At 41.9% G+C, this 60,948-nt stretch overlaps 3 protein-coding genes and 1 pseudogene across 3 annotated transcripts; 3 read left to right on the top strand and 1 right to left on the bottom strand.

Moving 5' to 3' along the window:
* Positions 1-3,794: 3,794 nt before the first annotated feature.
* Positions 3,795-33,631, top strand: C1H11orf97 (chromosome 1 C11orf97 homolog). The gene is made up of 4 exons (XM_043915383.1): positions 3,795-4,003; positions 9,676-9,780; positions 21,910-22,035; positions 33,333-33,631. Exons 1-4 carry the CDS (start codon positions 3,862-3,864, stop codon positions 33,335-33,337), a joined length of 378 nt encoding a protein of 125 aa, XP_043771318.1. The 5' UTR covers positions 3,795-3,861; the 3' UTR covers positions 33,338-33,631.
* On the bottom strand, positions 28,728-29,030 carry LOC122672938 (annotated as a pseudogene).
* Positions 33,632-41,085: 7,454 nt separating the features above from the next.
* On the top strand, positions 41,086-47,800 carry LOC122682603 (translation initiation factor IF-2-like). The gene is made up of 2 exons (XM_043885570.1): positions 41,086-41,121; positions 47,075-47,800. Exons 1-2 carry the CDS (start codon positions 41,086-41,088, stop codon positions 47,798-47,800), a joined length of 762 nt encoding a protein of 253 aa, XP_043741505.1.
* FUT4 (fucosyltransferase 4) lies at positions 47,738-49,926 on the top strand. The gene has a single exon (XM_043898146.1). It carries the CDS (start codon positions 47,871-47,873, stop codon positions 49,065-49,067), a length of 1,197 nt encoding a protein of 398 aa, XP_043754081.1. The 5' UTR covers positions 47,738-47,870; the 3' UTR covers positions 49,068-49,926.
* The last annotated feature ends 11,022 nt before the right edge of the window (positions 49,927-60,948 follow it).

Below are 60,948 nucleotides of genomic sequence, written 5' to 3'. Positions count from 1 at the left end.
AAGGGCAAGCTGTTACATATATGCACAAAAGAGTTCTGAGAAATTTTTGGGTTGGCCAAAAAAGTTTGTTCAGTTTTTTCAGTATGATGACCTCTAGTAGCACTGAGTTGTCTTTAACTTCATCCAAAACAATTTTGTTAGACTATTGTGACAGCTATCATATTAGCTTGCATTTTTTAAAAATCTTATCAAAAGTGGTGAATTTTTGTATAGCCATTTTAATATTAAGAATGGAAGAAACAAGCAACGTTTTCAGCATATTATACTTTATTATGTCAATAAAGGTGAAAACACAACTGAAACACAAAATAAAGATTTGTGCAGTGTTTTGAGAAAGTGCTTGGCACATCTGATTTATCAAATGTGTCAAAAGTGCTTGGCGAAGATTTGTGCTGGAGATTTCTTGCTGGATGGTGCTTCACATTCCAGTAGACCTGTTGAAATTGATAGCCATCAAATGGAGACATAAATTGAGAACAATCTCCGTTACACCACAAGGGAGATAGCCAACATACTCAAAATATGCAAACCAAGTGCTGAAAATCATTTGCACCAACTTGGTTACATTAATCACTTTGATGTTTGGGTTCCACATAAGTTAAGTGAAAAAACCTTGACCGTGTTTTTTCTTGTGATTCTCTACTGAAATGTAACAAAAATGTTTCATTTATAAAAACAAATTGTGATGGGCAATGAATACTGTGGATACTGTACAATAATGTGGAACAGAAGAGATCATGGGACAAGTAAAATGAATCACGACCAACCATGCCAAACACTGCTCTTCATCCAAAGAAGGTGATGTTGTGTACATGGTAGGATTAGAAGGGAACTCCTTCCAGAAAACCGAGGGATTAATCCCAACAAGTACTGCTCCCAATTAGACCAACTGAAAACACCACTCAATAAAAAGCACCCAGAATTAGTCAACATAAAATGCATGATCTTCTATCAGGATAATGGAAGACCACATGTTTTTTCATGACCAGGCAAAAACTGTTACAGTTTGAGAAGTTCTGAATCATCCTCCATATTCACCAGACATTACACCTTCAAATGTCTGTTTATTTTGATCTTTAAAAAATTCTCTTAATGGGAGAAATTTTAATTCCCTGGAAGACTGTAAAGGGCACCTGGGACAGTTCTTTTCTTAAAAAGATAAAAAGTTTTGGGAAGATGGAATTATAAAGTTGCCTGGAAAATGACAGAAGGTAGTGAAACAAAATGGTGAATACATTGTTCAATAACATTCTTGGTAAAAATGAAAATCATGTCTTTAAGAACTTTTGGGGCAAACCAATAGAAACATGATAGCAGAAGTGAAAAATAAAATGTTTAGAAAATAATGTTGAGGCTATCTCCTAGAAACTAGTGGAAAAATAGATATAAAATAGAAAAAATAGGTCAGAAAATAAGAGGACAAACCAGAAGATCTACTAATAATATACAGATGACAGGAATTTCTTAGGGAACAGAGAAAATAGAGATTACAAATAACTCAAGAACATCTCCAAAATAAAGGTTGTGAATTTATTGATTGAAATGAGTTCCCAGCAAAATGGTTGAAAATTTACTTATATTAAGGTGCATTATCATGAATTTCAGAACAGTGAGTGCAAAGAGAAGATCCTCCACGTTTCAAAGAAAGAACAGGCTTTATCCAAGGGATCAGGAATAGAATGATAGTAGAATTCTCAATTGGCCACAGTAGATGCCAAAAGACAATGGTGCAACGACTTTAATATTCTGAAGAAAAATGATTTCCAATTTAGATTATTTAACCAGCTAGACCCTCACTTTAGTAAAGAATAAAGACACTTCTACCCCTGGACTACCCCTGGACACGGTCAATGTCTATCCCTGGACATTTTATCTCCCATATACCATTTCTGAAAAAAAGCTCTTGGAGGTAGGCTCCACCAAATAAGTAAGTAAACTAGGAAAGTGAGGAAGAGGGGCTCCACAAATCAGGGATTCAATGCAAGAGAGAGGTATGATGGTGAAGGGAAATCCTTACACCAGCAGCTGTGTACCCACAGATCTGGAGAGCAACCAGTGCAGACTGGAGCAGATCACAGGTCTCTCTGGAAGGGACTTTTTAAAAAAGATTAAATTGATACAATTCTTCATGTGTTTAAACATATTAAGAGATTTACACAAGGAGAGTTTGGGAATTAATCAGTGATAAGGACAAGAAAAATCTAACAAATTAGAGAGCAAGTTACCTAGAGATTATCATATTAAGTGAAGCAAGTCAGAAGGAGAAACATAAATATCATATATCACTTATATGTGGAATCTAAAAAAATGATACAAATGAACTTATTTACAAAACAGAAATAGACTCACAGACATAGAAAACAAATTTACCGTTAACAAAGGGGATGGAGGGGAGCTAAATTAAGAGTTTGAGATTACAGAGGCACACTACTGTATATAAAATAGGTAAACAACAAGGACCTACTGTGTAACATAAGGAACTATACTGTAGATCTTGCAATAATCTATAATGGAAAGAATCTGAAAAACAATATATATGTATATATATTATAATATATGTAGTGTATATATACAAATATATACACTACATTACACATATACATTAACCAAGTCACTTTGCTGTACCCTTGAAACTATCAAAACACTGTAAATTAACTATACTTCAATTAAAAAGAAAGAAGTAAAAAGAAGAAAGAGCAAGGCAACTATTAACTCCAAGTAATTAAAAGGTTATGCAAATAAAAAGAGTAACCCTAGGGTATTAGATGGTGGATAAACTTGTCTGCAGTTAGAGTTTACATAACCATAGTAATGAAAAAACTCCAGAAAAAATTTCAGTTAATCTATATTCAGAGTCTGAAGGTGTAGTAAGTACATGTGAGGTGGGAAGCATGGAAGAGAGCTAAATTCTCATCTCTTATACTAGGAAATCAAGATATGATACTGAAAAAGCTGAAAAATTTAAAAAGCGTCAAAGTAAGCATTTGGTTATGTGTTGTAGATACTAAATTATCAGCCCAAAGACATGAAAAGTGGAGTAAAATGGAGGTAAAATGGAGGCAGTTGCACTGGACTACATTCCTTGTAGAACTATTTAATTCTGCACATTTGGCTTTCATAAAAGTAACGCCACAACGTTGTTTCAAATAACTTCAAATACAAAAGCAATCTCATACTCCAAAAACCCTAGAGTTTCCCATTTGCTATTCAAATTAAACTTTGAGTTTGACTTCATCCTTAAAATCAGTTATTATATGGATTGAAATAGATTGTGAATACAAAAGTGCTTGACACTACAAGAGTTGTTTAACAACAAGAATTTACAATCCAAAAGTTAGGAATCCTTAACATTGATTTATTCCATCATGTGTGTGTAGCAAGGAGCCGGGACACGACAAACATCATCACTGCGTGAAACCAGTGACCTTACCTCAACTCACGCGTCCAGTCCCGCTCTTACCTGTTCCAGGTGGCTATCTACTCTTTGGCCTCTGGGACCAAACCTTTCTGAATTCGGATTCCAGCTTGTGCCACTTCTGGTTGCCTAACTTCAGACAATGTTCTTAGATTTTCGAATCTCAGCTTCCCTACCAGGCAATAGTAAAGCCTCTCTTGCAAAACTGCTGTGACAAACATACGGGAAATTAACAGAAATTCCTTTGCTTTGGTGGGTTAGTAATCACGGCTCCCCGACTCCAGCGTCTGTCTTCCTGGGCGCGGGACACAGGAGACGCCAGCTTAGATCTGCTCGGCGCGGGGAGGATCCCGCCACCATGGCAACGGGAGACGCCTCGCGTTCGCGGCCGCCGGCGGCAGAGCGGAGAAGGCCAGCCGGCCGCCGGCCCCGAGGACCCCGGCGGCATGAGGGGGGAGGAGGCGGCGGCAGCCGTGACGGTGCCCGAGGCGGGCCGCGATGGCGAGCAGCCCCGGCCGCCCGCAGGCCTGGGGTGCGCGGCGCGCGGAGAGCCGGACGGCGGCGGAACCCAGGAGTCCCGCAAGCAGTGTGAGTTCCCTTCCAGCCGTGGACACCGTGGGAGGGACGTGGGCGAGGAGAAGCCGTGAAAGGCGAACGGTAAACCGCGGTCGGACTAGCTGAAGCCGCAAAGGTTTTGGAGGGAGGGGTTGGAGTTGCTGTTTTGGCAAAGCTAAGGGCAGAAGCCATCTGGTCCATTTCCCCAAGCTCTCCTTCATAAAAGGTTATCAGAGCCCAGGTAGCCTCCAACTTAATGGGTAGTGGCATTGGCCTGGAAGGTATTGAAAAAAATTGTGCACGTGTGAATACACATACATATAGTATTCAAAATATTAAATTACAAAATAGATTTTAATTATAAAATGTGTAAAATATTTAAATTTGTTTTACATATAAAATATGAAATTAGTTTTTAAATACATAAATTATATACACACGCATGGAAATACGCGTATCATTTTTGTCAATTCCTTCATTTTTCAAACCGGGAAATTGAAGTCTAGACTAGTGGAAGGACGTACCTAACCCACCATCACCCAGTGGCAGGAGAACTCCTTCAAACAATTAAACTCCCATCTCTTGGATTCTCCGTTCCTAAATTATGATTATCTGACCCTTTCAGAATCTTACAATTATGGGCCACATGCTAACACGTTGTTTCCTCCTGCCCTGCCAAACATACAAACAACCTTCCAAGAAGTAAAAAGCAGGTCTGGTTCAGAGTCACAACCAACATAGTTGAAAGTTTGAGTCCGCGCCTGGTCGAAGCGCTCATCCATCTTGTTCCATAAATTTACAGATATTTCCCAGCCCCGTGTAACCCACACGTCTTCAGTAGGTGCTAAGGAATGATGAAGATGAAAATAATAGTGTGAAGAACGTGAGCAATTCCCAGTCCTGCATTGCCTCGCTGATTGCCCCTCTAGAGAGCCGCCTGGCTCCAGACGAGGAGCAGCGACTTCTGCTCCCCCAGGGACCACACACCCCGTCTTGGGAGCCCGGGACCTCCCGAGGAGCCTCCAAACTGCTGTTGCCTGCCTCTTTCCTCAGCATCAGTCACAATATACCTGATTATGATGCCTCATTCTTGTTCTTGTCAACAGCACGCAGAGGCCTTATTTAGAGCAACTAAGTTCAGTGTATATGTAAGTATTCAGTATATTTAAGGAATTCCTTACTCTGACTTGAAATTCTACCTGCAAATTTTCTCATAAGCGATGCTAGAATTTAAAGGTTCTTTATTCTTTTTGGCTGTAGGAGTAAAAGGTGGAATTAGCCATTTTCTTGTCAATTGAACAAGTATTGAGTGCTGATTGTGTGCCTGCCATTGGGCAGTTGCTGGGAAATGAGTAATGAGTTAAGGCTGGTATCCAAACACTCAGGGGCACAGAGTCAGGGTGGGAACATATGAAGAGTGCCTGCCTAAGCTTCCTGAGCTCATCGTTTAGGGCTTCAGCTGAAGTAGAGACAGATTATTCATACCTGCACAAGTACCCATTTAATTTTCAAAAAATTTTTTTTGAAATCTTCAGTCTCTGTTTTTTGGAAAGGTCCTCAGTGTCTGTACAGCTTCTACTCCCTAATCACACATCTGCTCCCAAATATACACAGATAAAATATGGTCCTTTCCCACTGAAACATCTTTGGATTATATAATGGTGGCTATTTGAGCCCCATCAAATCTTTTATTGCCTCAGTGTTACCTTTATTGTTACCTTTATTTTTTATTCATGCCTTTAAAATAATTTCTAGTGCTCTCACCATGATGGCTGAACTATCCCAACATTCTCCGTTTTATTAAATCACTGAATCCAGTATTCTAGGTACCGTTAGATTAGGGTAGTGTGGTCGGACCATAACCTCCCCTAATCTGAACATTATACTTCTATTAAGTGAATCTATATAAATTTACCATAGCTGTTTTGGCAGACACATTAGATTACTAGCACATGACAAGTGCAATCTATGACATCCTTAGTTTCTCTTTTCCCCTCTGTCCAATTGAAAACATTTGACCCAGGCCTTTTCTGTCCCGTACTTATGCAGTCCCTCTGTTTGGTCCTAAATGCAGGTCATTATATTTATCCCCATCAATACCATCCTATGGATGTGAACACTTCATTCCAAGTATGGAAGGCCCTTTGAGTCCTGAGCTTGCCATTCAGCACATAAACCATTCACCAAGTTTGTGTCATTCTCACATTTGGTGAATTTGCTGAAAGTTCCTATATTCAGATTAACTAATTAAATGGTGAACCTCACAGTTCCAAGTAGAGTCTCTGGAAATCCCTGATCTGTCAAGTAGCATCTTTGGCGTGGGCACTCTGCCTCCTATATGAATGCAGTTTATCAAATGTCTTGCTGAAATGCAAATACTATACTATGGCTGCAACATCTCCCTAATCTAATCAGTTTAGTAACTTGGTTTGAGAGGGTCAGCTATGTTGTTCAGTCGCTAAATCGTGTCTGTCTCTTTGTGATCCCATGGACTGCTAGCACCCCAGGCTTCCCTGTCTTTCACTATCTCCCGAAGTTTGCTCAAACTCATGTCCATTGACTCAGTGATACCATCCAACCGTCTCATCCTCTGTTGTCCCATTCTCCTCCTGCCTTCAATCTTTCCCAGAATCAGGGTCTTTTCCAGAGAATTGACTGTTCACATCAGGTGACCAAAGTATTGGAGCTTCAGCTTTAGCATCAGTCCTTTCAATGAATATTCAGGGTTTATTTCCTTTAGGATTGACTGGTTTGATCTCCTTGCTGTCCAAAGGACTCTCAAAAGTTTTCTCCAGCACCACAGTTTGAAAGCATCAAATTCTTTTAATTTTTATGACTAGTTTTAAGACTTTTGAAACTTACCTTCTCATCCATAAGTGAAAGTGAAAGTTGTTCAGTCGTGTTCGACCTTTGCAACTCCATTGACTGTAGTCCATGGAATTCTCTAGTCCAGAATACTGGAGTGGGTAGCCTTACCCTTCTCCAGGGGATCTTCCCAACCCAGGGATTGAACCCAGGTCTCCTGCATTGCAGGTGGATTCTTTACCAGCTGAGCCACAAGGGAAGCCCCTCATCCATAAAGTAGGAATAATTTTACCTTCCCATAGGCTGATTGTCAGGAAGAAAGATAGTATACATAAGATGTCTAGGGCATGGAAGCATTCAATAAATCGTAGCACTTGTTAATAGCCAGCTTGTTTGCTTCCTTCCTTTCTTTGTCTTACTTGGAGCAAGGAACATTTGCCCATACTAGCTCCTTATGAGCTTCCCAGGTGGCACAGTGGTAAAGAATCCACCTGCCAATGCAGGAGGCATGGGTTCAATCCTTGGTCCAGGAAGATGCCCCGGTAGGAAATGGCAACCCACTCCAGTATTCTTGCCTGGAAAATCCCATGGACAGAGGAACCTGGCAGGCTACAGTGCATGGGCTCCCAAAGAGTCGGACATGACTGAGTGTGTGCACGCACTCACACACACACAGCTCTTTACAAGTCATTTTTCATAGTTCCTCAAAACCTTTGATGATTTCTTCTGTGAATTCTTGTGAGAGAAAGGCTGGAATTTGTCAAGAGACTTGAAATTACAGCACGTGATCTCTTCCTTTCTACTGAGCTATTATAGACTTTTCCTCTTAGCCAAATTTCTTAAACCCTTTTCTGCCTGAAGATCATGATTTGACTGAATTTTAAACCAGAGTTAAACTTGAGTAATGCTGAACCACATTCATCTCTCATTCATATGACGGAATCTGGGCGAAAACAAGACCAGACCCAGAGAGTATCTCACTCTACCTTGTTCACATCTGAGGGTGTGTTTGGGTCTTACGACCAGGAATGACCCAGACCCACAGCGAGAAGCAGTGGGTCTCTTGCCCCATTTGGGCCAGTCTGCACACAGGTCAAATTTGTTCCTTGTCAGTTAGTCTGGAAAAGATGACACCTGCCATATCTTTGCGTTGGTCATTGAGAGTCTCCATGGCTCCCTAGATGGAGCTTTGAAGCACTAGGGCTGGAACCTACTGGCTGCCTGCCGTTCGCAGGGCTGTGTGGGTAGACACACACATAGAGGAACCTGCACTCCACCTGATTGGACTGTGCTTTAGTGCCACTTGAACACACACTTGTTGAGCATCTCTTATTTTTTTAAATCTGTGTTTATTTATTTCTGGCTATGCTGGGTCTTCGTAGCTTCACACCGGCACACTCTGGTTGTGGCAAGAGGAGGCTACTCTCTAGTATGCTGGCTTCTCACTGCTGTGGCGTCCCTCATTGAGGAGCACAGGCTCTGGGGAGCACAGGCTTCAGTCGTTGTGGTTCACAGGCTCTAGGCTCAGCAGGTGGGGTGCACAGGCTTAGCTGCCCCGAGGTACGTGGGATCTAGTTTCCTGACCAGGGATCGGACCCCATGTCCTCTGCATTGGCAGGCAGGTTCTTAAACACTGGACCAGCAGGGAAATCCTGTTGAGCATCTATTATTATGTCACACTCTGTTCTAGGACTCTGATGAACTGAACAGACAACACCTCCGCTCTTATGGTATATAGCCTGGCAAGGGAGACATACGGTCCTAATCGTTACACAAATAAAATTGTATATAAAGTAAATGAGGCTGCATACACATTGCAATAAATCAAATGAAAGAAAAGAGGAGAATACTATGAGAAAAAGTAACCAGGGACATTTCAAGATTGTGGAGCCAAGGACAATTTCCTTAAAGAACTGACATTTCAGCCTAGACCTGACATTCAGGTAGAAGTTACCCAGGCAAAAATAATTATGAGAAAGACAGTTCGGGCAGAGAAAATAGAATGTACAAAAGAGACAATGTGTGGTGATGGACAGAAAGGTCACGTGGCTGGAGCTCAGAGAGCAACAGAGAGAAGGGCTGACAGGAGAGTGTGGAGAGACAGATAGACTCAGATCACTCCCTGGGCTGAGCAGAAGAAATGTAACTAAAGAGCTTAGAAAAAATAGTCCATCCTCAACTATAGCAGTGAAGTCTTGTGGGGCCAGGTTTGGAGAACAGGAAAAGGTCATATGTCCATTAGTGACACTCCACTCCAGTTCAGGTTTATTCTTTTAAAAAGGTGATGAAATACTGCTAGACTGTTCTATATTATGTATCTGGATTGTAGGCTCTATGCATGAAAGTGAAAGTTGCTCAGTCGTGTCCACTCTTTGCAACCTCGTGGACTATACAGTCCATGGAATTCTCCAGGCCAGAATACTGGAGTGGATAGCCTTTCCCTTCTCCAGGGGATCTTCCCAACCCAGAGATCAAACCCAGGTCTCCCGCGTTGCAGGCAGATTCTTTATCAACTGAGCCACCATGTATCTTTATTACTCACCGCTGTGTCCTCTGCCCCAAATGCCTGGCACAGAGTATGTCTTTAATAAGAATTTATCGAATAAATGAAAGTTTTCTTCAAGCTAATGAAGAAAACTTCATATATTATTTCATAATACTTAAAATAAGTTGTCTGAAACTTAACCGCAAAATATAAAGTTCATCCCCCCACCCCGGTCCCCCGCAATGCTATAAGTTACACTGGAAGGGATCTTTCCAAAATAGAGTCTGCAGGATGAAACACCTGCTATTTGTATGGAAGGATTTGTCTCTTTAAAAAATAGTTATTTATGTAAATAATGACTAGAAGGTTGGGCAGAATTTATGATAAGCAAACAATTTTGTTAATGTCTTTACAGGGAAGAAGTTTTTATATTGTGAACCACATAAGAGAATTAAAGAAGTACTCGAAGAAGAACTTTATATTAAAAGAGATGAATGCCACATTAAACATCCACCTGCAGGTAATCTCAGTGAGAAATGAAGTATATTTGCAAAATGGATATAAAATTGCCTGTTTGGTGGCAGTGATTATCTTATTTATTGCAAAACCATGAGTATTAAAAGAAAAACAGCCCCCTTGGAGGTTCTTGGCTAATTTTATAATTATTTTGCCTTTGTCCAAATAAACTGTTGCATTTACATTGCTGTCCCACATTTTTGGTGGGTTTATTTCTACTTAATGATAAGTAGAATTTTTTCCAAGTGTCTGGAAAGCACAATAATATCTTCAATCTTTATCAAATAAGTAATACCAATAACAGTGATTCTCAAAGTATTGACTGCATCAGAATTATCTAGGAATTACCTGTTAAAAGCAGATAGCTGAGCCCCATCTATAGAGTAACTGGATTAGAAAGTCTGGGGTGGGGGTCCAAGAATTTGCATTTCTACCAAGTCCCAAGTTGATGATGCTGGTCCAGAGACCCCACTTTGAAATCACTGACCCAGAAGAATCTAAGTCATTTAAATAGGTCAATTCATCCCAGGATTTTATCTCATATACACATAGTATATGGGTTACATGGTCTGGGCTTTGATAGCTCACACTGACGGTTCATTTGAAAAATGATATGCTCTAAAGAGGGCTTCCTGGCAGTTCAGCGATAAAGAATCTGCCTACCCATGCAGGAGATGTGGGTTCGATCCCTGGGTCAGGAAGATTCCCTGGAGGAGGGCATGGCAACCCACTGCAGTATTCTTGACCTGGAGAATCCCATGGACAGAGGAGCCTGGCAGGCTAGGGTCGCACAGAGTTGGATATGACTAAAGCAACTGGGCACACACACGTGCATACTCTAAAGAATCCCTTATAGACATTGTTTTGAGACTGCTGAAGCTCCTTATTTTTATAGCTCCTCCTCGGTGATTAGCAGGTGCATATTTCATGCTTTAATTGAAACCCTCTTGAATACCAGCAGTTGCTTGAAGATACAAAAGCAACGTAAGACTTGACTCCTGAACTTAGAGAACTTGACACTTTCCGAGGAGAACTGTTGAACAACAGGCTGTGCTGTGCTAAGCCACTTCGGTCCTGTCCAGCTCTTGGCAACCCCATGGACTGCCACCCGCCAGGCTCCTCTGTCCATGGAATTCTCCAGGCAAGAATACTGGAGTGGGTAGTCATTTCCTCCTCCAGGGGATCTTCCCAACCCAGGGATCGAGCCTATGTCTCAGATCTCCTGTGCTGGCAGGCGGGTTCTTCACCTCTCATGCCACCGGGGAAGCCCAAGCTGGTGGGGCCCAAACTAGAGCAGAGGCTGCAGGCCCAGAGGGACAGCTTTTCAGACCCCATGACATAGCTTCACACTTTATGGGGTTTTTCCTATTTCTTCACTCCCTGTTCTGTCCCGTTGATCTATTTATTGATCTCAATACCAATGCCACATTGATATACAGCTTTAAATAATGTCTTCTTTTTCCTTTAAGAATTTTTCCCCCCACTTCACGTTTTAAAACCAGCATAGAAACGCCTTTTAAGGTCTTCTTGTATCACCCATTCTTATGGAAAGAGAGGTCAAAGGAATGGCTAATTTTGTTCATACAGTGTCTTGAAGGAAAGTTGAAAGTCTTAGAGTTTGAACTCTACGGATGGATGCAGAATGACCAACTAAATTGTTTCTCTGAAACCCAATCTATATATACTGTTTCCCTTGTGATTAAAAAAGAATTTTTAAGTCTATGCAATTGTATTTGGGTCCCCTTCATTTCAGAGATTACAGAAAAGCTAATTTATACACTATTTGGATGGTGTGTTGATTCTTAATAATAAATTTATTATTATTTATTTATTTAAATAAATTTTATTTATATAAAATAATAAATAAATTATTTATTTATAAATTATAAATAAATGGATAAATTTATTTATGTCAGTCTGAATAATTAGGAAAAATCATTTGGTTTATAAAAATTCATTTTTCTAGGCAATCTTCTCAAATATTGAAAGTGAAAGTGGCTCAGTCGTGTCCAACTCTTTGCAACCGCATGGATTATACAGTCCATGGAATTTTCCAGGCCAGAATACTGGAGTGGGTAGCCTTTTCCTTCTCCAGGGGATCTTCCCAACCCAGGTATTGAACCCAGGTCTCCCGCATTGCGGGCGGATTCTTTACGAGCTGAGCCACAAGGGAAGCTCACAAATGCTGGAATGGGTAGCCTATCCCTTCTGCCAGAGGATCTTCCCGACCCAGGAATCCAACTGGGGTTTCCTGCCTTGCAGGTGGATTCTTTACGGACTGAGCTACCAGGGAAGACCTCTCAGATATTTTTCCTATAAAATGAAGACCGCCTGGGGTGCTGCATTTTTTATAGCATCCACCAGAGGTCGCACAGAAGTGCTATTTTAGCCTAGAAAAAAATCAAAGCTGAGAGCTGCTTCTGTAAGGTAATGTTTTAAAGGGCTCTAATGATGAAAACAAAAAAGATCTTCATGACCCGGATAATCACAATGGTGTGATCACTCACCTAGAGCCAGACATCCTGGAATGTGAAGTCAAGTGGGCCTTGGAAAGCATCACATGAACAAACCTAGTGGAGGTGATGGAATTCCAGTTGAGCTATTTCAAATCCTGAAAGATGATGCTGTGAAAGTGCTACACTCAATATGGCAGCAAATTTGGAAAACTCAGGCGTGGCCACAGGACTAGAAAAGATCAGTTTTCATTCCAATCCCTAAGAAAGGCAATCCCAAAGAATGCTCAGACTATCGCACAATTGCACTCATCTCTCACGCTAGTAAAGTAGTGCTCAAAATTCTCCAAGCCAGGCTTCAGCAATACATGAACCGTGAACTTCCAGATGTTAAAGCTGGTTTTAGAAAAGGCAGAGGAACCAGAGATCAAATTGCCAACATCCGCTGGATCATTGAAAAAGCAAGAGAGTTCCAGAAAAACATCTTTTTCTGCTTTATTGACTACTCCAAAGCCTTTGACTGTGTGGATCACAATAAACTGTGGAAAATTCTGAAAGAGATGGGAATACTAGACCACTTGACCTGCCTCTTGAGAAACCTGTATGCAGGTCAGGAAGCAACACTTAGAACTGGACATGGAACAACAGACTGGTTCCCAGTAGGAAAAGGAGTACATCAAGGCTGTATATTGTCACCCTGCTTATTTAACTAATATGCAGAGTGCATCATGAGAAACGCTGGGCTGGAAGAAGCACAAGCTGGAATCAAGGTTGCCGGGAGAAATATCAATAACCTCAGATATGCAGATGACACCACCCTTATGGCAGAAGGTGAAGACAAACTAAAAAGCCTCTTGATGAAAGTGAAAGAGGAGAGTGAAAAAGTTGGCTTAAAGCTTAACATTCAGAAAACTAAGATCATGGCATCTGGTTCCAACACTTCATGGGAAATAGACGGGGAGACAGTGGAAACAGTGTCAGACTTTGTTTTTTGGGGCTCCAAAATCACTGCAGATGGTGACTGCAGCCATGAAATTAAAAGACGCTTACTCCTTGGAAGGAAAGTTATGACCAACCTAGATAGCATATTAAAAGCAGAGACATTACTTTGCCAACAAAGGTCCGTCTGGTCAAGGCTATGGTTTTTCCAGTGGTCATATATGTATGTTAGAGTTGGACTGTGAAGAAAGCTGAGCACCGAAAAATTGATGCTTTTGAACTGTGGTGTGGTGTTGGAGAAGACTCTTGAGAGTCCCGTGGACTGCAAGGAGATCCAACCAGTCCATCCTAAAGGAGATCAGTCCTGGGTGTTCATTGGAAGGTCTGATGCTGAAGCTGAAACTCCAGTACTTTGGCCACCACATGCGACGAGTTGACTCATTGGAAAAGACCCTGATGCTTGGAGGGATTGGGGGCAGGAGGAGGAGGGGAGGACAGAGGATGAGATGGCTGGATGGCATCACCGACTCGATGGGCATGGATTTGAGTAAACTCTGGGAGTTGGTGATGGACAGGGAGGCCTGGAGTGCTGTGATTCATGGGTTCGCAAAGAGTCAGACACAACTGAGGGACTGAACTGAACTGAATGATGAAAAACGGAAGCCTACTATATTTTTTCTTTTTCGTTTCTTCTCCTTTTCACTGCTGGCATCCCCACATTGACCAGAACAGGAAACTAGCACCTAGGGAGAGTTCCACACTCTTCCAGCCTAGCCCTGAGAACTTAGGCTGGCAGCTTGCATCAGTTACTGTAAACTGGAAGAAGGTTTACAGTGACAAACTCTTTTAAGTATCAGAAGAAAGATATGGCCTCTCTTGCTGGAGAACACACCTTGCCACACACATCCAGAGTTCCGCATAAAACTTTTAGGGGCTTGAATGTCGTCTTTCCAGGTAGTGCAGGAGTGAAGAATCTGCCTGTGAATGCAGCAGATGCAGGAGTCAGGGGTTCAATCCCTGGGTGGAGAAGATCCCCTAGAGGAAGGCATTGCAACCCACTCCAGTGTTCTTGCCTGGGAATCTCATGGAAAGAGGAGCCTGGAGGGCTACAGTCCATGGGGTTGCAAAAGAGTCATACAAAACAGCAACTGAGCAGGCACACACATGATGTATAAGCAGTTCTTCCTAGACGTTGGAAGTAAGTACACTTGACCCATTATTTCTATTTCTTCACTTATCATCTGCTCTGTCACCCGCCCCAACTAGGCCTTTGCTTCCGCACATGCAAGGAAATTGTTCTTTTCCAGATTGCAAATGACCTTTCTCATTAAGGTCAAATGTAGTGATCTTCAAGGTCAAATCCAATCCACAAACTCAACTTCTCCACAGCATATGACATAACCATTTACTCCTTCCCCGGAAAACACATTCTCCACTCAGCCTCCAGGTCGCCACACTCAAGTCTCCTGGTTTCAGTTGTACCTCTCTTCCTCTACCCTCCTTGCTGACTCTGCTTCTTCTATGCTCTAAAATGTGGAAAACTCAGTCACAGACCTTTTTCTGTACCCATGCTCCCTCCCTGCAGATCACGCTTGGCCCTTTTGTGCTGACAACTCCAAATTTTATATCTCCAGCCTCTGATTTTCAAATTCCCAGAAGTCTACTTGGCTTGGATATCTAAAGGCCTCTCAAACTTAGCATGACCAGAATAGAATAAAAATCTTTAAAGATTTTTTAATATGGACCATTTTAAGTCTTTATTGAATCTTTTAAAATATTGTTTTTGTTCTACATTTTGGGTTTTTGGCCACGAGGCATGCGGTATCTTCGTTCCCTGGTGGTAGTGTTTTAGTCGCTAAGTCATGTCCGACCTTGGCGACCCCATGGGCTGTACCCCGCCAGGTTCCTCTGTCCATGGAATTCTCCAGGCAAGAATACTGGAGTGGGTTGCCATTCCCTTCTCCAGGGAATCTTCCCAACCCAGGGATTGAACCTGGTCTCCTGTATTGCAGGCAGATTCTTTACTGATTTAGCTACAAGGGAAGCCCAAGTTCCCTGACCAGGGATCAAACCTGCACCCTCTGCTTTAGAGGGTGAAATCTTAACCACTGGACCACCAGGGATGTCCCTACATCCCAGCTTTTAAAATCCCACTCTTCAGTGGGTCTTCCCCATCTCAAGAAATGGTACCGCCACTCACTCAGTTGACTAGGCCTAGAAGGCAAATCCTCTCTCCATGGTCAGTCTATCAGTGAATCCTGTGAAATCTACATTTGAAAGATATTTGAAATTTCCTGACCTTGCCCAAAACATCTACTTCTGCCTCATTGACTACACTAAAGCCTTCGACTGTGTGGATCACAATGAACTGTGGAAAATTCTTAAAGAGATGGGAATGGCAGACCATCCTACCTGCCTCCAGAAAAACCTGTATACAGGTCAAGAAACAACAGGTAGAATTGGACATGGAACAACGGACTGGTTCCAAATCGGGAAAGGAGTACATTAAGGCTGTATATTGTCACCCTGCTCATTTAACTCACATGAAGAGTACATCATGAGAAATGTTGGGCTGGATGAAGCACAAGCTGGAATCAAGATTGCCAGGAGAAATATCAATAACCTCAGATATGCAGATGACACCACCCTTATGGCAGAAGGTGAAGACAAACTAAAGAACCTCTTGATGAAAGTGAAAGAGGAGAGTGAAAAAGTTGGCTTAAAACTCAACATTCAAAAAATGAAGATCATGGCATCTGGTCCCATCACTTCATGGGAAATAGATGGGGAAACAGTGGAAATAGTGAGAGACTTTATTTTTGGGGGCTCCAAAATCACTGCAGATGGTGACTGCACCCATGAAACTAAAAGACATTTATTCCTTGGGAGAAAAGCTATGACCAAACTAGACAGTGTATTGCTGACAAAGGTCAGTCTAGTCAAAGGTGTGGTTTTTCCAGTAGTCATGTATGGATGTGAGAGTTGGACCATAAAGAAGGCTGAGCACTGAAGAACTAATGCTTTTGAACTGTGGTGCTGGAGAAGACTCTTGAGAGTCCCTTGGACTGCAAGGAAATCAAAGCAGTCAGTCTTAAAGGAAATCAGTCCTGAATAATCATTGGAAGGACTGATGCTGAAACTGAAGCTCCAATACTCTGGCCACCTGATGGGAAGGTCTGACTCATTAGAAAAGACCCTGATCCTGGGAAAGATTGAAGGCAGGAGGAGAAGGAGACAACAGAGGATGAGATGTTTGGATGGCATCACTGACTCAATGGACATGAGTTTGAACAAGCTCCAGGAGATGGTGATGGACAGGGAAGCCTGGTGTACTGCAGTCCATGGGGTCTCAAAGAGTCAGACATGACTGAGCAACTGAACAACAGCAACCACTTTGCCCACAACCACCTTCCCCAAACCCCAGCCATCTCTTGAAGGCTCAGCAATAGCCCCCAGTGACAGGTTCTACTCTTTCCCCCTGCAGTCGATTCTCTTCTCAGAAACCAGAGGCATCTCTGACAAACATAAATCTTTGCCCATCACCTCCATGCTTAAAGCTCTCTAATGCCTTCTTATTTTCCTTAGGCTAAATTTCAACTTTGTCGGGTGGCCTGCTCACCTCTGTGAACTCGTCTCCCGTACTTTCTGACTCCACTTTAGCTGCACAGTTTTTCTTGAAATTCCCTTGAGAGTCTTCTCCAGCAATACAGTCCAAAAGCATCAATTCTTTAGCACTCAAGTCTTATTTATGGTCCAACTCTCACATCTGTACATGACTAATGAAAAACCAAAGCTTTGACTATACAGACCTTTGTCAGCAAAGTGATGTCTGTGTTTTTTAATATGCTGTCTAGGTTTGTTGTAGCTTTTCTTCCATGGAGCAAGTGGTAGAAATAAGAAAAAATGTATTTCTGTGGTATCCATGCCTCCAAAAAATGTAGAAAAAGAAAAACCTGGGAGAGCCAATTATTTCTTACCTCTAGTCTGCTGTACTTTCTTATATTACTTGCCTGGCCCTTTCTCTCTCTTTTTTCTATGTGTATATACATATATGAATATATATTTTTATTTGAATTTAAGCAATTTCTACTGTTCCTTATATACACCCAAGCCTATCTAAATTCTGGGAATCATTAACTTATTGACCTCACTGGGCCTCACTTCTAGCATTGTTTCATTGTTTGGGGGCATGTCTCTTGCTCTTGTTACATGATGTTGTTGCTAAACAAGCCTACTTGGTTTTGTTGTTAAGCAAGTCTGCTTCCTTGAGTTATCATTAACTTACAGGAGTCTCCTGTACCTTTTACTCCCCCAGTGGGATTAGCTATTTAATCACCCACTTTGTCTGTTTACTCATTCCTTATCACTATTCTTCCCATTTTGTAGCTCTAGAAGCTGAGACTAGGGGAGGAACAGTAACTGTTGTCACTCACTGGAATAACTGATACATGAATGTAGGTTCATCTAAAGCTGATATCTTTGTTCTTTGTCATTGGGTTATACTTTATGAGATTATATTTTCTTAGAGGGAAAAAAGATTTGAAACTGCATTGGTAGTGAATAGTATTCTTTTCGGTAAAAACAATGTTGTCAGGATGTTCTCCAGGTTCAGGTCCAAACCTGAGATAGAACAGGTTTCAGAGGCTTTACAGGTTCAGATAAGTCATTGGGCCTGGATCTACAGGATCTCATTATCCTGAAAAAAAAAAAAAACAAATGCAATTTTCTGGTCAGATCTCTGATGTCAGATTCTCTGATGCCTCAGAGGTAAAGAATCTGCCTGCCATGCAGAAGACCGGCTGAAACACAGGTGTGTGTGTGCTAGGGGCTCAGTCGTGTCCGACTCTGTGTGATCCTATGCACTGTAGAGCACCCAGGGTCCTCTGTCCATGGGATTCTCCAGGCAAGAATACTGGAGTGGGTTGTCATTTCCTTCTCCAGGGGATCTTCCCCACCCAGGGATCAAACTCAAATCTCTTACATCTCCTACATGGGCTGGCAGGTTCTTTAACACTAACACCACCTGAGAAGCCCTTATTACAGGAGATGTGGGTCAATCCCTGGGTCAGGAAGATGCCCTGGAGAAGGAAACGGCAGCCACTCCAGCCTACTCCACTGGAGTGTTCCCTAATGGACATTAGTGTTCCCCTAATGGACAGGGGAACCTGGCTGGTTACAATCCATGGAGGTCTCAATAGTTGGACATGACTTAGCAACTAAACCACTGACCACCACCATGTAACTTTCTGGATAAGTAAGAATTTAGCTAGCATGATCATTCATGTATTCTTAGTGGTTCCCTGAAGATTTTCCCCTCCTTGCAATTTTTTTTAAAAGAAGAGGTAGGTTTATGAGGCATGCATTATGGGACTATTGCATTCATTTTGCCATTTATTTTAAAACTACATCTACATTTCAAAAAATTCTGTAAGAGGACCACACAGAAGTAAATTAATGTACTAATTTAATGTTTTTTTTTCATTTATTTTTATTAGTTGGAGGCTAATTACTTTACAATATTGTAGTGGTTTTTGCCATATGTAATTTAATGTTTTTAAATTGCTAGGGTTTTTTGTATTTTTCTGGCTAAAACTAGCAGAGTTTATGGTGGTCGTGAAAAATTTGATTAATGAAGCTTACTAGTTTTCTATTATACAACATTCTATTTCCCAACTAATTTTGGGAATGTGCTACCAGACACATTCATTTGTGTCTATATGTCTGGTTTATTATGTTTAGTATAGATTTAAGAAATTTAAAATGTTACCCAGAAATTGCAGATATTTTTGCTATTCATTAACACATTCAACAAAAATATTTTTGTACCTACAATATATATACAAGGAACTTACTAGACACCAAAAGCATGTTAAAATAATTACAAAAAAAAAAAAAAGATAATTACAGAGCTTAGAAGTCACCAAACATAAGTTTAAATGACTTAAAATTTTCTTCCTCTGACCATGTTTACACAAAGGAAGCATAGACAATATGTTTCTAAGCTGACTTTTCAAGGTCTAATGCTCATTATTCACAGTGTGGAGACAGCTGAAGGAAACAAAAATATTTTTTTTCATTTATTTTTATTACAAAAATATTTTTAAACGGCAGCCTTCTCTGTCAGACCAGGTCAGATCCCATTGGCCAAAATTTTCAGCATAAAGACTTTGTTCTGTAACTTTAAAATTCAGGATAAAAACACACCTAAAAAGATTTCTGAGTAGAAGAGGGTTGGAGGCAAGAAAAGAGGAGAAAGAAAAGAATCTCTATAATATTCCTACCTTCCAGAAAGGACTTAATTCTTTTCTCTTGGCTTCTCTCTTGTGCCTGCTTCTCTTTTCAGGTTAAGCTGCCAGCACTGAGGTCTCCCTGGCCAGCTCCACACACCCCCCCCCCCCACCCTACCCCTTGTCTTCCTTTGTCCACCTGGAAAGCATTTGCCCAGAGCTGAGAGGCTGAAGCTCCCTTTAAAAAGATGCCACTGCTTCAAAGGCTATTCATACTTCTTGCTGATCCTCTTTTCCTCCAGTAGAATATGTATCACTTTCCATAACATTTTCATCCAAAAATATCCTATCCGCTCAAAATCATGCTATTTATCCCAGCAGCCTCTGTCCCCAAGTACAACAAATGCTTGTGCCTAACAATATTTTGCTTTGAGAGTTTTCTTTTTTCACCCAGGCATTTGTGGGCATATGCATTTGTGTTTCAGGTACTTTCTCTGTTAGGGCTTCCCTGTTGGCTCAGCAGTAAAGCATCCTCCTGCCAATGCAGGAGACTAGGGTTTGATCCCTGTGTCGGGAAGATCTCCTGGAGAAGAAAATGGCAACCCACTCCAGTATTCTTGCCTGGGAAATCCCAAGGACAGAGAAGCCTGTCGGTCTACAGTCCACGGGGTTGCAAAAAGTCGGATGTGACTTAGGGAGTAAACAACAACAGCAGCAACAAATTTTTTTCTATCAAGCTGTGCTTGCATCTGAAAGAGCAAACGAAATTAGATTGGTACAATCTTTCTACCTAATTTGAGATGGGTTTTCTACAGAGTTTTGCCCCCGGATCTTTTTTTTTTTTTTTTTCATATTTATTTATTTGGCTGCTCTGGGTCTTAGTTGCTGCTTCTGAACTCTTAGTTGTGGCATGTGGGATCTAGTTCCCTGCCTGGGAATCGAACTCAGTCAACTGCATTGGGAGCACGGAGTCTTAGCCAAGGGACCACTAGGGAAGTCCCTGCCTCTGTATTTTTAACTGTTTTCTATTAATCACACTTCCCCACAATATGAAATAAATCTAAACCTATTTCCTTGGTCTCACATAGGGTGTCACAGGGAGTATTGAGTAAATGTTTGTGGACTCCTTCATCTGAGAGTTTATTACCCTTTTCTATGTCTAGACAGGGCAGAAGAGGAAGCCGGCTTGATCAGTAAGAGAAGATTTGGGTTAAATATTAGAAACAGCTTGAATTTTGAAAGGTCTTGGCAGAAGGAGGTTGTGTAGGCTTCTTTAAAGGTCTTTAGAAGGGCAGTGGGAAACTAATCTTGATAGATAGCTTCAGGCACTCCATTCAGGAGCAGAGAAGGAGTCAGTTCAGTGAGTCAGTTCAATGACTGTGCCTCTGGAAAAAGAGTCTCAGTCCATGCTTGGACAGGAAAATCAATGTCTCTGTTAAAAAAAAAAAAAAAAAAAAAAAGCTACTATTTATTGGATACAAAGCACTTATGTCCATTTCATCCAAATGCAATAACAATCCTTCAAGGTAGATATTATTGTCATCCCCATGAGGGGACTGACACATACTGGATTAAATGACTTGCCCAAAGTCATAAAACTGGTAGGTGGTAGAGAAGGGACTGAAATCCAGATCGCCTCGGATCCCAAAGGCTGTCCCCCTAGTCATTACATGGCGTAGACTCCTTTCAGGAGCAGTCATGTCAGTGTATTTGCCATGGGCAACCTTACATCTATGGAGAATATTGGATATTAACATTTGTAGCTTCAGAAATGGGAAAACCAACTTATGGCACTTACCTGAATTCATTTCTTTATTTAACTTGGGTCACAGTTTTCTACACAGTAAATTCTCACTAAATACTTGTTAACTGACTCCCCAAATCTAAACATGTGATTTTAAGATACAGAGAAAAGCCCAGTGCAAATCATTACTAAGCCAGCACTTATTGACAGTATCAGGATTTAGGACTATAATTTGCCTTCTGCAGTGAGTAGACATTACTTTATAAATATTTTGCAGTGATGTTTTCCAGTTAGTTTACTGTTTCTTTCAAGAGGGAGATTAACCAGCATCTAGTTTAAAAGATTGTAGGCTCTATTGAAGGAGTTAATCTGGTAACTTTGGGTTATGTTATCTTTGGAAATATTTTGTGCTTCTAGAAGTTAAATCAGATTCAGATAAGACTGACAGACGAAGTCCATACACTGCCTATTACGTATTCCTAATTTCTCTGTGTTTTGCTGTTGGTTTCTTTATTGACTTTTCATCTCTTCCTTTAGGGGAAGTTAAATTAGTAGCACTGTAGATATTTAACTGCATAGGAAATAATTGAACAAATGAACTGGAATTACACATTAAACAAATGCTAAAGTCTTTGGGTAGTGTAATTAAGTCAAATAAGTCTCCACCCAAATCTGAGAAAAATAATCGCCAGGTAAATAGCTTAAAAACACTTCGTGCTAAAAAGAGTAGAAACTAATAATCATTATCTTGCTTTTGAAAATATTGACAGTGGCCTTGGAAGGGATTTGGAGCATTAAAAGGAACCTCCCTGTGGGAGGCTTGAAGCCAGGACTGCCGAGCAGGAACAGTTTACTGCCACAAGCCAAGTACTATTCGAGGCACGGAGGCCTGAGAAGTAAGATCCTGATACCCTTGATTTCCCTCTGCTCCCTGGTGGCTCAGATGGTAAAGAATCTGTCTGCAGTGTGGGAGATCTGATTTCGACCCCAGGGTCGGAAAGATCCTCTGGAGAAGGGCATGGCAACCCACTCCAGTATTCTTGCCTGAAGATTTCCATGGACAGAGAAGCCTGGCAGGCTACAGTCCATGGGATCACAAAGAGTTGGACAGGACTGAGCAACTAACACTTTCTTTCTTTCGTACTTGATTTCCAAGCCTAGTGTGGAGGGTGCTATTGCTATGCTATGCTAAGTCACTTCCGTTATGTCCGACTCTTTGCAACCCCATGGACCGTAGTCCACCAGACTCCTCTGTCCAAAGGGTTCTCCAGGCAAGAATACTGGGGTGGGTTGCCATTCCCTCCTCCAGGGGATCTTTCCAACCCAGGGATGAAACCTGCGTCTGATGACTCCTGCATTGGCAGGCAGGTTCTTTACCACTAGTGCTGAGCAGTTTATAAGCCAGTGATGTACTTTATTTATAGTTCTCAGTCAAAATCCAATCTCCTTTCGATTTGCTTCTCCCAGGTTACTTGTAGTTTAGCAGGTCAATACGTTGCCTCATTGTGGAACTTGAACAGTTACAGTTCAGGGAACCAATTTACCCCATGAATACAATAGGAGTTCACACTCCTGAGTTACACCCCTGACTCTTTTTATCCATGGTACACTTTGCAGCCCACAGGCTCAGTGGGTAGGAATCTTGCACTGTCCTTTTCTTGCAGATGGATGATCTGTGTTTACTAGTGGCAAAGAGGAAAAAGAGATGAGGAAATTCAGGAAGAATAAGGTAACTGCTTTGCTCAGTTCCCTGAGTTTTACCTTATTTAGGTAGGAGGCCAACAGGCTGGCCCCAGGACACTGTTCTTCACAGACACTATGTTTGGGGAAAAAAGTATTACTCATTCCTCACTCTCCCCGCCAGCGTCTGCCAGCAATATTTGTGGCAGGATGTGGAGAAGGCAGGGATTCTCAGATGGGGGCATAAGCAGTGTCCAGATAGTGGAGAGACATGCAGTTAGGTCCTGAAAACAGCTCTACATTGAGAGGGAACCCTGGGCCGAGAAGAGAGAAGTGGGTAAGTGCCAAGCTTGGGTACTCTTTACCTAAATGTGAATCATACTGGCAAGTGCCATGGAGTGCTTCGTATTCTAGACCCTTTTCATGTAATTATCTATTAAGTCTTCACAGCAATCACATGAAGCAGGTACAGTTCATTTCACAGATGAGGAAACTGAGGCCTAGAAAGCTTTAAATAATTTACCCAAGTCAGTCAGCTAGCGAGAAGCAGTGTCTAGACACCACCAGCCCTTTGAGCTAGCAGTGCATAGAATCTGGGCTGTCCACCGGGCCTGGCTCAGCCCGACTGCCACAAAAGAAGGGGCTCCCGGGGAGGCAGCCTCTGGAATACGGATCCAGGAGGAGGAAAATACAACCACTAAAGACTGACACACAAGGTGAAAAGATAAACAAAAACTTGTTATCTAAGGGATTCACGTAGCAAAAAGGAACCAGTAATGGAGACCTAGGTTTAATAATAATAACATAGTCGTAACCACCATTTACCGTGTGCCAGGCATGGCAGTGGGTGTTTTATAGTTATGTAATCTGCAGCGTCACACAAGATGAGGGTTTTAGTCTCCATTTTCCAGGTGAGAAAACTGAGGCTTGGAGACGTTTGCATTACCCAACTTCCTATGTCTAGAGGGTAGTGAGGCCAGAACTACAAGCCCATGTCTATCTAACTTTCAACACTATGCTTCAGCCTCTGTGAAACCATGGCAGAGAAATTCACACATTGGACACCAAAGGTGGAATAGTAGCAGTTAAACAGGCTCAAATGCCAGGGCCATAGGAATGCAGGGTTAGGAACCTGGGAGGCAACTGAATGCAAAATCCACAAAGATGTGAGTGTCCTAAAGTAATGGTTATTCAACCGAAGTCTGGGACACTTGCCCAGTGGGGATGGTTTATTTCAACTTTCCACCCAGTTAGTCAGGTCCCAGCTCTAGAGAGTAAATCCAACATTCCAATAAAACTCAGAAAGCAATTTATTTTAAAGGTGATTTTCTAAAGGTCATATTATAAGACTGGTTTGAAGAACAAGTTACCTTCAGCTTAAGACCTAGAAGTGCAACAGATTCCCTGACTTATCAATTAAGGGCATATAATAAAAAACATATGTTTGATTTTGACTATAATGACCATACTTTCACTCATACAGTTTAGGAGAAACTTGTTCACAGCTCCCACTCACTGATACTCATCCACACTACCTTCCTAGCGGCCCTCAGCCCTCTATCTCCAGCCCAGTGTCAAGCTCTTACAGTGATGATGTTACAGTAACTGTTATTGTTGAAAGTTTCAGCTTCAACTCTGTAAGTTACCAGCTGCATTTTGCCATCTAAAATGCTTCTATCTGCTATACAAATCATAGTTGATGAATCCATAAGAATCTGTTGATAACTGATAGCTAAGAATCACTATCTATGGTACAGTGATCACTGTAGCTGGGACTCCTCCAACATTTAACACATGTCATTTAAAATTAGAATCCTTTCCAGTTCTAGAATCAATTGTAGTTCTAAACTCTAAAACACTTAAGTTAGACAAGAATACTGAACCCAGCAAGACTCCTGTTCAGATTTGATGGAGAAACCAAAAGCTTTCCAGACAAGCAAAAGTTAAGAGAATTCAGCACCACCAAACCAGCTTTACAACAAATGCTAAAGGAACTTCTCTAAGCAGGAAACACAAGAGAAGAAAAAGACCTAAAAAAAAAAAAAAACAACCAAAAGCAATGAATAGTAATAGGATCATACATATCGAAAATTACCTTAAGTGTAAGTGAATTAGATGCACCAACCGAAAGTCATAGACTGGCTGAGTGGATGAAAATGTGTGCATGTATGCACGTCCACCTACAACGTCACTCTACTTAACTCCCCAAATTGTACATAATTATGTTAAATTGTTAGATTAATCATGTTTCCATTATGGCTTGCAATTGAAATTATCTTTAATATTTTTGTCTGGCTGCTGATTGTGAAAACTGATAAACATCTTTTACTACTGTGATTATGGAACTATTATTCATTTTAATACCATTGTATCATGATTGGTCAACAGAAAATAATAGAATTCTATATCACTAAAACTACCATTTAATTAAAAAAAAAAACCTGTAATCACTTTTTAAAATCCAAAAGCACATTAGAATTATCTTGGAATTTTTGGAAAAATACACATGCCCAGGTACTGGTTTTTTCTCCGAAACTGCAGATACGATTCTAATGAGCAGCCGTGTTTAAAAACAACTGGACTCTATGATGACCTCTTACTTTTATCTAGTTTGTAGTACTCTTTATATTTCAATTCAGTGCTTTCATTTAGTTTATGTTTTCCAATTTGTCTCTTTTTGTTGTTGTTGTTCTTTCTCAAGCCTTTATCAAATGTAGTAGAAAAGCTTCTGTATACATATGTATATAAATGGAACTTCCTGGGTAGCTCAAATAGTAAGGTTTCTGCCTGTAATGCAGAAGACCTAGGTTTGATCCCTGGATTGGGAAAATCCCCTGGAGAAGGGCATGGCAACCCACTCCGGTATTCTTGCCTGGAGAATTCCATGGACAGAGGAGCCTGGTGGGGTCTCAAAGAGGGGGCCCATGGGGTCTCAAAGAGTTGGACACAACTGAGCAACTTACACACACACTCACACACATATAAATAATATATAATATGTATATTATAATATATATATTTTAAAAGATATAAACTTTTATATGCTTAAAATAGCTCAAGAAGGACCTAAGAAACTGGTTACAGAGTTGTCTCTAGGGAGGGGAAAGACAGTAGAGGAGGGACCTAAAAAGTGAAGCATAATATACATACAGATAAGTTCACATATTGTAGGTGTCCAGCTCAGTTTTCACAAACTGAGCACATCTGAGTAACCAGCACTTAGAACAGGAGTCAGAATCTTATCAGCATCCCAAAAGCAAAAAGGGTAACCCTCTATCATGATTTTTTTTTTGGGGGGGGGGGGTGTGCTGCGTCTTCATTGCCGTGTGGGCCTTCTCTAGCTGCGGAGAGTAGGGGCCACTCTCTTGTTGCAGTGCTCGGGCCTCTCATTGCAGTGGCCTCCCTTGTTGCAAAGCATGGTTTCCAGGGCTCACGGGCTTCAATAGTCATGGCTCTCGGGCTCAGGAGCTGTGGCCCACATGCTTAGTTGCTTCGCGGCAACTAAGGGATCAGGGATCCCTTCCTGGACCAGGGATCAAACCCATGTTTCCTGCATTGGCAGATGGATTCTTCACCACTGAACCACCAGGAAACCCACTTCTCTTGTTTATATTCTGTTTTTTGTTTTTTTTGGCCATGAGGCCTGTGGGATAGTTTGAGGTTTTAATTATGTGTTTTCATGATGGTCTTTTTGCATATGTCTTGTTTGGGACTCAGTGCTTCCTGGACTTGGTTGTCTGGTTCCTTTGCCAGATTAGGGATGCTTTCAGCCATTATCTCTTCAAATAGGTTTTCTGTCCCTTTCTCTTTCTTGTTCTGGGACCTCTTTTATGTGAATGTTCCTCCCCTTGATGTTCTCTCAGTGGTCCCTTTACTATCCTCACTTTTGTCTTCTTTTCTTTCTAATTGAGATTTTACTGGTTGTTTTGAGGATCAGGACACAGACATTTCAATTTGTACACAATTCTTAATATATATACCAAAAAATCATGTAATTGTGATTCTTTCTGAACAGTTTATTCCAGTGACTTTCCAGCTGAAAGTTCAGTTCAGTTCAGTCTCTCAGTCATGTCCAACTCTTTGCGACCCCATGAATCGCAGCACACCAGGCCTCCCTGTCCATCACCAACTCCCAGAGTCTACCCAAACTCATGCCCATCGAGCCAGTGATGCCACCAAGCCATCTCATCCTCTGTCGTCCCCTTCTCGTCCTGCCCCCAATCCCTCCCAGCATCAAGGTCTTTTCCAATGAGTCAACTCTTCGCATGAGGTGGCCAAAGTACTGGAGTTTCAGCCTCAGCATCAGTCCTTTCAATGAACACCCAGGACTGATCTCCTTTAGGATGGACTGGTTGGATCTCCTTGCAGTCCAAGGGACGCTCAAGAGTCTTCTCCAACACCACAGTTCAAAAGCATCAATTTTTCGGCGCTCAGCTTTCTTCACAGTCCAACTCTCACATCCATACATGACCACTGGAAAAACCATAGCCTTGACTAGACGGACCTTTGTTGGCAAAGTAATGTCTCTGTTTTTTAATATGCTATCTAGGTTGGTCATAACTTTCCTTCCAAGAAGTGTCTTTTAATTTCATGGCTGCAGTCACCATCTGCAGTGATTTTGGAGCCCAGAAAAATAAAGTCTGACACTGTTTCCACTGTCTCCCCATCTATTTCCCATGAGGTGATGGGACCAGATGCTATGATCTTAGTTTTCTGAATGTTAAGCTTTAAACCAACTTTTTCACTCTCCTCTTTCACTTTCATCAAGAGGCTTTTTAGTTCCTCTTCACTCTCTGCCATAAGGGTGGTGTCATCTGCATATCTGAGGTTATTGACATTTCTCCCAGCAATCTTGATTCCAGCTTGTGCTTCTTCCAGCCCAGCGTTTCTCATGATCCAGCTGAAAAGGTGGAGGCAAATTTTCCTTAACAGGATACAGGCACCAATATATTCAAATGTTGATGTGCTGTTATATCATAAGTCCCACTAATTCACAGTCTGATATTATATACAATACCTACTCAAGTTTTCGATGAGTTCACAGCACATTAACAAAGTTTCTAGGAAAATTGGACTACCATGACCAAAGAAAGATGGTACACAGTGCACAAAATTCTGACCAGGATAGCCAAGATCAAGGAGTGGTTTGTTTTAGGAAACAATTCTACCCAAAATCAACATGGGAAGAGAAGTAAAGTGTTCAGTGAGACTTCCCTGGTGGTCCAGTAATTAAGACTCTATGCTCCCAATGCAGGGGCATGGGTTTGATCCCTGCTCGGGGAACTAAGATCCTGCATGCCATGCGGCACAGCCAAAAAAAAAAGTGTTCAAGACATTAAATGCACAACAGACTCCAAATTGTCATTTGGTAGTCTTTGAGTTATAGGATATAAAAGCTACCTCATCTATGGAATACTAAGCTGACACCTAACACAATCAAAATTTCCCATATTCAATATTCCACTATTTCTGATTGTACCAAAAAAAAAAAAAAAGAAAACAACCAGCAAATTGTTTACAACAGCAACATGGATGGGCCTAGAGATTGTTATACTGAGTAATGTCAGACAGAGCAAGACAAATACCATATGATATCACTTATATGTGGAATCTTTAAAAATGGTACAAATAAACTTATTTACAAAACAGAAATAGAGTCACAGATGTATAACTGATTCACTTTGCTATACACGTGAAACTAACACAACAGTGTAAATCAACTATACTCCAATTAAAAAAAAAAAAGGCTTACAGTTTAAAAATGAATGAAGTGGGATTCCCTCCTTCTTAAAAATACTACTAGAACCACTAAAAAAAAACTAACTAATAATAAATAATAATAATAATAATGCATCTGGATTGAACGAGAAGGTAGACTAGGACCACCGATAGGACCTGGTGTGTGATGTTAACCACACATAGCTTCTTTCTTTCCTGCTTCCTCAGAGTCTGGGCTCCCCTCCTTTTCAGTTTCTCCATTTTACGCAGGTAAACCTCCAGTCTCTGGGTTGGTCACTTCTGCCTGTTTTGCCTTTGCTCCCCTTTTCTGTTTTGTTTGCACTTTTCTGTCTGAAGATTTATCCTTTCCCGCTGCCTTTTTTGGCTTTGTTTCCACTTTTGGAGGAGCAGGTTTAGATGACAACCTCCCGGATCTCCTCTTGGGGTCCTCTTTTACTGTCCTCTATGCAGAGCTGCCCTTCTTCTCGGACATGCTGGTGGTGGGGCGGGCGCACGCTGGGGGTGCTGAGAGAAATCCAGAAGCTGGGCTGCCTGTCTACTGATGCTCCTCCTGCTGCCAGAGGAGCTGGGACCCCTCACGGCCCTCTTCTTATTTCTTTTGTTTTATTCTCTTTCCTTTTTACTATTCTGATTGAGTGACTTCTACTATCCTTGTCTTCCAAATCACTTGTCTGTTTTTGGGGGTTTTTTTTGTTTTTTTTTTTTTTTTGCATTCTCTGATCTCCTGCTGGTTCCTACTAGTATATTTTTTATTTCAGTTAATGAATTCAAAATTGTGGAATCTTTCTTTTTTTATATCTTCTAGCCCTTTGGTGAAAGAGACTTACAATTCTTTGAGCCTTTTGTTGATTCTCTCCCTGAATTTGTCCAGTTTTCTACTGAGTCTGATAAGCATCTTATAATTGTTACTTTGAAATCTTTATCTGATAAACTTTATCTCCTCTTTGTTTAGTTTTTTTTTTTTTTCTGTTGTTTTAATTTTGCCTAATTCTGTTTCTAACTGGACATGGAAAAACGGACTGGTTCCAAATTGGGTAAGGAGTATGTGAAGGCTGTATATTTTCACCCAGCTTATTTAACTTATATGCAGAGTACGTCATGCAAAATGCTGGGCTGGATGAAGCACAAGCTGGAATTAAGATTGCTGGGAGAAATGTCAATAACCACAGATACGCAGATGACACCACCCTTATGTCAGAAAGTGAAGAAGAACTAAAGAGCCTCTTGATGTTAGTGAAAGAGGAGAGTGAAAAAGTTGGCTTAAAACTCAACATTCAAAAAACTAAGATCATGGCATCTGGTCCCATCACTTCATGGCAAATAGATGGGGAAACAATGGAAACAGTGACAGACTTTTATTTTTGGGCTCCAAAATCACTGCAGATGATGACTGCAGCCATGAAATTAAAAGACACTTGCTCCTTGGAAGGAAAGTTATGACCAACCTAGATAGCATATTAAAAAGCAGAGACATTACTTTGCCAACAAAGGTCCATATAGTCAAAGCTATGGTTTTTCCAGTAGTCATGTATGGATGTGAGAGTTGGACTAAAAGGAAAACTGGGCACTGAAGAATTGATGCTTTTGAACTGTGGTGTTGGAGAAGACTCTTGAGAGTCCCTTGGACTGCAAGGAGATCCAACCAGTCCATCTTAAAGGAAATCAGTCCTGAATATTCATTGGAAGGACTGATGCTGAAGCTGAAACTGTAATACTTTGGCCACCTGATGGGAAGGTCTGACTCATTAGAAAAGACCCTGATGCTGGGCAAGATTGAAAGTGAGAGGAGCAGGGGTCGTCAGAGGATGAGATGTTTGGATGGCATCACCGACTCAGTGGACATGACTTTGAACAGGCTCGGGGAGTTGGTGATGGACAGGGAAGCCTGATGGGCTTCAGTTCATGGGGTCGCAAAGAGTCGGACGACTGAACTGACTGACTCCTGAACTCTGTTTGAGTATATCAGCTTCATCGCCCAGTCTTGAAAGGGTGGTCTTATGTAGGAGGTGTCCTATGGGGCCCAGCAGTACAATCTCCCCTGGTCAACCAGCCAGGTGCCCCCGGGGTATCCCCTGTGTAGGCTGCGTGTGCCCTCCTGTGATGGGTGGACAGCAGTTGCTGTGTGTGCTGCTGGAGACTGATAGAGACGGGGCTCACTAGCACCAGGCCAGCTACATGAGAAGAAAGTGAAAACGAACGATGATCTGCGGGCACTTCCGCCCCCAGAGGAAGTTCCACTGGACCCCTACCCCTCTGGGCCGCGAAATGAGTCAAGGACTCCCCGTCTTGTATGGCCCAGGAGCTTTTCAAGCTGCTGCCTCTGCGCTGGGTTTGGAGTGAGTGAGTTTCTGCGTTGAGCCCTTTAAGAGTGGTGTCTCTGCTGTTTCCCAGGGCAACCCCCCATCCTGGTCCCCGCACCCCCGCTCCCCCAGGTGTAAGCCCTGCTGGTTTTCAGAACCAGCTCTTTTGGGACTCAGCTTCCCCTTGCAGGTCCGGATGCTGGGGAGCATGATGGCCCCCTGGCTCCTCAGGGTGTACCTCTGTGGTTGTGATGTCTCTTGGGGTTGTGGGTTGCCTCACAGGAGAAGAACCAAGGTTTGGTTCTCATGGACCAGGACTCTGCACCTCCTGCCTTTCTCATCGTGGCCTTTTCCTTATAGCCTTCGTTGTAGAAAGTCTGTTGTGCTAGTCTTCAGGTCAGTCCTGAGAGACAGCTGTTCTTTATGATGTTGTAGTTTTGGTGTGTCCCTGGGAGGAGGTGAGCCGGGATTGTCCTGCTCCACCAACTTGACCTGGAATTTGTGCAAGGCGCTACCCTAAGCACTTGACCGAACCGAAGTTCAACCTAAATAGGAGCTAGAAGATGACTCTGAACCCGGCTCTGCTGTTCCGTGAGCAGTTCTCTGCCCCAACACTCAGTTCCCAGATATCCGGACCTGCCCCTAGGAGATCTCAAGAGAGTATCTGAAAGGAGTACCACTCTTAAAAAAAAAAAAAAAAAAGGAGTACCACTCTTAAAGTACTCTGTCAGAAACTCTCTCTCAAATGCCAGACCCAGAAAAGCCAGTTCAAGAGCAATCCTGCTGCCCCTCACTGCCAGCCACCTTCAGATCTGACATAATATTTATAGCTTAGGAAACTTAGGAATTTTTGCCTAGCTAAAAAATTTATGACATTTTGGTTCCACTTCTTTGACTAAGTATGAATAGAATGCTAGATTTCTAATTTATGTTCACTCAAAACTTTGATATAGTTCCATTTATTCTGGCATCTAGTATTACTGCGAAAAAGTCTAGACAGCTTATTATCTTAATAATTTAAAACAATTTTTTGAAGCTTGAAACTTTTAAACCAATTCTGAGAATACAAAGAAATACTAAGCTGTAAAAAAAGAAAAGAAAAGTAAAACAGGAAATTAATATGTGATACAGTATCATTAACTAAAGTACAGATTTGTTCAAATTTCACAAAATTTTATGCTAGTTTCCATTATTTGTTTTCATACCTATTCAACATTCCACATTGTATTTAGTTGCATTGAGCAACTTCAGCTGCATACAACAAATTCTGATAAATTATTTTCATTTTTATTCTCTTACAATTATTTTCTAATTTTTCTTGTTATGGCTTCTTCAATATACCCATCATTTAAAAGTGGACATTTAATTTCCAAATATATGGGATTTTAAAAACATCTTTGATATCAATTTCTTGTTTAAGTGCTTTCTTCTCTGCAATCTGTGTTTTTTCAGTCTTTTAGCTTTATTGAGGCTTTCAATGACTAAGTCAAATGTCTCTCTTGGAAAATGTCACATTGCACTTGAAAATATGTGGGCTATTTTCAAATATCTTTTGATATTGATTTCTAACATAATGCCTCAGTTATAAGAGAACAGACTCTGTATGATTTCAATACCTTTAGACCATGAAATTTTTGCACCTTGTTTTATGTCCCTGGATATGTTCCAGTGTCTTATAGTTTATAGTCCATGGGAACTTGAATAGAATTTGTATCCTGCTGTTGTGTGAAAATTGTATAAATCTTAGTTATGTTGAATTGGTTCATAGTGCTTTTCAGGTTTACTATCGCCTTCTACTTTTCTGTCTATCCATTCTATTAATTTTTGAGGGTTTGATATTGAAACTCCAGCTAAAAATCTTTATTTTTTTAAGTTGAAGTTTTTGGTTGGAGTTTCAGTGGGGCTAGATGTAACTTTGTATTTTCCAAATCTCCTGTGAATGTGTTATCATGCTTTTATAATTTAAAAAATTTTTAAAAACCGCTTTAGTTAGAGACTGTGAAGTATCTCCTGCTTTCATTATACTAATAAGATTGAATTATTTACTTTTATCATTTCCTTTTTATTCTGTGGCATGTAACTGAACAACAAAGCAATAATAATAAAGCTATCTAGCCCAGCTCTTCTCAGGCTTTAATGTGCATGTCAGTTACATGGGTATGTTATTAAAAAGCAGTTTCTGATATAGTCAGTCTTGGGTAGGGTCTGAGGTTTTGCATTTCTAACCAGCACCCAGGTGATGATGCAGGTGCCAGTCCAGACACTATGCTCTGAGTGAGGAGGGTCTAGAAGACTGGGGTTTCTCCAGTTACCTGAATCACTTGGGTGATTTACATGCTTTTACATGCTGCTCTGCCCAGTGAAACACTACTGAGAACATTAAATCAATTTTAGATTAAAATGGGGTTGGGACTAAAGAATGTTTCCCCCAAAGAATAAACTTGCTTATTTGTCCACTTATTTCTTTACTCTAGGATAAGATGAACAACTTTTCCATTGAGAAGAAACTTCTATCTCCTGATGTCACAGAAGAAACCCAAGCTTATTTCACAGCTTAGATGTGTACAAAAAGCATATATTAGCCTGTAATTCCTATTATCGGTATTAGTTCCTATCTGTAAATTAATTCAAAGCAATGAAAGACTATTGGTAAAGTTTGCTAAGCACCTGAAAACAATGAAGGAAAATATTATATTTATTTTTAGTTGTCACAGTTGGAATACATTGGATGTCTAATTCAGCTTATTTTATTAAACATGCCAAATATGATAAGAAACAAAGACATTTTATTGAGTCCTCAAGGTAAACATTATAAATGTTAACCTTTCACTGTAGTATAATTATGGTCATCTATTAAAAAGAATATCCAGGTGTAGGTAAAAGTTAGTAAATGAATGGCAGAGATGAAAAGCCTCTGACTCAGAGACAACCATTTTAATGCTAGCCTTGGTAGAGCTCATCACTTCTCTGGAATTTGTCCACTAAAAAGTAAGGAAATGGGAAATTTATGAAGTGATCTTGAAAACAGGAGTCGGGTGAGAGGTTTTACAAATACTCAATATAATACAACTGGGCTAAAAAGAGGTTAAAAAGGAGAGAAAAAAAAAAAAAACCTAACCTTCCTTTCCCCCACAATTGTCAAAAGTAATACATATACCATATAGAAAAACTGGAAAATAAAGGAAAAAAAAAAAAACCCATCTGTATTTCGTTTCTAGAACTAACCACTGATAACATGCTGATACAGTTTTATTCTTTTTTCCTATGCATGTTTTATTTCACATGTTTATTTCACATTGTATGTTATATATTTTACCCCTTTTTAACATATCATTCCTATTCATTAAAATATAACTGAATAATTACATTAAAAATCTGTATAAGTGGAGTCACTCAGTCGTGTCCGACTGTTTGCGACCCCATGGACTGTAGCCTACCAGGCTCCTCTGTCCATGGGATTTTCCAGGCAAGAGTACTGGAGTGGGTTGCCATTTCCTTCTCCAAAAAATCTGTATATGTTTGTACTAATTTTTTTTTGCATTTATTACTCTACTTTTTGGATATTTGGGTTTTTCAGATAGTGTCTCCTGCATCTCCTGCATTGCAGGTGGATTCTTTATTGCTGACCCACCAGGGAAGCCCAATTTACTTACAGCTTTCCCCTCAAATTATAAAAAAATTTTTTTCCTAGTCTTGTGATTACATAACTTTCATTCACCTTCCTCTCTCAAGCTCATCTTAAAGCTTTCCCCAGTTTATAGTTCTCAAGTTCTCTCAGATTTAATGAAATAAATCAACTCAGGTCAACAAAGATTTGTTGACTGGGTATGTCCCTTCCCTACTTAAAAATATTTATACTATGAAACAGTCAACAATCTCTTGAAGTCAAAATCCAAACTTTTCCAGATTTAATGTAAAAATTTCCACTCATTTCCACACATTCAGAGATCCTACATGTAAGCCAGTTCCAGCCACCACCATGTTTATGGAACTCTCTCATCACTGGATACTTAAAAAACAGCATTGTGAGCCAGTGGCTAAAATTGGAGAGATTATGTCTTCAGTGAGCCAAGAAATATAACACCAAAAACTACCTGGAGTTGGGGTAAAGCATTTACTATTCTAACAAATCTAAAATCTTAACCTTATCAAAATTCTTACCATCAACATGTCTGCAACATTTCAACACACAGAAATATATATATATATATATATATATATATATATATACATACACTACTTTTACTAATGTGCTCCAAGGCATAAAACATAGATTGCTATGATTAGTATTCAGAAAATGAATGATGAATGTGACTTTATTCCTACTTATCATCACTGGCATCATTGTTTTGTCAGTTACCTTTTATTCATTATTTACTAGGCTCCAGGCATTGGGGCAAGTCTTGTTTTCTTGAATAGCAAGATCCTATTTAACAATAAATACATTGCTAATCTCATGTTTGGAGAAGGAAATGGCAACCCATTCCAGTATTCTCGCCTGGGAAATCCATGGACGGAGGAGCCTGGTGGCCTATAGTCCACGGGGTCGCAAAGAGTCGGACACGACTGAGCGATTTCACTTCACTTCAATCTCATGTTACAAATCACATATACATATGACAAGATAGCCAAGAGTGAATATTTAAGTAATTTGCCCCAAATCCCAAAACTTGCCCTAATTCACAAGATGACATAAATGCCAGATGATTAGACTATTCTCTGCAAATATTGGCTGAATAGATTTGAACTTTCTTGACAAAATAGGCAGCATCCTTTTATTTCTGATTAATAAACATGTTGTGTAAGGAAAGATTAGAAAAGAACTTTGAAAAATGTTTTCCTACTGTAAAAGAAAAATGGTTATTAGGTACTCAAGTACAGATACAACACCAGACAATAATACTCAGAGAAGATTTCTGGGCTCATATACCTTTCCATGTGGCCAGGGCCAAAAGGGACCTGGAATGATGTTGTCCCAAAGGGAGCTGGCTGGTAGTTCCATCTAGGCAGCAGCAGTGCTGCTCTTAATGCCAGAAGTTGAAATCTTGTTTCACTATAAGAAAGATAGCTTGGTTTCCACTGGTTCTACCTGTGGAGAAGATACAAACCTTGCTGTTAGCTCACAGACCCCAAGGGGGACTCTGTAGGTGACTGACTTTTATTTGCACATGCAGCTCAGTCATGTCCTTGGAATCCCATGGACTATAGCCGGTCAGACTCCTCTGTGCATGGGATTCTCCAGGCAAGAATACTGGAGTGGGTTGCCATTTCCTCCTCCAGGGGATCCTCCCCACCCAGAGGTCAAACCTGAGTTTCCTAAGTCTCCTGCACTGGCAGGCAGATTCTTTACCACTGAGCCACCTGCTTTTAGAAATGATGTCCTCTTTGCACTTGGGCTTTCAGGGTGACTTGAGAAATATCCTTCCCCATGTCTGCTCTACTTCTGCCCCCAAACAAGCTCCCCCCAGTTCATCCTCGGCTTTGCGGTCTGGGCCGGGGGCTCCCCAGCAGCCTCTCCTTTCTGGACCAACCGCTGGCTCACACGGCAGCCTTCCCCCTCGGGACTGATGTCACCGCACTGTTTCCTTGCTGGGATTCCCGTCCCATTTCTACTTTGGGGCCTTGGTCCTTCTGGGGTCAAATTCTGTTCTTCACGGCCCCACTGCACATCTTCCGAACCTGTTTCATGTACAGGGTTTTTCATGCCAGGATTATTTATAATAATGAATAATGTAGAGGATGATTTTTTAAATTACTATATAATAGGATGCCTCTTGTTATTTTTCTTTTTTAAATTTAAAAAGCACTTTTAAATGAAACCTCCTTGAAAGCCAGGGTTACAAGGACATTCTTTCAAATGATAAAAATCTATAGCAATCTTAAACCAATGGCTCTTTTTATTCTTGATGAAACGCGACAGCAGCATTCTTTTCAAGGAGAGGACAAAAGAAAACTGCTTTTTTCCTAAGATGTTTGGATCTTGCCCACCTTCTTCCTTCATTTTATCCACTCCTGGGTCTGGAATTCCCATGCTGCCTGGATTCAAGCCAGGGACAGTTGCCATAGGGTGCTGGGTCACTTGAGTCATAGGGCTTCATCCCGCTTCCTAATTTGGCCAGAGTCCGTCTCTCTCGGTTCCTCTCATTTCCACCCCTGCCACACTCCCTCTCTTTTTCCTTTCTTCTTTCTCACTTTTCTTTCCTTCCTTTGTTTTTTTCTCTCTGAGTGTCTGTCTGCCTTCCTTCCTTCCTTCCCCATCTACCCTTTATTTGCTTATGCTCTGGTCAATTTCAAAAAGAGATTTATCACTTCAGTTTCTCGTACAATGAGATTCTTAGTCTCCCTGCTGTAAGTGTGCATGGATCATTAAAAGCTATGTCTTTTTCCTCCTGATCCTGATCTTTACTTCACTATATTCTTTCATTTAAATTCTAATTTAAAGTTTATCAAGTTTGATCCTGGTAGCCATTATTGAAAGGGAATCCTGATAAGTTAAATAATATTGTTCATAACATTTAAAAAAAAATCTCCCCGGTTTGAATATTATTAGTTGGATTGTGTCTCCACAAAAATTTTATGTTGAAAGCCTAACTCCTAGTATCTCAATAAAGCTGATTTTTAAAAACACTTAGATTAAAAAAGAAACCAGGGCTCCTTGGAAAAATGTCTGATTCTAGACCTGAGGCAGGAAATCTCCAGGAGTGCAATTAGAACATCTTGTTGTTCCAGAAAACAGGGAAGTTTCCAAAATTAATAGGTCACAATCCAAAGCACTTAGGAGTCACCATAAAGCAGTCCTCTGGGCAAAGATGGGGAAATTTGAGCACAAAATAATTGACACTCACTGAATATATAAAGAGCCATGAGTTCAAATGGATATTTTTTTTAAATGAGAGAGAATGAAGGCAAACAGCAACAACAGAAACAAAAGCCAGCTTCACTAAATACCAATCAAGATCTTGCAAAGGCATTAATTCTTATTTACAAAGGTAGTAACTGAAAAGAAAGAATCATCTGTTCTCTTACCTTTTCTGAGCAATTTGGTAATTTAGGTACCTAAGAGCCCTAGTAGATTAAGGGAAATCTTCTTTACAGAATTTCAGTTAATAAATGTGGAAAGAATGATAGATTAATGAAACCATCATTTTATAATCCACAAAGCATTGACTGACTCTGCTCGTCAGTGGATGAAACCATTAGACAAGTGTTGACGGGAGATTCCTCATTGGGAGGGCAGGCTGGGCACCACCAGAATCTGTAATTAATCTTAACATGATGTAAGTGCAACAATGGGACACTGTTACCAATTTACCAACTTACCAGGGCTAAGTTACCAGGCCTGATTAGATTCATGTAATCACTTTTGAGTAAGTAGACTTTGTAGTGGCAGTCATGAAGGGGTGAAATGATATGATAAATGGGATTTACTTGAAAACATAAAAGAAATAAAGGGAAAGTGGTTAGGTGGAACATATGTGGGTAATCAATAATCAACAATTGCTGAATCTTGATGAAGGGAACTGAGGGGCTCACCACCCTTTTCTTCCTATGTCTGTATGTGTTTATAGTTTTTCATAATAAGTTGTTTTAGAGTAGACATAAGGAAACATTTGTTTATGGAAATAATAGACTGAGAAAGTTCCTTCCTTGGTCATGTCTAAAATCAGAAGAAAAACAAGAGTCAGGCACCTCTTCAGAACTGTTCAGCTCACACAGGTGTTCATTTCTCTGAGAACTACCATCCCCTCTCCCTTCCCCAGCCCACCCACTGACCACCACACCTCTGGATCCTATGCCAGACCATAGCTAATTTCACTGGGTGTACACCACACCCAAGACAGTGCAGTCAGATTCTTGCTGCCAAAGACTTAAAATTGAAAATCAAAGTTGCTTGTCAGACACTGCTGTTGGAACTACAGAAGATTCTGTTCTGCCCAGCAAATGGGAGAAACACAGAAAGAGTTGATGGGGGTGGCGGGGTGGAGGGAAAGAAGCAGATGTAGAATTCTGACAGTGTTCTCTGCCCCGCAGTCCTCCTTTTGGACTTTGAAACCCCTCTCACAAGAGAGTAACTTTTGTTCAAGTGAGCCCTCTGTCACAGACTAGCTTTGGGTGCAGGACACCAAGGCCTTAGATACCCATGATGTCAGGTGAGAGTCTGGGAGCCAGTGGACTTGCAGAGCATCACTGGATACTGTCCTTCAGTGGAGGGGCCTGTGGCCTCACAGATGGCTTTAATCTTTCATCATTTAAGGAAGTTTCTGCTGAGTGATTCTTTAACTTAATTACACTAGCTTTCTTATTGTCTTTAACAAAACTCTTCAACTCTTAAAAAAATAAAACAGAAGGGTCACTATGAGACCTACTTCTTACATTATAGTAAATTTTGTCCCTCACCCTTTTCTTTTTTGTCAAAAGCTGCCTCTAGTAGGTCACTGTAATTGCAACCAAAAGAATCCTTAGTAGTACAACTGCCTTTAGTTTTATCTGTCTTAATTATAGTGCTTCCTTGGAGCACACCTATGGGCTAAATAGCTTCCTTCCAGTTTATAATTCCACACCTTTATAACTAAAGGTGAGAAAGTAGAAACTTTGGGTGGAGAGATCCATGTCTACACCCCACCTCTCACAAACCCTAGCTTCCCTTTAACCTGAAAAAGTTATTTGACAGTATGAAAAAATCTTGCTTAACTAATAATGAGTTGCAGATAGGTGTCTAAAAGAACTTTCCACTCTGATGGTAACACTTGATTAATTCAAAGTGACAAAGAACAAAGTGACAAGGCAATCAAGGAAATGTTGCTTCAAGAGGCAAACAGGCAGGATTACTAAAGGCCCAACACGTCACAGCTTTTTTTTTTTTTTTTTTTTACAGTTCAGTTACAGCTCAAGAATTTTATTTGGCAAACAAAGAATCGTGCAACCTCCAGGTGTGAGGGCAGGCGGACTCCAATGGAGAGGCCTCAAAAGAGGCTGCCTCTTTTTGTTCCTTTTTGTCTCCTCCCCAGTGAGCCTGCCCTATGCAAATTCGGGCTAGCCAGGGAAGGGGCACCGTTTTTCACCTCACATCACAGCTTCTGAAGTCTACTTGTGGATTTTTCAAGTCTGAAATTTCTCTAAAGCTACAATTCACAGTATGGATTGAATGTGATAGTTAGCATGTCCCACAGGGGCAGAAATGTTTGTTTGTTTGTTTAGATATACCTCACGTGCCTGGCACACACTTGACATCCAATAAGTGTTACTGCATGAAGTTACAGCTTTTGCAAATTTTTAAACCCAAACAAGTTCTGACCCTAATGTAGCCCTGCAAATATGGAGTTGGCCAAAAAGTTTGTTCGGTTTTAAACCAACCCAATATCAATACAGAGTGATTCTCAGTGCTATATGGCTTGGAAAACACTTTAGGAAAGCTCTGCAAGCTGACAATGTGAAAATATATCAAAATAAAGAAAAATCACAGCATTTTACCTTTTAAAGGAACACAGACAATTCTGAGGTCATCATATCAAAATCTTCTAACAACAATCCCTAAAGTTCTTTCTCAAACTGTGGACAGGGAAATGGGTCCTTGAGAGCTTGGAGGGAACCGAGGAGGCAAAGCAGCTTTGCAGTGATGAAGAGCGGGCTCTGTGAATGGTGATCAGACAGCATCTCCAGTCTTCAATCACATCGAATTTCTCTTTTCTGACTTTAAGAGGGGCTGCTCTCCTCCTACTGTCTTAGATGCTCCTGGAAATTGTCTTTGAACAGTGACTCACGCAAAGAAGTTTCCTTTTTTTTTGCAGAATTGTGTGGTGCTGTGAGGCCAGAAGTAGTTCCGGCAATGCAATCAGACAGTTGAGGCAGTGTTTATTCACCTGTAGAGTCTCTTTCTCCTGAGATCAAATGTTTGTTGAATCTGGTTAAACATTGTTATGACTTCCCAGGTGGTGCAGTTGTAAAGAATACGCCTGCCTATGCAGGAGACACAAGAGATGCAGGTTTGGTCCCTGGGTCCGGAAGATCCCCAGAAGTAGGAAATGGCAACCCGCTCTTGTATTCATGCCTAGAAAATTCCACGGGCAAAGGAGCCTGGCAGTCTCTAGTCCATGGAGTAGCAAAGAGTTAGACACAGCTGAGCATACAGAAACATTGCTAAGGGTAAATTCAGACCCAAAGGCTCTTTTTGGAGTGATTGAAAATAATATAACCAGCATTTTTATCGTGATTTCACCACAGTGAATCATGCAAGATTTTGGGGCCGTGGTTTATTTGACCACAGTAAGCTGGTCATGGAACTACAAAATGTGGCAATAATTCTTTGACAATAATTTTCCTTTGCCATGCATGAGCAACATGCATTTACCCTTCCATTCCCATATGTTTTCAAAATCATTCATATGTCACAAGTTCTGCTGACTTTAATCCAGCAAGTATTTCTTAATATTTCAAGTACCTCAGACTCCTTTTAGAAGAAGAATCACAGAAACAAGCGTGATGGAATCTGATCTGACTACTTTTGTGTTCTCAGTGGTTGCTTGAGGGAAATTTGCTGGTCAAGGCGGACTTCCCTGACTTCTGTGGAAAATGCACCTCCTCTCCATTTTCTGTAGTGAGTTGTGCCCTGGGTCTGTGTGAGAAGTGGGGTCAGGACAGGGGAAACATGAGGGGATTCAGGATCCCTTCTTCCAACTGTAAAGAGCTGGGCTGCCTCCCTGAGTTCGGGTCTTGTCTTGAGTTAGGGTCTGATTGCCTTGAGTATGGCCACACATAAGCTCTGATGTGGAGCCAGTACCATAGTAAACCCAGATCAGACCTGTTTGCAATCCTGAGACTATACAGGATTTGTGCTAACTCATTTGACTAAGGACCCAGATAGACTTCAAGTGAGGTATGAAGATAGTGCTGGTGAAGATGAAGAGGGCTTGGGGAGGCCAGTATGATACTCCACGTTTTTACCCTACACTTGTGCTATATTATTTATCTTAGTTGTTATTTTTCAGTCCAAAGTCTTTTCCATACTCTTCATGAATGAACAAAGTGAACTGTTTCATAAGTGCTTCATGAAATGTAAAATTAAAAGTGGGGATTTCGCTGGTGGTCCAGTGATTAAGACTCTGCACTTCCACCTCAGAGGATGTGGGTTCAATCCCTGGTCAGGGAACTCAGATCCCACATACTGACTGATGCAGCCAAAATAAATAAATAAAAGTGGTGTTCACTCATTCACTCATCTATTCGCTTATTTAACAAACAATTATTATACACCTTGCATGTGCCAGGCACTACACTGTGTGATATTAACATGTTCATTGCAATGTCAACGTAATTTTCTATTTCTCTTTTTGGGCAGTAAGAAGTGGGTTTATTTAGAGAGAAACACATTCCACAGACAGATGGTGGGTCACCTCAGAAGGCCAAAATAATTTTCTGTCGTGTAAGTCTTGTATTCCATAACTTGTACACGTGACTGCAAATACACTCTAAGAAAGAGTAGTTTAACAAGGAGAATGCAGATGTAAGCCCTACAAACATTTTGAATATGATACAAATATTTCTGACTGTAAACCAGAATTTCACAATGTACCTTCTCCTGAACATCCAAAATTCTTGCATTACCTGTTCAAATCAAGTAAGAATACAGAAAGAACTTGAGTGCATAAGAGTTAAAATCCTAAAGTAAGTGTAATACATTCTCATATTGACTATTCATCACAATCTTTTAGGGGCAGTAAAATTTTGCACTGAGATAAAGACCAGCAACCTTAAAAGTTGGTGCTAGTTTTATTTTTCTATCAAGGATTTAATAGGGCGATGAACAATAACTTGTGGATTGTTATGGAACTTACACAATCCTTAACAGTTATTAACTAAATAACTCCATAATCATCAGCCCAATTATGCACAGGAGAAAAATCGTATCTGACAAAAGAAATAATCACCTTTCTGCGTACGAGTTAGCTTTTCCAGTTATACCTGCTCACTGGCTGCTCCCCATTTCCTAGTAAGTATGTCATCCTGGGAGGAACTTTGCCCTTTTCTGTCTTCAAGGGAAAAAAAAAATTGAAGTATATTTAGCAGGTCAATGTTCAGTTGCAGACATCTCAGATCTAATCAAAAATAGCAACCCATTTGAGGACAGTCTGATTCTCACGGACCCCAGGCTGACTGTGAGCTTGGCGCTGGTGGGCAGACCCGGGGCAGTCACAACACATTCTGAGGCATCTCTGGAAAATAGCATCTGTCTCTGGGAAGGAGCAGTGTGTGTGTGTGCTCAGTCAGTCATGTCTGACTCTTCGTGACTATAGCCTGCCAGGCTCCTCTGTTCATGGAATTTTCCAGGCAAGAATACCGGGGTGTGTTGCCATTTCCTACTCCAGGGGCTCTTCCCCACCCAGGGATGGAACTCATGTTTCCTACATCTCCTGCTTTGGCAGGCAGGTTCTTTACCACTGCACCACTTGGGAAGTCCTGAGGAGCAGCAGGACAGGCTTAGAATGAACTCTTCCCATGGAGAAGAACAAAGCATGAGTTGAATTTTTAGGAACCACAGTTGGCCTGGTTCTTGCCCCCAGAGAATCCAGTCCCTATATCAAATTTTGGAACTGAATACACCATCCTTGGTCCCACTGTGCATGGCTCCGTCAACCATCTTGATGAAGTGAGCCTTGAATTTTGGAGCTCTCCTCTAGTTTGTCACTAAAGTTACAAACCTTTAGTCAAAATTCCTTATTGATACCTGACATTGTCATCATGCTTATGACTGAAATCCAGTTCTTCTTGTGTAATATTTTGTGGAAACTAGGAGGTCTTTAAATACATACAAAAGAAGCATTTGCTTATTGTTACAAAGTTAAAAAGAATCATAGAATGTTTAAAGTTCTAAAGTGATTTAGAATTTATTAAGAATTGCACAAGGCGGGTAGACACATGATTTCGGTGTCTGCCACTGTCCCTTCTCTCTTCTTCAGGTAAGAAGAGCACTTCACTTTTTCCTTTGGGGAATTACCTTTCCCCCATTGTTAGTCCACCGTCTTTATATGGGACTGATTCTACCTCTGAGACCCAGAAGAGGGTCTGAAGGAAGTCCACATGCCCTGACCAGTGATTGCTCAGGCATAGGTGCCTGGTCCGGGTTGTGCCGGTGAGACCCAGCCTAATTTGATGGAGTTTCTGATGACTGTCCTCAGGGTCCTGATTAATATATGTATAGCATTTACCACTGAAAGCCTAAGGAACTTCTTAAAGTCACAACAAGTCATTCAAATAGCCAGCTTCTCCTGATACTTGCCCACTTTCTAGCTGGGGATCAGTGATATTAACAGAGCATTTTAATGATACAATAAGAGCATTCATTCTCTCAACAAGTATTCATTGAGATGATGAATACAACTAGATGCCTGGTTCTGTGCTAGGGATAGAGTTTGACAGAAACAGCCATGATCACTGCCCAGTCATGTTCTGAAAGATGTATATATAGGCACACACAGGAGGACCATGTGACCTACCCCAGATGTATGTGTATGGATGTCCAGGAGGGCTTCCTGGAGAAAGAGACTGGCCTGCTACATACCTCTGAATTGATTCCTTTAATTTTAATCTCTTTCTCACAGCTACTATCTTAGTTCAGGCTCTCATTTCACATCTTAATTATAGCAAGAGCTTTCTAACTGGACTAGATACTTTTACTCTTATCCTGGTCCCTAATACCCAATCTCCCTGGTGGCTCAGATGGAAAAGAATCTGCCTGCAATGTGGGAGACCTGGGTTCGACCCTTGGGTTGGGAAGATTCCCTGGAGAAGGGCATGGCAACCCACTCCAGTGTTCTTGTCTGGAGAATCCCCATGGACAGAGGAGCCTGGCGGGCTACAGTCCAAATGGTCAGACACGACTGAGCAACTAAGCACCATATCCAGTTCATTCTTCACTGATGACAGAATGATTTCTTAGCAACATTTTATTGACATACTATACATACATAAAATTACATATGTAAGCATACAGTCTGATGAATTTCCTCAACCAAATACACCCATTAACCAGTGCCCACATCAATAAACACGGCCAGCATACCAGAAGCCCATCTCATGTGTATACCCATCTCCTTTCACAAGTGAGCTTTTAAGAATACTAATCTTGATGGACATGTACGTACAGCTATATTTAAAATGGATAACTAACAAGGTCCTATTGTATAGTGCATGGAACTCTGCCCAATGTCATGTGGCAGCCTGGATGAGAAGGGAGTTTCGGGGAGAATGGATACATGTATATGTATGGTTGAGTCCCTTGTTGTCCACCTGAAACTATCACAACATTGTTAACTGGTTATATTGTTGTTGTTTTTCAGTTGCTAAATCATGTCCAACTCTGCGACCCCATGGACTGTAGTCCAACAGGCTTCTCTGTCCATAGGGATTTTTCCAGGCAAGAAAACTGGAGTGGGTTGCCATTTCCTTCTCCAGGAGTCAAACACTTGCTCCTTGGAAGAAAAGTAATGACAAACCTAGACAGCATATTTTAAAAAGCCAGACATCACTTTGCCTACAAAGGTTCGTCTAGCCAAAGCTATGGTTTTTCCAGTAGTCATGTCTGGATGTGAGAGTTGGACCATAAAGAAGACTGAGCTCTGAAGAACTGATGCTTTCAAACTGTGATGCTGGAGAGACTCTTGAGAATCCCTTGGACAGCAAGCTCAAACCAGTCAGTCTAAAGGAAACCAACTCTGATTATTCACTGAAAGGACTGATGCTGAAGCTGAAGCTTCAATACTTTGGCCACTTGGTGCAAAGAGCCGACTCATTGGAAAAGACCCTGATGCTGTGAAAGATTGAGGGCAGGAGGAAAAGGGGGCAACATATGATGAGATGATTGGATGGCATCACCAACCCAATGGACATGAGTTTGAGCAAAGGACAGGGAAGCCTGGTGTGCTGCAACTCCACCGGGTTGCAAAGAGTCAAACATGACTGAGCGAGTGAACAACAACAAAGGAAAATTGAATAAATAAGCAAGCAGATTAACATTTACCAAATGCCAAACACGATGTTAGGCTCTATCTATGATGTCTCATTTTACTGAAGTGGGGGAGAGAGGATGGGCATAAAGATATAGATTTCTGAATCGTATAAAAAGAAAACCCAAAAAAAAAAAAAAAAGAAAGAAAACCCAACATGTCCTTTCCTTCTTTTGAGTGAAAGGAAGTTATTCATTCATTTATAGTTTTTTCTTTCTAATTAAAAACAAACTGGAGAATCACCGAGATCTCTTATTTCAAAGCCTATTTGCTTAACTATTAATAGCTTGAAAAGTGATTCTATGGAAAGAAAAACATTATAAAAAGTTTCGGTGTAGGAGAAAGTATCACTAGGTTGATGGGTATAGCCAGAGCACCTAACACTGTTCATTCAGCTTCCAAACTGTCAGTGTAGGCAGGCAGGAAGTGCCACCTGAAACCATTTTATGGAAGCTTTTACCATCTGTACTTGGTTTTCAATGAAAAAGTGTTTCACAATAAATCCGAACGGCATAACATCAAAAACACCTGTCAGGCTGGCCCCTTCCCAGCATGTCTATTTCTTCCCTAACATCTTGTAACTTACCTGGTAGTGGGCTGGGTCACCACCCATGCACTGCTGGGCTCTAAAAATTCTCTCAAAACTGCCCGCTCTTCTCAGGTCAGCAGCCGGCCCATGCCCAATTTAGAAATTTGCTGAAGAAAAGTTTAGTTACATAAATGAAGGTCAAAACCCAGAAATTCAAAATCAAGCCGTAGGGGAAAAATTCCTTAAGTCACTGTGGAGGTGGATGCCTCGGTTGCTTCGCTGATCAACCGGAAGGTACCACTGCGATACTTACCGTTTATATCCTGAACTTGGATGCTATGATATTTATCTTAGTCATCATTTTATAGTCCTGTGTTTTGTATGATCTTCCTATTCCTAAGTGCAGATACTAAGACGATTCTTAAGTGCTTAGAAGGAAAAAAATAGTGTTCATTCATTCATCTCATTGAATAGGCAGGAATTTCCCTGAGGACAATGGCCTCAAGGGCCACATTTTTACGTTTGGTTTACGAGTTCTCCTAGCTCTGGTACAAAGAAAGCTTTGAGCCAGCAGGCAGAAGCGTTCATTCAGTGGTGGAGGGAAGAAACAGAACAATTCCATTGTTCAGAAGCAATTCTCTCTCCACTGCTGGAGCGATAGGCAAAGCGAAGGTCCTTTTGACAGCAGGCTTTCCTGGAAAACTTGGTTTCACAAAATGCACCACCTCTGTGGGCCGCGCCGAGGAGGCCGAGTGCAGGGCCTGCGGGGTGGGCGGCAGGTCACGAGATCAAGGCTGCGCCCCCGTCCGCTCCGCACTTCGGCCTCGCGCCCTCCCTTCCTCCCGCCGGCGTCACCGGCCCCGGACGGCACGAGAGGAAGGAAGCGGTTCCCCGGTCCCACCCCCGGGCCGCCTTTCTCCGGTGCCCGCATCCTCTCGCGCCGCCGCCGCGGCTTTGGAGGGTCTCACGCCGCCTGCCCGCGCAAGGGGGTGAACCCGGCCCTCACCCTGGAAGGCAAGCGTCTGGGCCGCCGCGATTGAGGGCCGGGGCGTATCTGGGAGGGAATATTACAGGCCGGGGCTTGGGGTGTGCGGAGATAGGCATCCGGAGGTGCGGGTGGGGCGCGGCCGGGGAATCCAGAAACCCTGGAGGGGCGCGGGAGTGGACGGAGGCGCAGCAGGAAGCGCCCGGGGCCCGGCCGGGCCGGTCGGGCCGGGGGCGCGGTGGAGGGGAGGGGCCCAGCGGCGCCAGGTTGGGCCGTCGGGTCCGCCCCCCTCGCCCGGGAACCTCGCCGGGAGGGGAGCGGCGGGGAGGAGAGCGGGACCCGCGGGTCCTCAGATCCCGGGACCGCCCTCTCGCGCTCCAGGGCGGGGGGCGAGCGCCTAAGAAAGCTGGAGCCGCCTCGGCAGCATGAGAGCGGGCGCCGGCGCTCCACGCTCGCGGCCGCGCGGCGGGCGGCGGCGGCGGCTCTGCCGGCGCTGTCCATGCGCGCGCGCTGGGGCCGGCGGGGCTCCCGGCGCGGAGGCCCGGGGCTGCCCGGCACCCACTTGGCGCTGCTGGCCGCCAGCCTGCTGTCCACCGTCCTGGCCATCTACGTTTGCTTGAAGCAGCTGCCGCCTCTGCCCTGGGCCTCCCCTGGCCCGCCGCGGCCGGTGAACGTGCTGCTGTGGTGGGAGCCGTTCAGGGGCCGACACAACTCCGGCAGGCCGCCCCCCGACTGCCAGCGGCGCTTCAACATCAGCGGCTGCGTCTTGCACACGGATCGCGCGGCCTACGGGGAGGCCCAGGCGGTGCTCTTCCACCACCGAGACCTGGTGAAGGGACCCCCGGACTGGCCCCCGCCCTGGGGCGTCCAAATGCCCCCGGCGGAGGAGCAGAAAGTGCTGGTGATGGACGACGAGAGGCAAGCGGCTGAGGCCAAAGCCCTGGCCGCCTTGGGCCCCCGGCCCCCGGGCCAGCGCTGGGTGTGGATGAACTTCGAGTCGCCCTCCCACTCCCCGGGGTTGCAGGGCCTGGCAGGTAACATCTTCAACTGGACGCTCTCCTACAGGGCCGACTCGGACATCTTCGTGCCTTACGGCTACCTCTACCCCAGGACCCATCTCAGCGAGCAGCCGCCGGGGCTGGTCCCCCCGCTGGCCCGGAAGCAGGGGCTGGTGGCCTGGGTGGTGAGCAACTGGGACGAGCGCCAGGCGCGCGTGCGCTACTACCGCCAGCTGAGTCAGTTCGTGCCCGTGGACGTGTTCGGCAAGGCCGGGCCCGGGCAGCCGCTGCCCGACGCGGAGCTGGTGCAAACGGTGGCCCGCTACAAGTTCTACCTGGCCTTCGAGAACTCGCAGCACCTGGATTATATCACCGAGAAGCTTTGGCGCAACGCCTTCCTGGCCGGAGCCGTGCCGATAGTGCTGGGCCCCAACCGCACCAATTACGAGCGCTTCGTGCCCTCCTATGCCTTCATCCACGTGGACGACTTCCCTTCTGCGTCCTCCCTGGCCGCCCACCTGCAGTTCTTGGACCGCAACCCGACGGCCTATCGCAGCTATTTCAGGTGGCGCCGGAGCCATGCCGTGCATGTCACCTCCTTCTGGGATGAGCCCTGGTGCCTGGCCTGCCAGGCTGTGCAGAAGGCTGGGGACCAACGCAAGAGCGTCCCCAACTTGGCTGGCTGGTTTCAACAGTGAGGCCACTGTCCCCGGGTGTGACCCTGGAGGCCAAGTCTGGATGCTCTGCGGTGCCTCTCCTTGACCACTGAGTCGTGGGACTGCATTTCCCAAATACCTGTTTTTAATCTATGGGAACAAGTTGATTTACCAGTTAATCTCATTCAACACAAAGACTGGGTGGGAAGGATCCTGGGTGCTCGTGGGTTTTGCATAACTCGTGGTTGTCTGAGGGCATCCGAGTTCAGGGGTGAAGAAGGGGACCTTTGCTCCTCCTTTTAAGTTGAGAAAACAGTTTACCTACAAGAAACCATGGTCCCATGGCTCTGAATTTCCTCATCTGCCACAGGCTATATTTGTGACCTCTGCTGAGTCCAAATTTCACAGACTCCTCCACTCACATGTCCCTGGGCCAAATGCTGCAAAACCCTGGCTTTAGAAAGAGCCTTGTTGCAGGATAGCAAAGGGACTGTGGCTACCAGTGGGTCTTACTCTTTGTACCTGGATTCCTCAAAGCCTCATCGCGTAAGAAAGGTGAGGAGGGTGGTCCAGGCCTCCACTGACTTCAGTAACAACTAGTGTTGTTTGTTCCCCTGCTTTATGAATGGAAACAAGATGCTGGATTGTCCTTGGAGAAGAGTGAGAGTGAATATTTGGTGTACCTCGCTTTATACAAATGTGTTCCTGAAAGGCCGCTTTTTAATCAAATCCACTCTTATAAGAGAGCGCAGTGTTTAATGGAACCCTGTGGAGAATCCCTTTACAATGTGAATAATCGTCTCCTGATTTCTTCTGTATCCGTTTTTCTATAACCTAGATTTTTTAAAAACCATAATTACAGATGTGAAAATAAAGCAGAAGCAACCTTTTTCTCCCTTCACTGCAGAAATCCAGCCTATGTTTACCTAGAAAAGGAAGCCATAATGTCATTTTCCACAGAATTATTTATTTTTGTGTCTTTACTGGAGCTGAAATTTAAACCCGGAAAGTCAGTCCTCCAGGGGTGCCGGCATTACCTCTCTGCAGAACAGCGAGTGAGGTTGCACTGTATTATGGAATCATGCAAAAGGGAAAAAGTCTCCTGGTGGCTGTTAATGGCAGTTTTTGACTCTTGTCAGTTTGAAGTTAAATGTTTGGTTGCTAGGGAATAGAACTAAATCAGTGCCTGCAGTAAAACTTTATCATTTGTACAAAAATCTGCAATTCTCCCTGGGGCCACCAGGTTCCCCTTCTGGCCTGCCCAGTAGTATGTTCATGTAGGTGCTTAGTTGCTTAGTCATGTCTGACTCTTTGTGACCCTATGAACTGTAGTCTGCCAGGCTCTTCTGTCCATGGGATTCTCTAGGCAAGAATACTGGAGTGGGTTGCTATTCCCTTCTCCAGGGGATCTTTCTGACCCAGGAATCAAACCCAGGTCTCCTGCATTGCAGGCAGATTCTTTACCATCTAGATACAAACATTTCTACAGCCCTTGAGACTGTGCTGTGGGATCAACCTTGTAAATATATCCATTGACTAAAAACTGTTGAATGAACAGCATGTTAGGTGTCAACATGTACCTGCACTGTGTGAAACCCTGAGCGTGAGAAAGACAAAAATTTGTAAGGCAGGATCCCTATCTTGGGGCTCTTGAAATCTACCTTTGTCAAAAAGCAATTGGCAGACCTTATTTGTTAAAGTAACATTCTTTTTTTTAAATTAACATATTGTTGATTTACAATGTCATGTTAGTTTCAGGTGTGTGCCAAAGTGATTGAGTTTTATGAGTGTGCATGCTAAGTAGCCTCAGACGTGTCCAACTCTTTGTGACCCTATGGACTATAGTCCTACAGGCTTCTCTTTCCATGGGTTTCTCCAGACAAGAATACTGGAGTGGGTAAACATTCCCTTCTCCAGGGAATCTTTCTGACCCACAGGTTGAACCCGAGTCTCTTATGTCTCCTGCATTTGCAGGCCAGTTCTTTATCACTAACGCCACCTGGGAAGCCCTACATTCTCTATAACATATATTATAGATAATATATATTGTTTTTCAGATTCTTTTCTACTATAGCTTATTACAAGATATTGAATATAGTTCTCTGTGATATATAGTAGGTCCTTGTTGTTTATCTTTTACATATAGTAGTGTGTATCTGTTAATCCCAAACTCCTAATATGAAGAGGAGGAATAATTAGGAGTAAAGTGACATTCTTAATAGTACCATAAATCAATTATTAGAAAGCCAGTTGATTTAAAACCTAAAATAATGGGGTCTTTTTTTCCTCCTTGATTTATTATAATAAGCATCCTCAGTGACTAATTATTGCAGGTGAGGTCCAACATTAATTAGGTTTATACAGAATTCTGCTATAAACAGTAATTTTGCATTTGACTAGTACAATGAGCTGATTCATAAAGTAGCTTTTATTTGTAAACATTTGTTGCAGACTTAAAAAACTCACTAAAATCTAGGTGCTTCAGTTCTTCCTTTTCCTTAAAAAGAGAAATTGAAATCCCTGGATAAAATTTCCTCATTAAAATAGTATGGGCAAAATTACAATATCAAGTAGAGTCATTCAATAAAGAAGGAAAAATTCTACTCTTTAAATAACTATTTATGACTTATTGGCTAATGATCTTGGGGTTATTGGAAATCTACATGGGACAGTTGGGGGATAGTTTGGATTGTGAAGGTAATCTGGCTTAGATTTGAATTCCAGCCATGTGACCTCAGGCAAATTAGTAATAACCCGGGGCCTCAGTTTTCTCATCTTAAATGGAGCAGGAAATGGCTTCACAGTGGCTTATGAGCTGTTCAGAGAACAGAGTAAAAAGGTGCCTAACACATAGTGGTGACTCAATTGGCGACAGAAAAATAGGGTTTTTTCCCCTTGGAGTGATTTCAGGGTGTCTCCATATCCACTTATATGGATTATAAAATTAAATCTCAAGATATGTTACAGAATATATCTGAAATAAAAAGCAAGTGACCTCATATCATGTATTTCAAATGAATCCCTAAAGCTAGCCATACTAACTATTCAAGATGCATCATTGCTATTTAGATTGAGCTTGAATTTGCAGGGTAGGAAGAAGCACCTATGCTTTCTTTGAAAAAAATTATTTTTTAATTTGTTAAGTTATATTAAGTTTTTGTTGTTAAATTAAGTATTATTTTACTAATATTCTCTTTAGTATTAAGTCTGTTTAAAACTAACCATGTATTTTTTTATTGCTAAGCATGAGGAAGGATAATTGCAGTGTTATTCATGGGCAAATTCTAGGTAGGGAAAAAAACAGTGTATTTTAAGGCTAATCTCATCAAAGAGCAAGAGAAATGGGCAGTTGCTCATTTTATGTAATTTCATTTTTCAAGTCATTCTAAGTTGAGTAGTTTAAAATTTCATATACGTTAGTACAAAAATACATAGAAATACATCATATATTCCAAAGTGGCTTTCTTAAACTTTTCTTTCCAATTTATTACAAATTTAATTTATTATCTTTAGTGCTTGATGACTTTAATTACTAGTGCACCTGGAATGATATTGACAGCAGGAAGACAGTCTGACTCACCTTCAGTATTTACAGGTCTTTTCCAGTTTCCAAACCCTTCCTTAACAGTAATTTAGAGGAGACAGGGTAGCTTCATGGAAAGAGCTCACAATCTGGAGTCCAAACCTGGGTGTGTGGTTCTGCCACTGTCTGCCTCTGTGACCCTGATTAGGCAAGTTACTTAAATTAACTTCCTCCTTTATAGTGCTTGAATGCCCCTTGCAAAACAAGGATTAAATGTGATGACGTTTGCCAAGGTGCTTTGTACATTGTAAAATGCTGTACAGTTTCAGCGTACTCTAAATTTTCAAAGCTCTAGAGCAGGTGTCAGCACAGCTTTTTTCTGTAAAGAAGCAGAGAGTAAATATTTCAGGTTTTACTGACCATACAACCTCTATTGCTGGTACTAATCTCTGCTGTTGGTGGTGCAAAGGCAGCCAATACCTATCTGTAAACAAAGGCGGTGACATAGTTTGTTAACTCTGCTCTAGACTTTCAGAGCTAGAGGAATTTGAGAAGCTTCCTGATGGAGTTTTCTTAGAAGGGATTTAAGAATTGGAATATGAGAATCTTGGAGGTGGTTATTCCTAGATTACTAGGCCAGCTTTACAACATTTCTCAATTGTCTTATTGGGGCAAATTATTTAAGCTTTCTGTGTTTTGATAGTCTCATCTCTAATTGAAGGTAATTATATATAATTTATGAAGGTGTTGGGAGAATTAGAAAAGACACTTAAAGTACTCAGGGCAGTGTTGGCAACTCAGGAAGCACCTGAAAGATGTTAGCTGTGATGATCACCTGTCATTTTACAGAGAAGAGAGTGGAAGTCCAGATGTAGTTAAGGACTTGTCTAAGATTACAGTAATAGTTGGGGCTTCCCTCGTGGCTCATGTGGTAAAGAATCTGCCTGCAATGCAGGAGACCTGAGTTCGATCCCTGGGTGGAGAAGATCCCCTTAGAGAAGGCAACCCACTCCAGTGAATTCTCCATTGCCTAGAGAATTCCATGGACAGAGGAGCCTGGCAGGCTAAAGTCCATGGTGTCACAGAGAGTTGGACACTGGAGCTACTAACACTTCCAGTTTTACTTCACAGTAATAGTGGCAGAACCAGACATGCTTGTGCAAGGCACAACCCCTTTGAGCCTTTGTCACTTGAACTGAAAAATGAGGGGGTTGGGCAACATCTTCTTTTGCGACCTTCTAGTTCCATTGTCCTTACTCGACTAACTGGCACCCTAGGGCTTAAAGAACTAATTTACTTCCCTAAGTGCCTTCCCGTCTGGAAATGACTTACTATGCAGCATCAGTAAATTGGCAAAAAAAAAAAAAAAAATGCAGGCAACAGAGAGGGAGACTCTGATGTGGCATTAATATAAAATAAATATATATAGAATATGTAATTATAAATTTACATTATATATGTGAACATATTGTTATTGTTCAGTCGCTAAGTCATGTCTGACTCTGCAACCCCTTGGACTGCAGCTCATCAAGCTCCCCTGTCTCCCACTATCTCCTGGAGTTTGTCAAATTCAATGTCTGTAGAGTCAATGATACTATCTAACCATCTCATCCTCCACCGCCCCCTTCTTTTGCCTTCAGTCTTTCTCAGCATCAGGGTCTTTTCCAGTGAGTCAGTCTTCGCATCAGGTGGCCATAAGTATTGGAGCTTCCGTTTCAGCACCAGTCATCCCAATGAAAATATTCAGGGTTGATTTCCTTTAGGATTGACTGGTTTGATCTCCTTGCAGTCCAAGGGACTCTCAAGAATCTTCCAGGAGTGCAATTCAAAAGCATCAATTCTTCAGCGCTCAGCCTTCTTTATGGTCTAACTCTCACATCTGTATATGACTGCTGGAGAAACCATAGCTTTGACTATATGGACCTTTGTCAGCAAAGTGATGTCTCTGCTTTTTAATATGCTGTCTAGGTTTTTCATGTCTTTCCTTCCAAGGAGCAAGTATCTTAATTTCATGGCTGCAGTCACTGTGCACAGTGATTTTGGAGCCCAAGAAAATAAAATCTGTTACTGCGTCCACTTTTCCCCCTTCCTCTTGCCATGAAGTGGTGGGACTGGATGCCGTGACCTTAAGTTTTTTGATGTTGTGTGTGTATACATGTATGATACATTGCATGCCTTAAGTATCAGAGAAGGAGCCAAGTCCTTGGCAATTAGTATGGTAAATAATTACATTGAATACATTTCAGTCAATTTTGAATGTTTCTCAGGGACTTTTAAGGTGCACATTCTAATAACAAATTGAGTATTTATGTACCCAAGTTCAGATTATTTTGACAAAACGATTAAAGTAATGAGATCAAAAATAACTCTTTTTTTATAATGTATATTCCCCAGGTACTAGTGAATTCAACAATGATACATTGGGTGTTTCTTGGTCAAGGGGTTTCTGTAAGCTCACTGGTTCTAGAAAGGGAACTGAAATGTGATGACGTTGCCTTTTCTGAACCACACAAGGTCTCATTCAGCTTGCCTTCTGCTCTTTCTTGTCTGGCTTCTTCACTTTAACCCAGTGACTCCTCTCCAAGGGTGTAAGTAGCATACTCTTTTCTCTTATTCCAGTTTATTTTGCTAAGAGCTCAGATGTCCTCTGTACTATCTCTAGCTTCTGTGCACTAAATTAAATAATACCATTTTTAAAAGAGGTGGAATAATGGGAGTTCCCTGGCCATCCAGTGGTTAGGATTTTGTACATTCATTGCCAAGGGCTGGGTTTGATTCCTGGTCAGGGAATTAAGATCCCACAAGCTATGCATCATGGCCAAAAAATTAAAAATAAAAGAGGTGAACTAAAGTCTGGGACTGTGATGGTGGGCAGAGGTATCTCTCTTCTTAACTGCTGATGCTCAAATTATTAAAAGGGGAAAAGAGGAACTCGGAAGATCACTATTTCCCCTAGTTTCCCTTCTCCAATAGGCACACACTGATGTGCTCATTTAAGTACTGAAAAATGATGATGGTCAGTAGGGGGTAGGAGCAGGTGTGACAGGAAAAGAGGACTCCATAATGAAAGAGTTAAAAGAAATGCATTATAAAGCAGAACAGGTGGTGAGTATATGTGAGGAGGGAAGAGAAAAAGAAAGACGTTGGGGTAAATAAGTACAAAGAGCTTGAAGAGAAAGTGAGAAGATAGAAAAAGAGGAGAGGGAAGATATAGTGAGATGACAAAGAAAGTAGGATAAAGGAGGAACATCTGTCCAGAGAATGAAGGGACAGTAAAATCTACCATTCAATACCACTGTCCTCCAAAGAAACCTTTGTTCCCCTGTGAAATGCAGTGTCCTTTGGCAAATGAGAAGCAAAATCATGAAGTTTAAAATTACTGACAAAGAGTCAGGAACTTAACAAGGAATAAACTAACATTTCAGCAGAAATATGGAAGTGCCCTTAATTGATTACAACAGCTTCTTGAACTCTTGTGAATGCTTCTTTCTCATCTTGGAAAAAAATCACGTTTGTGACAGATTATTTTATTTTTTATTTCCAGTCAGCATGCTTCAACTGTATTCAGTATCTACTTTTAGAGAAATTTATTGTGTTTTAAAATAGCCACAATCACCAACTGACTCCATTGAGGAAGAGTCAGAGGAAAACATAGAAGGGATAAAGAACGTTTAGTACCTTATTAGTGTCATGGGGAACCTATTGTAAAACTATTTCAAGTAACTTGTAAAGAATTGTATTTCTGAGATCTTCAATTTAGAGTTTTTGAAAATTACTGAATCTTCCCTAAATATGCTAAAAACTAATACTCTGTTAGATCTTGAGAATTACAAGTCTTAATCTGAATTATAGGGAAATGGATTTCAACAGCATTTTACAAACATTTCTTGGGTGTCTGTTCTGTGCAGATACTGTGCTAGGACTTGGGGATGTAAATGAAACTAAGGCAAGCACTCTGCACTCAAAAAGTATTATGTTCTGCACTCACTGACATAAATCACAGCAACATCTTTTTTGATACATCTCCAGGAATAATGGAAATAAAAACAAACAAAAAAAAATGGGACCTACTTAAACTCAAAAACTTCTGCACAGCAAAGAAAACAGTTAGCAAAATGAAAAGCCAACCCACAGGTTGAGAGAAAATATTTGCAAATGAAGTGATTGATAAGGGGTTAGTCTCCAAAATTCACAAGCAGCCCGTGATGCTTAACAGCATCAAAACAACCCACTCCAAAATGGGCAGAAGACCTGAATAGACAGTTCCCCAAAGAGGACATACACATGGCAAATAGGCACATGAAAAGATGTTCAGTATCACTAATTATCAGATTAATGCAAATCGGAACTACAATGAGGTATCACTTCACACCAGCTAGAGTGACTATCATCAAAAAATCCACAAACAGTAAGTGCTATAGAGAGCGTGGAGAGAAGGGAACCCCTTACACTAGGTGGGAATGTAAGTTGGTACAGTCACTAGGGAGAATAGTATACAGGTTCCTTAAAAAACAAATAGAGCTACCTTATGACCCATCAGTCCCACTCCTGGGCATATATCCAGAGAAAATCATGGTCTGAAAAGAAACATGCACCCAATGTTCATTGCAGCACTGCTTATAATAGCCAAGACATGGAACTAACCTAAATGTCAATCTCTATAGGGATTTTGCTCTCCTAGCAGCTAGGCACACCCACTCATACCCTTTGGTTTTCTCCTTCTCATAATATTAGATAAACACTTTAGGAATTTCTGCTCTACTTCCTGAAACTTATTCTGAAATACAATGAGGCACCACCATCACACTGATCAAACAGAAACATGTTTAGATAAAAATGAGTCACATCTAAGGATTTCTCAAGCCACCTTCTTTGGTAGATATATATACATTTGTTACTTTTACACAAGGATTTTTTGCTAGAAATTGTAGCTCACTAATACGTGTTATTTATTAAGCTCCTAGTATATGCAGGGTGCTTTACATATTTCCTTTTCTGTTTTTTAACTCTTTACATTTTAGACATTGTGGTAGTCGGTCTTTAAGATAACACCCATTGACTCCTGCTCCCTGTGGTCCACACCTTTGTGTAATTATTTCCTTTTGAGTTTGGTCTGGATTAGAAGAATATGGCAGAAGTGAAAAGCTGACACTTCCGAGATTAGATCATGAAAGGCCTGGTTCTCCATTCTGGGGGCCTTTCTTGCATTATAGCTTGCTTGCTCTGACAGGATGTGAGCTACCCTGGGACAGGAAACAGGGGGAGGCCCTCTGACCAACCCAGTGAGGAACTGCGTCCTGCCCACCAGATGCGGGAACCTCCAGAGGAGACCCAGGCCCGGCTGACATCTTAACTGCAACCTCTTAAGAGACCCTGGCACCCCACTCCAGTACTCTTGCCTGGAAAATCCCATGGATGGAGGAGCCTGGTAGGCTGCAGTCCATGGGGTCGCTAAGAGTCGGACACAACTGAGCAACTTCACTTCACTTTTCACTTTCCTGCATTGGAGAAGGAAATGGCAACCCACTCCAGTGTTCTTGCCTGGAGAATCCCAGGGACGGAGGAGCCTGGTGGGCTGCCATCTGTGGGGTCGCACAGAGTCGGACAAGGCTGAAGCGACTCAGCAGCAGCAGCAAGAGACCCTGAGTCAGAGGCCCCAAGGGGAGGCATGCCCAGATTCCCGGCCCACAGGATCTGTAAGATAATAGATGTCTCCTGTTTTAGGGTTTCTGTAGAGGTATTTGTTATGTAACAATAGATCACTAACACTGGTATTTTTCCCATTTTAGAGATAAGAAAAATGAGAAACAGGTTAGGCACGCACAGTCCTGCAGATAGTACCCAAGCCAGGATTCTAATATAACTCCATTTGATTCCAAATCTTTCATTATAGTACCCTGTCTTTCATTAAGTCTAAGTGTTGCAGTAACTGTGAGGTATGCCCCTCTGTCCGAATATGTAATAAGTTTCCCTAATCTTTTGCTGATTAAATAGGCAATCTTCTCAACTCCTCTAAATTTGGATTTTTCTCATCTGTAAAATATGGAGGCACATATTTAGCGCTGGCTTACCAGGAAGCTTGCTGGGACCTCGGTGTCTGGGCATTTGGGAAGAAGCAGGATTCAGAACTGGGAGGGGCTTAAGTTAGTTGCTCAGTCTTGTCCAGCTCCTTGCGACCCCAGGGACTGTAGTTTGCCAGTCTCCTCTTGTCCATGTGATGCTCCGGCAAGAATACTGGAATGGGTTGCCCTTTCTTCCTCCAGGGGATCTTTCCGACCCAGGGATCAAACCCAGGTCTCCTGCATTGAAGGGTTTAGACAAGGGTAATTGACTCACTAGAGGCAATGCCTTTGGGTGGCAGCCAGTAGCTCTTACTATGGTATCAACGAAAGCCCAGAGACCTCATGGTGAGGGACAGATTCAAGTTAATAGCAGTTTTGACCTTGTGGATTGAGTACAAGAGTGTCCGTATGGCCAAATGGGTAGTGGTAACCTTGCTGTTTCAGGTGGTCAATCCATGTGGTTTAAAGCAGGATCACAACAATGGGCTGGGAGTGCATAAGTGGGGTCCAGCCCCTAAGTGGATAAGGTTGGCAAGAGCTAGAGAAGATTCCAAGTCTTCTGAGCAGAGCTGGGGAAGGAGACTAGAAAACATAATTGCTTTTCTTGATGGGTCTGTCTGGTGCCAGATTCCTCATTCTTTGCATTCTAGTTCTTTGCATTCCCAGTGAAGGAACAACAGAAGAGGCGGTAACATGAAAGCGTGCTGACCCTCGTAAAATATGGAGCCCTGGCCATTGATCTCAGCTCTTGACTTCTTGTAGCCATGGCCCTGAATTTTCTTAGATGACTCAGTTTATAGCATTTTGTAATGTATGCGTGGGACTTCCCTTGTGGCTTAGAGGTAAAGAATTTGCCTGCCAATGCAGGAGATGGGGGTTCAGTCCCTGGGTCAGAAAGATCCCCTGGAGAAGGAAATGGCAACCCATATCAGTCTTCTTGCCTGGGAAATCCCATGGAGAGAGGGGCCTGTCAGGCTTCATGGGGTCACAAAAGAGTCGGCCACAACTTAGCAACTAAACCACAAAAACAAATTATTTAGTTTTGAAAATCAGTGTAATAATTTTGAGTTGTGGTCACTGAAATAACTATTGAAGGACTTTCCTAATGGTCCAGGGTTTAAGACCCTGTGCTTCCATTGCAGGGGGCAAGGGTTCAATCCCTGGTGGAGGAGCTAAGATCCTTCATGCCACACAGTATTGCTCAGATTTTATCATCCCTTCTAGCTATTTCTGTTTGTCTGTAGCTTAAGTAATATATGTCTACTAGTAACAAACATAATTCTAGGACAAAGATGCCTTCGATATGAATATAATTTCAGAATAATGACACTATAGCAAGAAAGGAAATGGCTGATATTTAAGAGAGGATAGATAATTCTAGTTTTAGAGTAATTCTTACAGGAGAAATCCACAAATCCACATTATGTCAGTAATACTTAGATCAAAATGTTTTAGCTAGCTACCAAACTCCTTTGTAAAGTGCTTTTTTTTAGTGTTACATAAAAATTTCAGCTTCAATCCAAGAGAGCATCTTTTGAATAAACTTCTTCCATCTCGAAACTTCTGATTCTCTAAAAGCAAAGAAATAATCAGGAGCCTCCAGTGCGCAGCTCAGCACATCTCCCTGGTCTCCCACCATGCACTCCCCTCCCCTCCCAAAAAGAAGTTTGTCCAGATTGGACTGGGGAATCCACCACAGCTGTCAAAAATGTTTAGTCACCATGAGCAGGAAGGCTGTCCTCCAAAGTTTTGGTACCCCATTTTTAAATGCAAACGGGAAATAAGGATAAACGTGCATACATTGCTATTGCTGTTGTTTAGTTGCTAAGTCGTGTCCAGCTCTTTCGTGACCCCATGGATTGTAGCCTGCCAGGGCCCTCTCCCCATGGGATTTCCCAGGCAAGAATATTGGAGTATATTGCCATTTCCTCTGACCAGAGGATCTTCCTGACCCAGGGATCAAATTTGCATTGGTAGGCAGATTCTTTACCACTGAGCCACTAGGGAAGCCCAGTTTTAACAATAATAACCAAATAATATGTTGCATATTTATAGGTACCATTTATATTACTTGAATTCTATATTGTAACCAACTTACTAAATTGAAAGGATATTTGAAAGAAACCATTGTTATGCCAAAATTACATATGAAAATCACCTTGAAATTTTTACATTCTTCCCTTGTGAATAGTTGATTGATTTATTTATTCATTTTTGTCTCATTCATCTAAACCTAGCTCCATCCCCAATAATTATCTAAGCGAAGTATATTGTCTTCTTTCCCCCATCTCTGTCACTTTTTCTTTTCCTCAAAGCAGAGTAAGAAGTATTTCAGTCA

The sequence above is a fragment of the Cervus elaphus genome, chromosome 1, assembly GCF_910594005.1.
Source record: "Cervus elaphus chromosome 1, mCerEla1.1, whole genome shotgun sequence".
NCBI classification, from domain to species: Eukaryota; Metazoa; Chordata; class Mammalia; order Artiodactyla; family Cervidae; genus Cervus; species Cervus elaphus.
The sequence above is the reverse complement of the archived record's forward strand: the minus strand, read 5'-3'. Positions and strand labels throughout refer to the sequence as shown.

Excerpts from the sequence above, each read along its gene's own strand:
- C1H11orf97 (XM_043915383.1), top strand. The coding sequence starts at position 3,862 with ATGAGGGGGGAGGAGGCGGCGGCAGCCGTGACGGTGCCCGAGGCGGGC. Across the intron at positions 4,004-9,675 it reads CCAGGAGTCCCGCAAGCAGT|GGAAGAAGTTTTTATATTGT; the intron begins GTGAGTTCCCTT and ends ATGTCTTTACAG. Across the intron at positions 9,781-21,909 it reads CATTAAACATCCACCTGCAG|TGGCCTTGGAAGGGATTTGG; the intron begins GTAATCTCAGTG and ends AAATATTGACAG.
- LOC122682603 (XM_043885570.1), top strand. The coding sequence starts at position 41,086 with ATGCAAGATTTTGGGGCCGTGGTTTATTTGACCACA. Across the intron at positions 41,122-47,074 it reads CCGTGGTTTATTTGACCACA|GCTTTCCTGGAAAACTTGGT; the intron begins GTAAGCTGGTCA and ends TTTTGACAGCAG.
- FUT4 (XM_043898146.1), top strand. The coding sequence starts at position 47,871 with ATGCGCGCGCGCTGGGGCCGGCGGGGCTCCCGGCGCGGAGGCCCGGGG.